Source organism: Manis javanica, chromosome 17, assembly GCF_040802235.1.
Source record: "Manis javanica isolate MJ-LG chromosome 17, MJ_LKY, whole genome shotgun sequence".
Taxonomy (NCBI): domain Eukaryota; kingdom Metazoa; phylum Chordata; class Mammalia; order Pholidota; family Manidae; genus Manis; species Manis javanica.
In genome coordinates, this window is record NC_133172.1 from 18,127,835 (window position 1) to 18,195,522 (window position 67,688).

The following is a 67,688-nucleotide window of genomic DNA, read 5'->3' on the forward strand; positions in this document are numbered from 1 at the left end:
TCATCTGATTAATTCTCTGAGTCATCTCTGGCCCTCTGGCTCTATCTGATCAACTTCCTGAGTCACTCTTGGGGGGCTCTCTCTCCTTTTCATCCTGCTCATTTCTGTCTTTCTGCCTAAGAGATGGAAAATCTTGAAAGGGGCAATGAGACTCCCCTGATTGCCTACCCCATCCAACAGAGTCAGAATAATTTTCGCCCTACTCAGAGAGAAGGTTGAGATTTTGTCTCCTAGAGAGGCTGAGCCAGCCTGGATCAGGCCTTGTGAACAGGGATTAGCTGAACTCAGGGAATAAGTGCAATTGATATAAGCAGCTGTGAACTCACCAGCATTCTTCCCTCCCCCTGATGCCTTCTAGGATGTTGTGGCCCGGCTTGTATCCCCTGGTGGCAGACCAGAGTGTCTCTAGCTGGGGAAACCAACCCACCAACCCAGGAGAAACACTACACACTGACATTTGGGGGTCTGCCACAGACTGACAAACACCTGTCTGATCATACAGTAAAGCCCGTCACTTAGTCAGTTCCTAGCATATACACACAAAGCTTTCCAGGCAACATTTTGTGCCTCTTACATAAGAATTAATAGTAATTTATGAAAATCCCTAACCTATAAGGCATAGAGTCCAAACCAAATAAATTAAAAGGAAGCAAAGGAGGATGTGAAAGAGACAATGGCTGTAAGAATGAGTGATGTAGAAGGTTGAAAAGAATAGTTTTTCACAAGAACAGTAAAACAGCTTCAAAAAGGAAGGGCAGATATTGCATCCATGAATAAAGAATAAGAGGTTATGAACGTGGAACCCTTAGAGAAAAAGGAAGTCCTCTTACAAAAAAAAATGAGAGTTGAAATAAAAATTTCAAGATTAATTTTTGGAAAATGGAGTTAAAAGTATCTTCTAGGAAAAGGGTGAAGAAAGACAAGGAGTGGGAAAAAGCTAAGACCATTAGGAGGTTGTCCCAGGAGGAATAAGAATTACAGAAAGAGGGAAGAACAATGTAGGAAATTATCAAGGAACAATATGAGAAGATTATTCAGACATAAAGGACACAAAGTATCTGCCACCTAGGGAGGAACAAAACTGAGGACAAAGCTCAAGGCAGGAGTTTAGATGCCTGGCAGAATGAAGTTAGAAAAATCTCAGTGCCAGTCTCAGCATCACCACTCACTCTTAACAAGTTCTGCTGTTTCCATTTTTAGATAGGGTTAAGAATGCCTATTAGTAACACTTTTTCACAAAGTCTTTGGTGATATTTATCAAGGGTTTGAACATGTTCACTTTCACCGGAAATTTTCTTCCAGGAGTCTGTCTGTATGTGTTAGAAAGCTCTTGGCTGCAAGCAACAGAAAACTGTCTCAAACCAGTTTAAGCAGTAAGGAAATCTTTACTACCAGAGAACAAGAGTCTTGAGGTAGGACGCTCCAGGCAGACTACTTCAGCGCTCTAGCTCTGTTCTCAGTCACTTTCTAGGTTATGCCTTTAGCTCTAGGTTAACCTAAATCCTCCATTTATTGTCATTTTGTGTTGTTATTTGCAGCTAAGCCTGAGCCTAACTTGTACTGACCTTATGATGGTCTAGAAGTCTGATGACAGGGTTTGAACTCTATGCCCTCCAGACAAGCGTTGCACCAGCCTACGTGGACTCTCCATGGAGGAGAGTATTTGCAAACAGAGTGGGATCTTCCCAGCTAAACTTCAAAGGCAACCAGAATTTTGAAGTCTTGGTGGAGACTTTATCATCACTGCCCCATGCATTTGCAATGGGTGGTTGGGGAGGAGATGGCTCAGGGATATCATATATGCCCAAAATGAGAGGAGGGCTGAGAACTACACTGAAATATCACAGATATTTCAAAGTATAAAAATAGTAGATCCTGTTAACCTTCAAAATAAAACTGCCAGTTATTTTACCAGCAAATGTGTGTTTATTTGGAAATAGCAGAGAATCGAAATTTGGGACAAGCAAGCTACAGCCAAGTCATAGTCAAAAGTCTGCAGAACAAAGGAGAGGAATGCTCTTTTAGGATGAAAGGACCTAGTAAGAGGGCTGGTCTAAGCCAAAAGTCCACTGAAGTAAACTGGGAGTCCCACGGATTGTGGGTTCTCTTTGGCTGGGCTATTGTGGGAGGAGGGGCCAGAAATCTTCCTTCCTCCTGCTGGGTGAAAAGTGGCTAAAACAGTGTCTAAGGTGGCCCACTATTCCCTTGGCGAGTCTGATTTAGGGAGTGACAGGTGTGAGTGCTCCCCCTGCTGGCCTCCCCAGTCCGCTTTAGTGAGGTTGCCCTTTCTTAATTTTCACAGTATTCAATAGCAGAGATGGGAATAGTGGTAGTTTAGACAAGATTGTTCTGCCCTCTTCTTTTGTCCACATCAGTCAGGCAAACACAAGCATTCATACCCAAATAAAGGCATGGACCCAGAGTGGAAATAACCAGGAAACCACACAACAACACATATGCTCTGTTAGACAGCCAGACAGGAGCAGGGAGGAGAGGGGCACTTGGTCGGGTGTTTGCATTTCGCTAGATGCTTGCTTACATCCTACACGTTCCATTCCCCATAAGCTGCTCTCTCGGGATGAGGGGAGTGACAATATAGATAACAGACCTGCCAAACCAGCTGGTTCCAACATCGAGGAGAAATTGACCCAAACTTAACCCCGAAATATATTATACACTCATTAATATAGTAAAAATCACGCCCCTCCGCCTTTAGCATAATGCCAGTGGGAACCAAATATAGCCCCAAATCCTTCTGTCTGATTTGAGGGTGGAGCAAGCCCAAACTTGGAGAAAATTCCACCGATTCCCCTTGAAATCTAACCCCTCTTAGTGAATATTCATCACTTTTTTACACACACACACACACACACACACACACACACACACACACACATACACACATATATAAAAGGCCCCCTATTGTTTCCTCAGCACAACTCCTTCTGGGGTCTGCCTGTGCCCAGCTCTCCAGCATGTACTATTGTCTTTATTCTATAATTTTCTTTTACAAATAAACTCAACTACTTTTGCATGCACTTCTTGACTTCTTTCTCACAGTGAGGCCAAGGACCCCTCTCTGGTAACACCCCCCATATACACAGTATGTGAACCCTAACACCACATACACACAACGCAAGAGTAGGGGAAGTACCTGTGTTTAGTCAAAGTACAATGTATTTAGTTGAAACCTCCCTTGGTATTTTTCTCCACTACCAGTCTTGTACTGTGGGGGTCCAGGAGTCCAGAGCCAGGAAAGCTGAAGGCCTTGAGATGGTGGAAGACAAACCTGAAGGTGAGGAGTGAGTAAGGGGGCAGGCTGCTGGCTGGATGTCCCACAGCAGGCGGGCCTCTTGTGGTGGGATTGCTGAGCTGGAGGGTCTTCTGTTGGTGAGAGCCATGGCTGGAAGCTCCCCGGGCTGGAAGTTCCCAGGGCTGGTGCGCCCTTGGCTCCAGGGTCAGTTGACCGAAGAGTCCTTTGTTGTGCCCTCTGCTGGTAAGCCAAAGCATTGACAACATGAAAAGTGACAGGAGAGTAAGACAGTGGCTAGGCTCATAATGATGCCAGCAAAAGTAAAAACCAGGGCTAGCTGTGAATATTTCCTCACCTTATTTTGATGCATTTTCGTTTGCATCCCTGGTTTTGCAGGGTAAGAGGCAGAAGGGGTTTCAGGATGTCAGCGGATGGGGAAGGGAACCTCCATGAAGGGGCAAAAGGCCTGGGCTGGGGGGCTGGAGCCGCTGAGTGAAAGCCGTCTTCTCTAGGGAGCTTGCTCATTACCGCAGGAAGTGGGAGCTGGGGAAGAGGAAGGTGGAGGCAGCCCTTGGGCCTTGCGCGTTGAAGCTGAAGTGGTGCTAGGATTCTTAAGGGAAGGAGTCTGAGCAGAGCAGTGACGGACTGGATCAGACGCATGCCTACTCCTTAAAGCAGTATTTAGGCTCTCTGGGGGCGTGAGTGTCTGTGGAGACTGGGCGGCACTTCCCAGCCTTGGGATCTCCTCCCTCCCTGGCCTCCACCCACGCCCCCAATCAGTTGAGATCTAACTCTAATTTCTCAAGCTTCCCTGCCACCCATGCGGAGCACTAAGTCGGCCTGCTCTAACCGTAAAATGCAGCCCTTGAATTCTCATGATTTGTATCAAAAGTCCTGCTTTTAAGTTTTGCTTTTGATTCCTCCATCCTTGCCTTCATTCAGCAAATAGTGAGCCATCTGCTGTGTGCCTGGTTCCATTGGAGGCATTTCAAAACATAAGACACTGCAGAGCCTGTCCTCCCTCATGAGACCCCCTTTTCCTTTGCCTCCTGAGGCTCCCACACCCCTTTCCTGGTTCTCCTCACACCTCCGAGTGCTCTCACCTTTAGTACTGTGGATCCCAGAGCTGTGTCCCTGCCCTTCTCTCCTTGCTCTTCTTCCTACCCTTGCCAGAGGCTGGCTCACGTCCCTTAGCTTCACTTCACCCTTCTGCATGACAAGGTCCTCATCTAGGCCCCCAATTCCAGCCTCTCCCAGAAGGTTCAAGACGTCAGTGGCCCACAGCTCTCTGCTCGTCTCCTCTGCGCATCCCCAGGTTCCTATACTGGTCTTAGCACTTCCTCTAACCTACCTCTCCTCCCAGGTCCTAGTTCAGGGGAGATCTCAGCACCCCCAGACAAGAGTCCTGAGCTCCCCTGGACACCTCCTTCCCCAGCCCATGTCCCCGCAGGCAACCTCCTGAGCATCCCCCCTCCTAGCTGCCTGCTTTTCCTTTCCTGAGACCCCTTCCCCAGCCTCCTTCCTGGATTCTAATCTCAGTCTCCTCTGATCCACCCTCTATATGCCAGCCAGGGGCATCTTCCTAAAACTCAATTCTGACTATGCCCTCTGCTGATCAAACCTCAGTTCTCTTGAACTGAAATCCTAACTCCTTACCCTGGCCTAAAAGGCCCTACATGAGCAGACCCAGCCCTCACTAACTCACTCCAGCCTCTCGACCCTGCTCCTTGCTAACCCTCACACAGTGACCCTGCTCCCACCTGAGGGCCTTTGTTCGTGCTCTTCATTCTCCCCCACCAGATCATTCCTGTCTCCCCATCTCTAAAGCCTCAGCTCAAGTATTACTTCTCAGAGACCCTTCTCCTATACCCCTGTCTAACCCAGCTCCTCCCCACTGCCTCTCTTCTCAAGTATGCTGTTCTTGTCCTACGTGTTTTCCCAGTTTTCCATTAATTATTTGTCTGATTCTTTGGTAATGCCAGTCTCTCTCCTGAGAACATAAGCACTGCTGTGCTCACTGCAAATCCCAGCGCTCCACTAGAAGCTTGGCACACAGTAGATGTACGCAGATGAATGGAGGATAGGGTAATGTGAGGTCTCTTTGTCAAATGGCGTATTGTGATTCTGTGAGGGTACAGATTGAAGTGCCTACTATTTGTTGTTTGCCATCAGTCAAAAAAAAAAACCAATAAGCCAGGTAGAAGTCCCTGCCCTTGTATAGCTCACATTCTATCAGGGGGATTCAGAAAATATACAAGAAACCCAATAAATTAAAAAAATCATATAGTATGTTAGGTGGTGTTATGGAGGAAAAGTGGAGAAACTGATGGAGACAGAGAGGGCTGGAGAGAAACTGAGCTAGCAGTTTTGGTTAGGCTAGACATTTGTGTAAGGACCTGAGGGAGGGAGAGAGGGAGCCATGCAGGTATTTAGGGGAAGAGCATCGAGGAGGAGGGCACAGTGAATGCAAAAGCAGGAGGCAGCAGACACAGGGAGGGCAGGGGGTCAGGGAGGCAACAGGGCAGATCCCCAGGGCTTGGGTACCAATGTGACGGCTTTGATTTTAGCTGGAGTCAGGTGGAGCCACAAGCAGGCTCACCAGGATGGCCTTGACCTGACTTGGGACCCACAGGCTCTCCCTCTGGCTGTGGGGTGGGAAACAGACTGTAGTACGGGGGACAGGAGTGGAGGGACCCTGAAGGAGGCTGCTTCAAGGGTCCAGGTGGGAAGGGATGGAGTGGAAGCAGAACAGGAAAGGTGTTTGGATTCTGGATATGATTTTAAGATCCCAGATAAGGACAGCCTGGCAATTTCCTAAGGACAGCTAACCTTTCCACATGTGGACAAAGGTGGGAGAGGAGCAGAACCCAGCAGACCTGGCTGCCAACTTAGCCAGGCTCGGACCTTGCCCATCTGCCTGCTCTTATGGCAGCCTGAAGACAGGGAGAAGCAAGGTCCCTGTCTGCCCAGCCCCTGGCCTCAGTCTCCTCAGGGTCTGGCGGGGGGGAGCGGGTGGAGGAGGGGTGACCTGCCCAGGAGGCGAAGGGCATTGCTGAGTCCACAATCTTATCAGAGAGGCCAAATACATACCAAAAGTCATGGTCACAACGAGTTCTTTCACTCAGCAAATACTCCCTGGGCTGGGAGATGCAGGGCACACAGCGGTGACAGACATCCCGGATCCTGTCCTCGAGAGTCTAGCAGGGAGATGAAATGTCACCAACGAGTGAGAGCCCAGAGTGGTCAGGATTGTGATGGAGGAATTATGGGTCAGAGAGGTCTGGGCTGGGATGCAGGAAACACGGGGTTCTGGGGGAACCCCGGGAGGTCCCTGACCCAGCCTGGTGGGTGGTCCAAGAAGGTTTCCTGGAGGAAGGGACACCTGTGCCAGAGCACAAAGATGAGGAGTAGCTGGACATGGAGAGGACGCAGGGTGAGTGTTTCACGCAAAGGAAACTGCATGCGCCAAGATCTTTAAGTAATAATTTTGACAAACAGAAGGCCTGGGGGGTGCATGGAAGAGGAAGTGGCACACAGGAAGGAGGGACAACCAGGGGACTGACCCCATCAGGCCTTGTAGGGTACTGACCCTCTAAGAGTGTGTGTGGTCATGATTCCAGGAGACTCTTGTTCAAATTCCCCTTATAACTTACTCAATGTTCACCATCCATTTAATAGTCTGTCCTCTACCCTCTCTTCTTCAAAAAAATCTTTTTTTCAATCATGACCATTAATTGTTCTAAAAAAAAATCTCCAGTGATCTGTGTGCGCCAGCCTTAGAGAAATCTTGCATTGTTTTGCTAAATGGATTCTGTCATGTGTCACATTCACAACATTATTTTGCAATATCTTTGCCCCCAAGTCATGCCAGGAGATGCCTGTCAGCCTGAAATGGGCTTTGCTGCAGATGCCAACACTGGTTCACCTCTCACTTTATCCAGATCCTGCCTGTGGGTTACAGCCTGTGTCTACCCGCAAGAGATGCGCTTGCACAGCCAGGCACATGATGAAAGAATAAATGCACAAAGACACCCCCCCCCACACACACAAAGACAGAGAACGTGAGGACCACCTGAAGGATGTGTAATTGAGGCGAGTTGGCAAACATATTCAACTGTCAACATGGCTGGGCACAGAGCAGTCAGAATGGACAAGGCTATGGGGCTGGAGCAGGGTTGGGCTGAGCCAGCAGCCCCTTCAGGTGGTGGGACGTGGAGGTTCTGGGGACTCGGGCAGTGGCTGTGTTTCTATTACTTTAGACACCAGTCTAGCTGAGCCTGCTGTAGCTGTGACAATGTTTTGAACAGAAATAGAGACCACAGAATAACCTTCTGGTCATCGCCTAAGCCTCTGGACAACCCCCAAATGTCCGCTCTGTTCTAGAATGCTTCAAGACTCAAAAACAAGGCCCTTCCTGACATGATGCTGACAAGTGCACCCATTACTACTCTTCCTGCCAAAGTGCACAACTTAAATCTAATCATGAGGACCCACTGGCACACCCAAATTGAGGGAAATTCTATGAAGTAACTGACCAATATGCTTCCAAGATGTCAAGGTAAGATAAAGACTGAGGGGCTTTCACACAATGGAAGAGACCAGGATACAGGACAATTAATGGAAAGTGTGATCCTGGATTGGGTCCCAGACCAAGGAAAGGATGTGACCGAAAACTGGGGCAATGCAAATACATCTCTGGAGTAGCTACTAATGTCATTTCAATGTTGATTTCCTGAAATTGATCACTGGACTGTGGTTATATAAGAAAGTGTCCTTATTCATAGGAGACACCTGCCTAAGTATGTATGCATAAGTAAGCATCCTGTCGCCAACTTACTCTCAAATGATTTTGCCAAAACTTTAAAAAGAAATCTATCATATACTATCTATCAAGCACAAACGTGGTAAAATTGTTAAATTTAGGTGAAGTGTAGGCAAGTGTTCATTTTACTATCCCTGTAATTTGTAGGCCTGAAATATTTAAAATAAGACACAGAAATTAACATAAAATAATAGAACAAAGAAATGGGAAATAAGAGAAAACAAATGAGGAAAAGAGGTAGATATAAGAGGATGGTCCCTGAGTTTCGACAGAGGTCTGCAAAACATCATGGGTCAGCCACCTGCTGCCAGTGCCAGTGCCTCCCGTCTCTCCATCTGTGGCTTAGGTTGTGGGGTTCCCTAACCTGTGGACACACAACCCCATTTCTGCCCCCAGCTCTGGACACTTTGTGGGAGTGGAAAGCTGGTGGGCCAGAGTGGAAGGGCTGGAGACAGCAAGGGGCACCCCTGGAATTCCCAGTGACCGAGATTCTTGTGGGCCTGCCCTGTGCTCTGGGTGTGTTAAGTGAATATTCCCAACCACCTAATGAGAAATCCTGTTCAACATCCAGCAGTGTTTATGGAGCATCTACTGTGTGTTTGAGGGTGCTGGTCTGGGGGCTGAATGTATAGCAGCAAACACAATGAAGTACCCATTATCCTTCTAGTATGACAAAAATGACACAAAACACAAATAAGTTGCAATGTCAGATTGGGATAAGAGGTGTGGGGAAAGCTGAGTAAGGGGATGGAGCCTGATGGGGGTGCAATATTACAAGTGAGGACCCTCTGAAGAGGTGACATTTGAGCTGAGACCTCACAGTGAGAAACGCCCTGCAAATATCGAAAAAAGAGAGTACCAGGCAGAAAGAACTGCAAGTGCAAAGGCCCTGGGGCAGGAATGACCTTGGTCTGTACAAAGTGCAACAAGGAGGCCAGTAGAGATGGAGCCAAGTTGAGCTGGAGCCAGAAATTGCAGGAGTGATTTGGGAGTTTATTCTGAGTGAGAAGGGAAGCCCTTCAAGGTTTGTAAGCAGGGGAATGATACAAGCTGTTCTGGGAGTCAATGTGACTTCAGCCCCACCTGCCTCCTTTCCTGGGGTTTTCTGTAGCAGTCTGGGGAGTATGGGGAGGAGCTCAGGCTGCTAATAGCTTCAACTTTCCCAAGTGACCTGCCTCATAAGAGAAGGACATTGCCAAGGCAATTATCTTATCAGATATACCCACACCTTCTCCTGGAGATACGTCCACCCCATGAGGCTCAAGCATGACATATCAAGGACCCACTGTTCCCCTGGGCCAGTCCCTTACTGCAGCCCACAGAGGTCCCAGCCTGGGAGATGGGGAGGGGATCCCCAGACCTCAAACCTGGCACTAAGCACCAAGACCAAGCCAGCATCCTTGGGCACATTTTCCACACTTTGCAACTTGGTATCTTCATCTGGGCAAGTCGGGGTGGAGATGGGAATGATGGAGGGCTGTGATGGCTGTAGCTAGATGTGTGCAGCACCTCTGTGATCCTCTCTGGACCTCTCTGAGCCTCAGTTTACCCCTCTGCACGTCGGGAATGACGGTGCCACCTTCAAGAGTTGTTGCAAGGACTCATGAGGTTGCATTGTACAGAAACCTGGCACAAACTTGGTGCTGCTGCTGTGAAGTTTCAATGTTTTCACTGGAGGTTCAATATGAGAGTCAGCCTCCAGGGTCAAGCCTGGGCTTGATGATACTTAGTCATTGCAATCTTCGGCAAAGTCCTTAACCTCTCTGTTGCCTTGGTTTCCTCCTCTGTACAATGGGGGCTCACAGAAGAACATAACTATAGGACTGTTATGAGGAGCTAATGAAGCAGTTGCACAAAGTGCAGTAGCCAGGCTCAGCCCGTATGAGTGCTTGCTAAAGGACAGCCACTGCAGTCACTGTTGTGAGTACCCTCCCCTCTCGTGTGATATGGCCTCAACTCTGCAGCCAACCAACCTGATTCTGAGTCCTGGCTCTTTCACATCCTAGCTTGGGGACTAGGGACAAGCGACTGAACGCCTCTGTGCCTCAGTTTCCCCACTTGTAAGTGGGGGAGTAAAGAGCAGTACTCGCCTCAGAGGGCTGTTGTGAAGCTTAAATAAGTTCAGCACAGTGACTGGCACATTACGAGCCCCATGTGGTTGCTGTTCTTCTTGTGGGAGTTAACTGTGGATATTCCCCACACACCCCATTCTCAGTGGCAGGTGGAGATGGGGTTTGGGTAGGTTGGGGCAACCCCAGTAGGGAAGTCCCTAGCTGCCTAGGCCTGGAGGTCACCCCAAGGAGCCCTGTAATCAGCTGTAATCAGGCCAGTCCTGCTCCACCTCCTGCCTCCCAGGGTATATCAGGCTGGTCCAGACCCCAGGCTCTGTCTCAGCAAAGGAAGGTGGCTGCACTGGGCACCATGGGGAAGGCAGTGAGTGGGGCCCGGGTTGGGGCAGGGGTTGGAAGTTGGAGGCAGGGGCTCCAGCGGGATCTGATGCCTTCCCTCTTCCCCCATCCCCAGGAGAATTATGAGATGTACTCGGTTGAGCTGGGATCTGGCTCTGGTGGGAACATGGCAGCCAAGATGAGCAAGAAGAAGGCAGGAGGTGGAGGAGGCAAGAAGAAGGAGAAGCTGGAGAACATGAAGAAGGAGATGGAGATTGTGAGCATGTGGCCGGGGCTGGGCTGGGGGCTGGGTGGGTCTGAGCACCTGGCAGGGATGGGGCCCTGTGAGAGCCGGACAGCGAGTGTCCTGCCCCCACCGCACAGAACGATCACCAGCTGTCAGTGGCGGAGCTGGAACAGAAATACCAGACCAGTGTGACCAAGGTGAGCTGGGGCAGAGGGAGGGGCAGGGGCAGAGAATGGGGGCGTGGGAAGAGGGAGACGGGAGAAATGCACTAGAAAGGGCTGGAGAGACGGACTAGGGAAAAGAAGCAGAAGAAAAGAGACAGAGAGAGTCAGACAGACAAGAGGAAACAGGCAGAGACACCAGGCAGAAATAAAAAGATGAGGGAGAGGAGAGACAGAGAGACACAGGGGACAGAGGGTGGAAGTGGCAGGAACAAAGACGGAGAAAGAAATGAAGAGGCACAGAGAGGGGAGGACAGAGATCAGGAAAGAGGGGAAGGAGACAGAGACAGAAGAGCTGCCACACCGAGGAGTGTCTGGTGAGAGGAAAGCCCTTGGCAGCCACCGTGACCCCACCACCCTGTCCCCAGGGCCTGTCTGCCAGCCTGGCAGCCGAGCTGTTGCTGCGGGATGGGCCTAATGCGCTGAGACCGCCCCGGGGCACCCCGGAGTATGTCAAGTTCGCCCGGCAGCTGGCAGGTGGTCTGCAGTGCCTCATGTGGGTGGCTGCTGCCATCTGCCTCATTGCCTTTGCCATCCAGGCGAGTGAGGGTGATCTCACCACTGACGACAATGTGAGTGGCTGGTGCTGCAGGGCAGACAGAGGACATGGGGATCAAGAGGATGGAGGACACTGAGCGTGGGACTCCGGACACAAGGGACATAGGACAGGAATACAGAGGCAGGAAAACACATTTCCAAGACACGGGTCATGGGGGGATGAAGGACACTGAGATACGGGACAGACCCAAGGACATGAGTCATGGTGGACAAAGGGGAGACTGTTTCAGATATGGAGGACAGAGGTGGGGACACAAAGACATAGAAATGCAATACCTCAGAGATGGGGACTTGGGAAACAGAGGACATGGGACAGAGTAAGGGCCAAGGGCATGGGGACACTGGAACTCAGACATGGAACACAAGGGCATGGGGACATAAGGGACACAAGGACACAGTGTGTGGAGAGATATAAGATGTTAGACATGGATGCACAGACACAGAGAACACTGACGTGGGACAAGAGGACACTGGATATAGGATAGAGGTCAGGACAAGGGGCCTGGGGACTTAGGGACATGTGACACTGGACAGCGGTTTGCAAAGTCATTGGACATGTGACACAGGACGGGGATTCAGAGGTGGGGAGACTCTGGACATAGGGACTTGGAATCTGGAACACAGGACACTGATCATTGAGCCCACAGAATATGAAGCATAAGATCTGCAGCACACAGGCACGAGGCCACAGGGGCATAAGGGCACAGGAGCTATGGTCATGGGAGCAGAGGATGGCACCCAGATGAGGAAAACAGAGTATGAAACTTGAAATACAGTGAGTAGGAACACAAGGTGACAAAGGACAGCAAACATGTGAGATGCAAGACTCGGAGGACACGGAAAAGGGAACACATATGACCAAAATGCATGGTGACATGGGGCACAAGTCAGAAGGTACAGGGACATGGGGCACATATCGTTCAGGGTCCAGGGAATGTGGGGAGCATGTGTATGTATGTGTGTGTACATATATATGTATATGGAGAGAGGGAGGCAGGAGCACAGACACTGAGAATGCAGGGAAGTTGAATGTGGGATATGAAGAACGTGGGGATGAAACACAGGCCATAGAGAGAGCGCATGGGGCTTCCTAGTAGAGCAGGGCAACGAGGGAGGTGACCCTGAGAGCAAAGGGGAGCAGCAGGAGGCCTGCTGCAGGGCCACCGCCCGCACTCATACACCCAGCCCTCCCCCAGCTGTACCTGGCGCTGGCCCTCATAGCGGTGGTTGTGGTCACCGGCTGCTTCGGCTACTATCAGGAGTTTAAGAGCACCAACATCATCGCCAGCTTCAAGAACCTCGTGCCCCAGGTGGGTCCCCTACCCAGCCACTTCTGGTTCCAAGTCTCCACACAGCCTCTGGCTTCTCTTGCCCCTCCCATCAGGCCCAGCCTCTACTCCACCTGTGGCCTCCTTCTCTGCCATAGGTCCTCACTTCCCCCCTTTTCCACCTCCCCACCCTCCTGCTACACTCAGCCCCTGCCACCTCAACTCTGGTGCTCCTGCCCCACAGCAAGCAACTGTGATCCGGGACGGGGACAAGTTCCAGATCAATGCAGATCAGCTTGTGGTGGGCGACCTGGTGGAGATGAAAGGCGGCGATCGAGTGCCAGCCGACATCAGGATCCTCCAGGCCCAGGGCTGCAAGGTGGACAACTCCTCATTGACTGGAGAGTCTGAGCCACAGACCCGCTCGCCGGAGTGTACACATGAGAGCCCCCTGGAGACCCGCAACATCGCCTTCTTCTCCACTATGTGCCTTGAGGGTCTGTGAAGCCCTTGCCCCACCGGCCTGCTGACCGCACTGCCCCCACACTCCCACGGTTCTGTGCCCCACCTCTGCCACATTCTGAGACTCACTGCCACCCACTTCATGTGACTGCCACCTCCTCAGGCCATGCTGCCTCTCTATTTCCCATTATTGCTACCCTCCTTCCAGGCCACACAGCCTCCCTGCCCTCCTCACTGCCCCCTCCTTCAGTTCACACAGCAGTGCACGCCCCTGCTGCCGCCCAGCTGGCCCTAAGCCACCCTTTGGCCCCACTGCAGGCACAGCACAGGGCCTGGTGGTGAACACGGGGGACCGCACCATCATCGGGCGCATTGCGTCATTGGCATCTGGAGTAGAAAATGAGAAGACGCCCATCGCAATTGAAATCGAACATTTTGTGGACATCATCGCAGGCCTGGCCATCCTCTTTGGTGGCACATTTTTTGTGGTGGCCATGTGCATCGGCTACACCTTCCTGCGGGCCATGGTCTTCTTCATGGCCATCGTGGTGGCCTATGTCCCTGAGGGGCTGCTGGCCACTGTCACAGTGAGTCGGGGAGGCCAATGAGGGTGCAGAGGGCTGAGAGGCCTGTCCATCTGTCTGTTCATTCATCCAGGCTTCCCTCCCTTGTTGCCCTATCTGTCCACCAATCCAGTCACCTCCCACCCACTCACCCATCTCTCTATCTGTCCGTCCAGGCAGCAAACCCTCACCAAGGCCACTCTGGACCATGTCCTGGGCCTCACACCAGGACTCAGAAATGAACAACAGGCAGGGTCCTTGACAGGGTCCTTGACTGGGTGGGCACCCTCCTAGTCAGCACCCAGCCCAAGACTGGCTCCACAAGGAGTCTCAGAGAGTGTTTGTTTTCTCATATTGGTTGTATTGATAAGGGAACTTACAGAACCTCAACTCGGGCTGCTTAGAGGGGGGACTGGTTATGTTTTTCTGGGTGGATTAGGGAAAGTATCTCTAGTAGAAAGCATAGACTGGACAAAAGTATGAAGGCAAGAAAAGGCCTGTGGATGGGATAAAGGTTCTCCATGCTGTGAGAAGAGAGGTGGCAATGGTCTTTCCCCAGGTCTGCCTGTCCCTGACAGCCAAGCGGCTGGCCAGCAAGAACTGTGTAGTCAAGAACCTGGAAGCCGTGGAGACCCTGGGCTCCACATCAGTGATCTGCTCTGACAAGACAGGGACCCTCACTCAGAACCGCATGACTGTGTCCCATCTGTGGTTCGACAACCACATCCACACCGCTGACACTACGGAGGACCAGTCAGGTGTGGGCCTGCGAGGCAGGCTGGGGAAGAATCTGGTAGATGGTGGAGACCTAGAAGGGAGCACTGGGTTTACTGAAGGGATCCTGGACAAGAGGGGCTTTGCATTAACGGAGGGAGGCTCCATTCAGATCCATCTCGGGGAGGGCTGGGTCCTGGGTCCAGGGAGGCGGCTAAGCTCCAGCTCTGTGAAGGGTCTCACAGGACTCAACACGGGGTCTAGAGAGAAGGTTCCGTCCCGTGATATGAGGAGGCGCTTGGGTCCCACCCAGGTCGGAGGGGACTTTGCCCTGAATCTAGGGGAAGGGTTTGGTTTCGGTCTGGGACAGCCGCCGCTCCGGATCTGGTGCCTGCGCGGAGTCCCCTCGCGGCCCCAGCCCGGACGCCTGGCCTCCAGGGCAGACGTTTGACCAGTCCTCGGAGACGTGGAGGGCGTTGTGCCGTGTGCTCACCCTGTGCAACCGCGCTGCCTTCAAGTCGGGCCAGGACGCGGTGCCCGTGCCCAAGGTGAGAGCCGGAGGGTCCCGGAGTGGGTGATCCCGGGAGCCTGGTGCAGCCGGGCTCACCCCTGACACCGGCCCCCGCTCCCAGCGCATCGTGATAGGGGACGCATCAGAGACGGCGCTGCTCAAGTTCTCAGAGCTGACGCTGGGCAACGCCATGGGCTATCGAGAGCGCTTCCCCAAAGTCTGCGAGATCCCCTTCAACTCGACCAACAAGTTCCAGGTGAGGCCCGCCGCCGCCGCCGCCGCCGGCCCGCCCCCAAGGCCCCGCCCACACTCAGGGCTGGCCTACCGCGGGGCTTCTCTCTCAGTCCCCGCCCTCTCCAGGGCCAAACCCCGCCCACACCTCGCGTCGCGCCCGCAGCCAAAGCCCACCATACACCCCGCGGGCCCCCAGCTCTCAGCTCTCCCGCCTTTGGTGCAGGGTAGCTCGCAAAACAAATTCCGCCGGGGCCCCAGTGCGGACCCTTACTCCGTCCGTTCCCTGAACCAAAGGCCCTAACTCGCACCTAGCCCCGCCCAATCCTCAGCCTTTACCAAGGACCTGCCCAGCACGCCAGCCCCTCACCCTTCGCCCCTGTCGCACCCTCCGAGGCTCTTCGGGCCGCGCGGCGTCAGCCCCGCCCTTCTCCCAAGCCCCGCCCCTTGGCCCCCTCCCCCGCCCGCAGCTGTCCATCCACACTCTGGAGGACCCGCGGGACCCGCGGCACGTGCTGGTGATGAAGGGGGCTCCTGAGCGCGTGCTGGAGCGCTGTAGCTCCATCCTCATCAAGGGCCAGGAGCTGCCGCTGGACGAGCAATGGCGCGAGGCCTTCCAGACTGCCTACCTCAGCCTGGGAGGCCTGGGCGAACGCGTGCTGGGTGAGACCCCCGGGGATGGGTGAGACTTCCAGGGTGGAAGGTAAACCAGTGTGCCAGGAGGAGCTAGCACAGACCCTGCCCAACCTTCCTGGCCCAGCCCTGAACCTGACCTTTCCCCTCCCTGGCTGACAGCTTACCATCCCCAGTCCACACACTCACCCTTGACCTTCCCTGTCCCAAGTCCTGACCCCTGACTATCCTCATTTCCTACCTTGACCCAGCCTCTCCCCACCCTAACTTACCTGGAGGTTCCCTATTCTGACCCGATCTGTGATCCCTTGACTTTTCCCCGCTCTCGCCCCAACCGATGACCTGGCCTTGCTTTCACCTCCACCTTCAGCATCTTCCCCTTGACCTTTTGACCTTCCCCAGTCCCTGCCTCAAGACTTTCCCCAAATCCTTGTTCTAATTTCTGACCTTCCCCAAATTTTGTTCTGACCCTAAACTTCCCCAACCCCTGCCTCAACCCTGGAAGGCACAGACCTGTGGTCCAATTCTGGATCTCTCATTTTACTTGCTGTGTGACTGCTGTCAAGAAATGTCCCCTTCCAAGTCTAGTTTCCTCATCTGCAAGATGAGCATGCTAAAAAGCTCACAGGGTGGTTGTGAGAATGGATTCAAATCATGTGAATGAAGGATTCAGCCCAGGGCCAGGCATCCATAGCTGCTTGGTGCAAGGGGCCTGGTTATTTTACTCATCACCTGGCTTTGCTGGGGAGGGGTCTGCCCAGGACTTTTCTCTGACTTCCCTGTTTTCTGGTCAGGTTTCTGCCAGCTCTATCTGAGTGAAAAGGACTACCCACCTGGCTATGCCTTTGATGCGGAGGCCATGAACTTTCCAACGAGTGGTCTGTGCTTTGCGGGACTTGTATCCATGATAGACCCACCCCGGGCCACCGTTCCTGATGCTGTGCTCAAGTGCCGCACAGCAGGCATCCGGGTATGCCACTGGAAGACCAGGCAGGAGTGATGACAGAGGATGGCAGTTATTTGGGGATGAGGAATCCTGTGACAGAAACCTTTCTGAAACCAGCTTGAACCCAAAAAAGAATATATTGGTTCATGAAATTGAAAAGTTCTGGGGAATGAGAGGCTTCAGGTATAGGTGGATCCAGGAGCTCAGTGTCATTAGGAATTTGCCATATCCCATGTCTCAGCTCTGTTTTTCTCTCTGCTGGCTTTATTCTCAAGCACTCCCTCCATTTTGGTAGACAAGGATTAGCACCTCTCAGCAGCTCCAACTTACATCCCATCTTTAGCCACCCCACAGAAAAAGAGTACCTCTTTTACAGTTGTTCCAGGTTGGGTCACATGTTCATCCCTGAGCGAGTCACTGTGGTTGTGGGATGGGATACTTTGGTTGGCCAGGTGTCAGCCTACTTGCCCAGCTTTGGCCAGGGACCTCACTTCAACCTTGTGGGGAGGGATGATTCCCCAAAGACAAATCAAGGGTTGGGAGCCAGTGCTGAGCAAGCAACACCCAAGTCCTTCCCATGGTCTCTAAGGCCCTATAAGGTCTGGCCTTGTTACCTGTCTAAGCTTATTCCTTAGCCTGCCACCTCTTGTTCACTCCTCTCCAGTCATGGTGGTTTCCCTGCTGCTTCTCCAACAGTTTAGGCATGTTCTTACCTCAGGGCATTTGCATTGGCTGTTCCATCTGCCAGGAACACTCTTCCCTCAGTTTTTCAATGTGGCCAACTCTCATCTCTTTCAGATCTCTGCTTAAATATCATCTTCTCAAAGAAGGTTTCCCTGGACACACTTAAAGTTGAACCACCACTTTTTCCACTCAACACTTGCCATCTCCTTTACTCAGCTTAATTTCCCCCCTTCTTTCTAACATGCTGTAACATTCATTTCTTTATTTTATTTTCTGTCTCCCACACTAGAATGTATGCTCCACGAGGACAGGGATTCTTGACTGTTTTGTCCTTGCTATTTCCCAGGCACACAGCAGGTGGTCACAGTTGGTTGAAAAGTGAATGAGTGTATCTGCAGATGCCCACCAGGGAGGATGGGGAAAGTGGGCTAATCTGAAGGGTCAAGAGTCTGCTGTTCCCCTCCACAGGTTATCATGGTGACTGGTGACCACCCCATCACGGCCAAGGCCATTGCGGCCAGCGTGGGCATAATTTCAGAAGGCAGTGAGACAGTGGAGGACATTGCTGCCCGCCTCCGTGTGCCCGTGGACCAGGTTAATGGGAAGTAAGCCCCCTTCTGCCCTCCCCATGGTTCTTCCCATACCCCATGGAGACTGAGATCCCAGTGATGCCTTCCCACCCTTCTCAGGGAGGCCCGCGCCTGCGTGATCAATGGTATGCAGCTGAAGGACATGGACCCATCAGAGCTGGTTGAGGCACTGCGCACACACCCTGAGATGGTGTTCGCTCGTACCAGTCCCCAGCAGAAGTTGGTCATTGTGGAGAGCTGCCAGAGATTGGTACGAGGCTGCTGATGGAGGAGGGCAGATGACCTGGGCTAGCACCTCACTGACCACCACCCACCTGCTCCCTGCAGGGGGCGATCGTGGCTGTGACGGGGGATGGTGTGAACGACTCCCCGGCCCTGAAGAAGGCAGACATTGGCGTGGCCATGGGCATTGCTGGTTCGGATGCTGCCAAAAATGCAGCCGACATGATTCTGTTGGATGACAACTTTGCTTCCATTGTGACAGGCGTGGAGCAGGGTCCGGGCTGGGTCAGAGACAGGGCAGGCAGTGTGGGCACAGAAGGAAGTGGGCTGTGAGGAGGCTGAGGTGCCTGCTGTGCCCCCACAGGCCGACTGATCTTTGACAACCTGAAAAAATCCATCGCTTACACCTTGACCAAGAACATCCCCGAACTGACACCATACCTCATTTACATCACTGTCAGCGTGCCCCTGCCCCTCGGGTGCATCACCATCCTCTTCATCGAGCTCTGCACTGACATTGTGAGTCTAGAGCCCCAGTGCCTCCACCCCCACAGTGCCCATGGACAGGTGGGATGGACAGACACCACCATGGACACTCTCGGACACAGAGTGCCACAGACAAGATGTGTGTACAACAGACACAGGCAGGCAGGCAGGTAGCCACGGACAGGAACATACAGGTGGACAGGACTATGGACACAGGTTCAGATATGGACACTCAGAGAAACGGAGATATTAACAGACAGATATCTGACTAGACTTGGATCATAGACAGACATCCCTCTATAGACATGGAGAGATAAACACTGTCAGACCCCAAGGCAGCCAGATGGAAAAAGAGGCACAGATATGGCCATAAGGCAGCCAGATGCATGGCCGTGATGATGTATTATTCAACAACACTTGCATTATGCTTACTGTGGGTCAGGCACACCTAAATTTACTTAATTTTGTCCTTAAAACCACTCTATGAGACAGGCCTTACTTATTTATCATCTCCATTTTACTGATGAGCTAATTGAGGCATAGATAAGTTGAGCGACTTGCCCCAGGCCACAGAGCTAACAAGTGGCACAGCTGGGACTTAACCCAGGCAGTGAGATGCCCCAGCACCTCTCTCTCAATCAGTATACTCTGCTGTCACTCTGTTGTTACAAACAGATGGGGTGGGAGGAGGAGGACACAGGGACACAGAGACAGGAGAGATGCAGAGATAGAGGGTGACAGACATAGACAGGGTGTAGAGACACAGTCACAGAGAAAGAGACCAGAGACAGGGACAAAGAAACAAAGAAAGTAAGGGACAGAGAGAGAGAAACAGGGAAACTGGCCAAGACCAGAGTACCTAGAGAAAAACAGAGAGAGGAGGAGAAAAAGGGAGGGAGGAAGACAGAGAGAGAATGAATGCATACTAGTGGACGTAAAGCAGATATTCTGATGGTGATGGACACCAGGACAGATGTGGGCACAGATGTGGACTGGACATGCCAGCATCCCTGATGGGACAGCTGTGCAGTGTGGCCCCTGCAAGTCCTGCCTCCTAACCTCAATGCTATCCTTGCCTCAATCTTATCCCCTGGCAGGGATAGGTGGGGGTGGGGGCTCCAGAGATTAGGGGACAGGGACCCAGGCAAGCCCTTAAGCTTGGGTTCTGTTCACTTCTGGCTAGTTCCCGTCTGTGTCCCTGGCATATGAGAAAGCTGAGAGTGACATCATGCACCTGCGTCCACGGAACCCCAAGCGTGACCGTTTGGTGAATGAGCCCCTGGCTGCCTACTCCTACTTCCAGATCGGTGAGTGCCCATGGGGTCTCAGCAGGCTGCTTTCCTGCCTTGGGTTCTGACTTGTTCTGGATCTCATGTCTGCATTTGACCCCAGACCTCTGTCGTTCTCTGCATCCTCACCTGCATGATTCTCTCAGTGGTCCTGTGTCTCTTCTCTGTCTTTGGCCCTGTTCTCCATGACCCTGTCTCTGGGTGTGTCTCTGTCTCACTTTGTGCCTATGGATCTTTCTTGGGCTCTTGTCTGTGTCTGTCACTGTCTGTGTTCCTGTCTCCATGCCACTGCTTCTGTCCCTGACCCTATCGCTCTGTATATCTATGTCCATTTTTCCATGTCCCTGTCCCTCTCTGTGTGTCTCCATCTCTCTGTCTCCTTGCCTCTCTTCCAGGGGCTATCCAGTCATTTGCTGGCTTCACTGACTATTTCACGGCCATGGCCCAGGAGGGCTGGTTCCCGCTGCTGTGTGTGGGGCTTCGGCCACAGTGGGAGGACCACCATCTCCAAGACCTGCAGGATAGCTATGGCCAGGAGTGGGTGAGCTGCTGCCCCATCCCATGTGGCTCTCATTCCCAGGGCACCTAACTGGTGTGTGGCCACACTCACTCCTCCACATGTGACTGAGCTTAGCCAGTACATCCCAGACATGCAGACTCTGGGGTAAAGGGGCTTCTCCCACCACCATCTTGTGCTCCAAATTCCTGCTTCTCCAGCCGCAGCTGCAGGTGGGGCCTCTCCCTGCCCTGACTGTAACACATCATCTCAGGGTGGAGCTGGGCCCCAGTTCTGTTATTTTCCCTGTAGCATCACTTACCCAGAGTACACGCATGTGTGGCTGACCTTAATGAAGGTCTGCAGCAGAGGCTAGCTTTGGCTAGTAGGTGTGTCCCATTTGCCCTCTAGGGTTAGATTGTGATTTTCCCCTTGAATGTTTGCCTTGAGGTTAAGAATGCAGACCTTGGAGCCAGGCTGCCTGGATTCGAGGTCTGCCACTACTCTTCACAAGCTGTGTGACCCTGGGCGAGACGTTTTGCATTTCTGTGCCTGTTTTCTCACCTATAAAGTTAGATAATACTAATGCCTTCTTCAGTGATTTTCAGTGTTGGCTCCAGACCAGCAACATAAGTCTCACCCAGGACCTTGTTTGAAATGCAAATTATCTGTCCATAGCCCAGACCTTTGGGGCCAGAAACCCTGGCGGGTGGGGCCTAGAAGTCTGTGTTTTAACCTGCCCTCCTGGGGATTTGGATGGCAGAGGTTTGGGTACCACCAGTCTATCTTATGGGATTGTTGGGAGAATTAAATGAGATAATACATGTGAAACACCTGGTTCCTGGACCGTGGTGATCTTGACACAATTAGCTGGTATTAGAAATAGTTATATTGAAGAAATGGACTGAACTGTGACTGTCCCCTTTAAGTGGGGCAAGTGCCCTGTTCTCCAAGGGTGCGCCTGGCTTGCTTCACTCGTTTTTGCCATCTGCTCAGGCCATGGAGTCACTGGATTTTGCAAATCCTGCCTCGGGTTTCTGATTCCCTTTTCCCAGGCAACTTATTTCATGTGCCCAGAAAATTTTACATCCTTTCATTATGAAAGCAAATGCCCTGACATCCAGGCTCTTCTAGATCAGGTTCCTAGGCCCCTCACCCTGGGGTCCTGCAACCTGGTGGGTCCTGCATCTCTCCTCTTCCTGCACCCCAGCCTCTGTCAGGGAAAGGGTGCAGCCACCTGAGTGCCTCTCCATTGGCTGCAGAAGCTCTCCATTGGGGTTCAGCCTGCTTTGGTTCCCTCCTGGTCTACAGACGTTCGGGCAGCGCCTGTATCAGCAGTATACCTGCTATACCGTGTTCTTCATCAGCATCGAGATGTGCCAGATAGCTGATGTCCTCATCCGCAAGACACGCCGCCTCTCTGCCTTCCAGCAGGGCTTCTTCAGGTGTCCCTGGCCAGCCCCAGTCCCTCCTCACCCTGCCTTCCAAGCCCTGGTCCCAAGTCCCATCCAAGCCTGACCAGGGCTTCCTGCAGCCAGCACACGCCAGCCCTGGGCGTGTGGACGTGCCAGTGCTGGGTGCGAACACTCCTTACTGGTAGTGGCCAACAGCTCCTGCCATGTGCCTCTCAAACGGCCCCTTCATGTTTCATCAACTAACGAGGTGATGCTGACAGGGCTGGTCTCCACTATTGGAGAGGTGTGGCCATGCCAGTCAACATTTATAACATCCTCCTGCTGCTGCTGCCATCTGACCTCCTTTGACCCTGTACCCATTTCTGTCTGGTCCCCAACTCCTCATGGCCTGTCATGTCCTGACCGCCAGCCTGAGCCTGTTCCATCCTGCCCAACCTGCAGGAACAGAATCCTGGTGATTGCCATCGTGTTCCAGGTCTGCATTGGCTGCTTCTTGTGCTACTGCCCTGGGATGCCCAACATCTTCAACTTCATGCCCATTCGGTGAGGGGCTGGGACCTGTCGGTAGAGGGTGGGCTTGTGGGGCACAGCCCTGGCCTGCCCTCACCTTCATCTCACCTGTGCCTTCAGCTTCCAGTGGTGGCTGGTCCCCATGCCCTTTGGCCTCCTCATCTTCGTCTATGATGAGCTCCGGAAACTTGGAGTTCGCTGTTGTCCAGGGAGTGAGTGTGGAGACTGGAGGTTTGGGCGTGGGGGGGGAGGGCGGAAGCTTTTTCAGAGCAGCTGCCCTGACCTTTGACCTCTACCCTCTTGACCCTCCATATCAAACCTCTATTGATCCATAACTTGAGCCCTGGCTGCCACCACTAACCTGCATCCCCCAGCACCCAGTCTTCTTTCTCTCTCCCAGGCTGGTGGGACCAGGAACTCTACTATTAGAGAGACCGCTGCCTTCAAGCCATCCCTGCAGCCACCACAGATGGAGTGGTGGAGGGGGGCACATGAGACCCTCTGGACAGCCACCAAACATTTGAGCAGTCAGATTTCTAGCTCCACCTGTGTCTGCTCCTGCAGCCTGTGACATTCCAGCCTCAGAGGGACCCTCCCCTCTCCCCCACCTCCTGGAGGAGCAGACCCTGGGCCCAGTGCTCTCAGCTGGCCTTGGGGAAGTCTCCCATCAAGTGGGTTAGGACTTCAGGCTGGCAGGACTACCCAGGGGTCCTTTAAAAACACACTTTTGTCCTTGTGATAGTAATAAACCAGCTCACACTGTCTGTGCTTTCATTTGGTGCCAGGCACCGTCTTGTTTTTTATGAGCTCCTTTGGTCACCCATAATCCTACCACTCAGGGGCTGTTTGTTCAGGGCTGTATCTCCACCTTCCTAGACAACAGCCTGGCGCATAGTAGGCACTCAGTAAACACTCCTTGGGGAACAAATCCCCATCCGTTTGCCTAGGATTACAGCATTTGAAGGCGTTGTTCTTTCTCCTCAGTGTTGTTCTTTCTCCTTGTGAAGTGTGGTGAGCCTCGGGTTCCTTCATTCCTTCCTTACTTCTTGCTCACCTATTTTCTCTCTGGCTACCCACTTCCCCAATAAAAACAGCCCACCGGTCACCTCTCTGCTGTGCTTCTAGTCACTATCCTACTCCTGCCCACCTTGCTCTGGTCCAGGCCTGAGTCTCCCACCCACACAGCAGTCACAAAGATCTTCCTAAAGCCAAATCTGACCTGTCCTGCTTAGAACTCTTCACAGTTCCCACTGCCCCTGGCTGTCATCAGGGCCTTCTGTAAGTCTGGCCCATTGATTACTGGTCTTACAAGCTCCTTCTATCTCATTCCAACAACCAATCTTACGTTTTGCTGGAAAGGCCAGGTGTTTCCTCTGACCATAAGGCCTTTACTCAGGCTTTGACACCTGCTTTTCTCCTTTGTCCCACCACCACCTCATCATTTAGATCTCAGCTCACATCCTCTCTTCTGTGGAACACATCCTGACCTCCAGGATGGGTTCCCCATCACAGTCCTGACCCCTTAGGCCTGTGCTCCCCAAGTCAGCCCCAACCACTGGTCTGTCGACCTGAGCCCCACAGAAGCTGGAATTATTTCATAGATGGTTGGCCACCAGCAGAGAGTCTGGATTAGAGAGTTTGGATTAGAGTCCCTGCTCAGTAAATAGTTAATAGTAATTTCTGCTAACTTCACTCATCCCAGAACTTGTCAAAGGTTAGGTGGGGTATGAGATAGAAGTGTGGGATTAAGTGATCTCATCACACATCCACCCAGGGGCAGGCAGTCTACTCCCTTCATAGCAAAGTCAGGGTGACCAATCAATCACTTGCCTTCCTACCCCTCCCCCCACACCTGTGGCCCCACATTTTGACTAGGGACACTGAGGGGGAAAGGCTTGGTGGTGGCTGCCCTATCTGAAGGCAAATGGTATTTTACCAGGCCCATGACAACTGTCCTATCCCATCTGGGAAGGCTGGGGAGCACCTTTCTGGGTGGGCATAATTTGCATCTGCTTAAGATGGAGCTTAAGCATGACCTTCGAAGCCCTGCTTCTGACATATCTCAGGGAGGGGGAGGGAATGGGCAGAGACCTGGCCTCAATAGACCAGGGAAGGGTTGGGGAGTGGAGGGTAGCCTCCAAGACAATATCCAAGTTGGTGGGCTCAAATGCTGTATCTGGCTGCAGCTGTCCCTGCATACCTTGAAAAAACTCAGGCCAGGATTTGATTTGAGGCCCACAGAACTGAATCACAGAAGTCTGCCCCAAGGGCAAAAGCAAAGGTCAAGTGGCTGGACTGTTCAGTGTGCAATGGGGAGCCCTAGATAGCTGTAAGCAGGGAGGGTGAACTAGCTGATGGGGGTTTCAGAGAGATCCCTCTGGCAGCCATATGAAGGGTAGATCAGAGGAGCATATTAGGGCTGGGAGCCTAGGAGGTGACCAGCCAGGGAAGGGCCAGGTTATGGCTGTGAGATGCCCCCCAAAACTGTCTTTTGTAGTCTAGCTCCCCAATCACTTGGTCCCTGAGGGCCCTAGTCTCTGTCATTGCTCAGAGATTGTCTACTTCCAGCCCTTAGTCTACCCTGGGAACACAAGCAACCATGGAGCTGCTCCAGGAACACAGGACCAATCAGGGCTGACTAGTCTTGCAGCCTGTGTTATCTGGCTCCAAAGTCAGACTGAGGGTCTGAGAGTGGTATTTGTAGACAGCTCCAGAAACAGATGGAGGCAGAAAGCAATTTTCCAAATACTGTTTACTGAAACCTGTAGGCAGCGAAAAGGTATGTGACCATCTGAGACACCAAGCCTAGGAGTGCACACTGACAACGGCAACATACAGGGCCAGGGTGCTGAGGGCCAGCAGCCCCGTCACCACCGCTCGGGCCAGCAGTGCTGTCCAGCTGCCCAGGGAACAGAGGTGGACGAAGGTCCTGTGGGGAAACAGCACAATGAGGGAAGGAGAATAGATAATCCACCCCCACTTGGACCCAGCCTCACACCCCACCCAGCTCACTCCATGACAAAGGCCTTGTAGACACTAAGGAACATCAGGAGGAGGACTGCCGGCCTGAAAGTGTGGTATAGATCGTAGCGTGTTATCATCCAGACCTGGGCAGATGCGACGATGTAATGGACCTGAAGGGAGGCAGGAAGTCAGGGCCAGGCCTTGGGAGAGAGATGGCCACCATCAAAAAGGCGTGTGTGGGTCAACAGGGCTGCGTACCAGACTGATGTTGGAGTCAATGCTCATCTGGATGTATTTCCAGTCAAACTCAATGCCCCGGGCTCCAACCCAGAGGGGGATGCAGCTGAGGAAGGCAAAGAGGGGATTCTCCAGCATCCAAACACCCTCAGCACCCAGAATCTGAGCCCCCACTCTCCAGCACCCCCTTGGAACCCAGCTGTTCCTTCTCAGGAATCTGAGCTCCTGGCTGCTGCACACACCGGGACATAATGAGCTCTGCGGTGGCCCAGCCCAGGGCAGCAACCATGATCTTGTACTCCCCTTTGCCAGCATTCCGAGACATGACAAGGTTTAGGCCTATCAGGTCTGCCACATCCACGCTGGCCTTCATGAACTCCTGTGGGTCAGTTGAGGCTTGAGTAAGCACAGTTGCCACAGGGCCCCACTCCTGAACTCCCTTCCTCTCCCTCACCCACTCACCCCAATGAAGTCGTAGATGCCTCCCTCCCAGGTGGGAAAGAAGGTGGCTAGGAACAACATCTGAGAAGAGAAAACAAAGAAGTCGCTGCAAAGTGAGGGAGATAAATCACGTGGGTTTTGTGTAAAGATAATATAGTTGTGTAGGGCATGGCACTGGGGTTTTGGGGGCCCATGTGGAGAAGCACCACCAGATGGGGGAAAAATTACTGGACCAGGGGGGCCAGAGGGTGGGAGCCTGTAAGTTTAGGTTTTGTGGTGATCACAAAGGGTTGAGGTCAGGCCTGGCGATGCTGGGACCAGGCAGTGTTTGCAGCACCGTGTGCACCTTGGGGGTTAGCCAATGGCTCTTAACAGCACAAAACCCCCCTTTACCATACAATTGAGTTTTCTCAATTTGACTAAACGTGCTCCACAAAAGCTGCTTGGAGACTTCTCCCGGGTTCCACCCTTACCAAAGTTGTGCTTTCTCTGGGTATTCTCGGGTGGGGGGGTGGTCCCACCCTGGGGTGTCTGGGCTCGGGTGGAGCCCTAGGTCCTGCGAGCCTGGGGGCCGGGCGCCCTCACCTTGCACAGCTGCACAAACAGGTAGGTGACCCCGGCCTGGACGCACTTCCAGAAGGCGTTGTACTCGGACCTGCAGGAGCGGGCGGTGAGGCTCGGCCCGGGCCCGCGCCCTCCCGCCCCGCGGCCGTCCCGCACTCACAGGCCGCTGCACTTGTATGTGATGAAGTAAGGGAAGTAGGCCAGGGCAAAGCAGTTCCCGAAGTGGAACAGGGTCATGGCTCCGGCCGCGCAGGCCCCGCCGCAGCGCGCTCCGCCCGCCCGGCGCCCGAGCCGGGGCCTGAAGCCCACCAGCCTCCGCCGCGGCCCGCGCGGCCTTCTGGGAGCCGGCGGTCGACGGCGCTGCGCAGTGACGCCATCGCCCGAGGTCGGCTCGCGAGAGCCTGCGCGGTGCGGTTACCCCGCCTGGGGAGCCGCGCGCTCGCCCCAGGCGCCCGGCCCGAGCTGCCAGCCAGCCGAGGGAGGGGCGGCCTTGAACCTGGATCTGACCCCGCGCTATCGGTGCTGAGACTCAGGGCACAGCTTTAAGCACTCTTGAGTTTTTATTTCACCATTGGCCCTGCGGCGCAGGCTGCCCTTCTTCCCTGGGGGAGCCGAGAGCGGCAAGGGGAGATACAGGTTCTGGCCCCAGAGCGCGGAAGCAGAGTGGGGCCGTCCTGTTACACTTGTCGCGGCTGAACATGTAGCGCACGCAGTTACTGTAGCCGCATACGTTGTCATACCTGGGGCAGGGAGGTACGGGGTCGGGATCTCTCTTCAGACCACCCCCAGTCTCCCTCAACCTTCTGTGACTACTTTGCCCCATACCAGGAAATGAGCTTCACAAAGTTGTCGTTGAGTGCGATGCCGGCCTTAGCATCAAAGATGGATGAGTGGGGATTGGTGACAAAGTCCGTGGAGACGACCTGGGCGGCAGACTTTCAAAGGTAAGTGTGGGGCGCAGGGCAGGGACTTAACGGGAGCATAGGTTCCGACTCTTGTGCACATTGTGCGCCCATTCATGTGCAGTATCTGATGGAGCCCTGCTGTGTCCAGGTTATGGGACAGTGTAAGAGGAAGGCGCCTAGGGGCTTTGCCTGGGGGGAACTGGGCAAAGGACAGAGACCGAAACCGTGTTGATGCTGCACCAATGAACAGCAGTTGTGGGAATGAGGCAGGCACTTGGAGTGGGCCAGCACAGAGGTCCTCTCTGAGGCGAGGCGGTGAGGCTAAGTCTGAATGACTAGGAGGACTGGGCCAACTCAGGCCCTCAGCAGAGTCTGAGGTGGCAGGGGCTATAGCACAGAAGCCCTGAGGGTTTGGCCCTAGTGTGGGTGACGGCCACAGGAAGGTTTTCAGTAGTAGGGGTGGTGTGATCTGCTATCTTTAAAATAAGAGATCCTGGTGGCTGTATGCAGGTGGACCTGCAAGAGCTACAGCAAGGAGAGAGCACCAAAGGTGAATGTACAGAAGTAGCACTACTTGGAGCAAAGGCATAGTAACATCCAGTTTTCACAGGGAAGGTACCTGGCCATGACCTGCCCCAGGCAAGTATTGAATATGGGGGCTGTTGTCTTATTCACTATGTAGTGAGCAAGCACTTGCTGTGTGCTAGGCCCTGGGAGACAGCTAGAGCTACAAAAGTGAAGAGTTCCAAAGTCCCTGCTTTCTGGGCATGCATTTGTTGGCATGACCAACAGTGACTATGAAATGGAATTCCAGGTAAGGAAAAGGACCACAAAAAGATAAGGGTGGTATTAGAGGTTTGGAGAAGGTGAGGGCAGGCTTTGAGGCCACCTGGGGGAAAGGCTTTCCAGGCCAAAGGAACAACAAGTGCAAAGATCCTGAGGCAGGGAGATCTGACCTTCCCAGCCCTGCAGTTCCTATCCTGATACATTGTGAGCAGCTCCCTGGAAAGTCATGTTCCCTCCCCAGAGGGCTCCCAGGGTCCCCTTTCCTCCGTCTCTACCTCATCCTCGGTGTAGGCAAGATGCCAGCCATGGGCCCCTTGGCTGCTGCTTTTATGGCCTCCTTGATGGATGAGTGTGGGGTAAGCTGGGCCAGGCGGCCGGTCAGGTCCACAACAGACACGTCTGGAGTTGGCACCTGGAATGCCATTCCTGTTAGCTTCCTGGAGGATCCCACGTCAGGGGTGGGAGTCAGAACCCAGTAGCTTCTCTGTCCATCTGCTCCACCTCTGCTAAATAGGCGCCTCAGGGATTAGGGACCAGTCTAGTTCTCTTGGGGTGCACCCCAACCCTGGTTGCAGCTTCCTGCCCGGGATGACTTTGCCCACAGCCTTGACAGCCCCTGTGGAGGCTGGGATGATGTTCTGGTGGGCGCCCCATCCATCTCGCCAGGCCTTCTTTGATGGCCTGTCCACTGTCTTCTGGGTAGCAGTGTAGGAATGGACTGTGGTCTTGGGGAAGAAAGGGCCACAGTGAGGCCTTCTGCTCCTAAGCTCCCATGCCTCTTTTTCCCAAGCCCAGGGTGGTGGCCCAGGTGTGAAGGCTGGTGGGGCCCATTGACCACAGGAGGGCCTTATGCAGGCCAGGGTTCAGCCTTGTCTGTGAGTTGTACAGTGTTTTAAAAGACTTCACTACTGGTGGGCCTCTCCTCCCGAAACCCGTCTCTCCCTGTTAACGCCCCACACTGAGTGAGTCCTGGGAAGAAGAGGTAGAGTTTCCCTGCCATGCCTCCTGCCCCAGCCCCTCTCCCCAAGTCATCAGCCCTTCCACTATCCCACATCGCTCATGGATGACCTTGTGCAAGAGGGGCCAGGCAGTTGGTGGTGCAGGATGCATTGCTGAAAAGGCCCAAGTGTGCAAGGGCACTGTGAGGGGAGTCACAGAGCCACCTTCTGCCCTTACCTCTCTTTCGGATGTGCACACAGGCCTGGTTTTGTGGAAAGTCAGGATGGGATGAGAGGGATCCGTGGGGATGATTTAAGACTGAAGGAGGCACCAGAGATGCAGCTAGGGGAACCCCAAGCATGTTCTCCAGAAGTTGTGCATTTCTAACAGGTAGTTTTAGGCTAACATTAACATGATGGCTATTAAGGCTTTGGGAAGGAGAAGCAAATTGATGTGAAAGAAGCACCAGGGGTCCTAGTGGGAGTGTGCATGGGGATGGTGAGTCTCATTCTCCCCCCGTACACAGGCTGCCATGTCTTCTGGGCACCACCACATACTTCAGAATGTTGCTGCCCATTACCTGACAATTTTCATGGAGGGAGGGTTATAGTCCTTTTCATTCACCCCCATGACAAACATGGGGGCATCTGGTGAGGGTGCAGTGATGACCACACATAGGGCACCTGCCTCGATGTGGCCCTAGGGGAGAAGCACAGGTGTCATGAGGTGCTTCAAGTGCCCCCCGACCCTGGCTTCCCCAGCCAGCCCTGGGCACCTCTCCCTGACTTACCAAAGCTTCATCTATGGACAGGTACACGCCTGTGGATTCTACCACATAGGGGCTCCCAACAGACTCCCAGGGGATATCTGGGCTGCATGCTGTGTGGGGTGGTAGCACTGTGAGTCATCACCGCCTTCATAGTCCACAGCATTCAGAAGGCTGACCAGAGACCTTCCCACCCGGCCTGCAACTGTCAATTTCCCCCATCCTTCACATATCTGGCCGCCCCAGATGGATTCCATCCTGATGGTCTTGCCTCTCATCATGAACCCCACCCTGGAGGACACTTTACTTTTCTAGACTGCACTACCTGTGAGCCATGTGCAAGCTGCCACCTGACTCAGGCCTCAGACCCCACCCCCTCTCCCCAGGGGACCATCCCTGACTACTCCTGGCCAGGACAGGCCCTTTCTATGATATGCTGCCCAGAATTGGACCCCGGGAGGGCGAGGCCTGCCCCACTGCTCTGGCCCTAGCCCTGACAGCCTCCTGTGGTCCTCCTAGCCCCTCTTGTCTTCACTGCTCAGCTCCTGCAGCAGGGAGCCTGCTGTCAGAGGTGAGGCAAGTCCCTGAGGACAGACACTATACCCCGGGAGCAGCTCCTAGCGGGGACTGAAGCGGGGGCAGCCCTGGGGCCAGCAGCGGCTACTGGTTTACCTTAGAAAGGTCAAGGCAATTTTCTATATCCTTTATCAATTTACATTCTTACCTGCTAGTTTATCAAATGTCTGTATTTGAAACATATGTTAAACATTGAGTATTGATATTTTCCACTAGGGTTTACCAACAAGCAGTAAATGAATAAACTATACTAATTTTTTTCCCTCGTGGGGTTTGTTACAACTGCAGTGTTTGCTTCTGTGACTGTTCGTTAGCGTCCGTCTCATCTGCAGACCACCCCACAGTAGCACAGCTGGGTCCGTTTCCTTTGCCGTTGAGCCTGCTACCCTGAAAAACCCAAGTCAACTTTTGGGTTTTTTTTATTAGCCATTCTGCACATGTTTATAGAACACCTGCCATGTGTCCATGTTCTAAGCGCTACCTATGTTGGATTCATTTAACCCTTGTGACCCAAGAAGTAATAACTGTTATTATTGGTATTTTCCAGAGGAGCCAGTGTCAGGCAGAGGTAAAGGGAGGAGGCGGGTGGGAGTGCAGGTGGGCTGGCCTGGGATCTGCAGTCCTAGCTGTGCTGCCAGAATGAATGAATGAGTGGCTTCCCCTCTTCTCCCTGGGCCACCACACATGGTGGTTCTCTTTGGTTATCAGCTCTGCCATGGCACACCTTTCCTCATATGGTCCAACTAGCTCTTCTCTGATGTTCCCCATTTGCTGCCTTCCAAGTTTGGGGTGGGGAGCACTTCAAATTCTCCCACAGCAGTTGCTGAACTGGCACGGGGCCAAGAGTTGGCACCCAGGAGACCCAGTCCCTTCTCTAGGCTGTCATAGGCCCTGTCCTGCTCAGAAAGCTGTTTTGATGATTCCATTCATTCATTCATTCTTCAAGGAGGTACTGCGTTGCCCCAGCGCCAGGGCCTGCACCTACAGGTGCAAAGCAGTGATGCTGATGCAGACCCGCAGGGCCCTCCCTGCAAGGAGGCTGTGGCCTTGTGGGCCAGTGCCCTTCCTGCTGCTCCGCTGATGCCTGTTAACTCCAGCCAAGCTCCTGCGACCACCGTCATCCCTATCAGATGCCCCGGGAAACAGGTCCAGGCGAGTGCTGTCCTGTGCCTGGGGTCACCCAGTGGAAGGAGTGGAGTGGGGCAAAGCTGTGCTGCTGCCAGCAGGATATCCACAGAGCCGTGATGGAGAGCAAGCGGCCTGGGGTGGGACGGGGCAGGCGCTGCAGTGGTCATCAGAGAGGCCAGCACCTGGTGGGGCAGACAGCGAGGGGGAGCTGGTGGGGTCGGGGGGAAGCAGCACTCCAGGAGTGCGGCAGGAGTGAAGGTGCCTAGGCCGTGCAAAGAGAGGACAAGGCATGTCTGAGCCACGACTCTGCTGGAATTGTTTTTGGTGTCAGGCTGCCAAACATGGATCATTCTTCTCCCACTCTTACCTACCTCTTCTGTCCCCCCTCCACCATCCTGCCACTCCTTGCCCTGACCCTGACCATCTCACCACAAACCCTCCCTGCCCCTCTTTATCATTCACCCTGGACACTACTGAGAAAAGAAGGGGGTCTGAGTGTGGATGGTGGGGAGGAGCTGGGGAGGCTGCAGGCCTTGCCTGGGGCTGCACGGGGGCTATGTGTAAAAGTCTTAAGGTGGCCAAGGGCCAGCCATGCCTAGTAGTTTACATTAGAAAGATTAAGTAGGTTTACTGGTTCCCATTTTATATATTTAGCTTTTTTTTGTTATCTTGAAAATGTTTTTATTTGAAGCATGTTAAATATCTACTGTTACTGCTTTCAACTTTCAGATTCTAAACATCACTTTAAGTGGAGGAGGAGGAGGATTAGTATTAGGAGGAATGACATGGGACGAGCACCCAGAAGTCAGCACTGCCTGGTGTGAAAGCTGCTGGCTCAGCGACCAGGTGGTGGGTGGCCAGTGTGACTGAGGGCACGTGGAGAGGGGCATACTGCTTGAAGGGCCCATCAGAAGCTGGGATTTTATTCATGGGATGATGGGAAGCCATTGGATTTAAGTAGGGGTGCAGCCAGATTCTGCCAATGTTTTAAAAAAGGCCTCTGTGGCTGCTGTGTAGAAACTGAGTGGAAGCAGCTGGCTGGCTGGTGGTGCCATTTCCTAGGAAGGGAGATGAATAGGTTTGGGGCTTGAAGGAGAATCAAGTGTTGAGTTTTAGACATACTGATTTGCTATGTCTGTGATAAAACATGTAAATGTGTGTTAAACAGTATTTGGAGTGAGTGGGGGCATCATTTTAGATTAGTGCTTCTTAACTATTTCAGAGGTTGGGGACTTGCCTCCAACCCAGTATCGTGCACGCACACACTTTGGGGGTTTGTGAACCTCATGTGAGAGGCAGGAGTCCCACTCCAGGTATCCGCATGTCCCCTGCACTAGTCTGTTGGTGGCTTGCCTCAGACAGCTGCCCTTACCATTGGAAGACACTGATCCCCTGGTCGTCCACCACCAGCCTTCCCTTCCTGCTTTCCACACTCCCCTTGAATCGGCCAGGGGTGGAGTCAATCTTGAACATGTACACCTGTGGGAGATACAATGGCTTCTAGTCTTGGGGTGCCAGGGATAGGGGAACCCCCACTTTGTTGAAGGAGCCTTCCATAGATCTGTCCTGAGCCCCTTCTCCTGTGCTGCCCTGCCCGATCCTGCCCCCTGCCTGCCGCTCGCCATGTATTCTGGGTCAATGAATGGATCGTTCACCGCCACCACTTTAATGCCCCTCTCCGTGCAGGCACACAACACCAGGCGACCGATGCGTCCAAATTGGTTCAGGGATGAAGGTTGTGGGATTGTCCTCAGAATCCATGGCCAGCAGGCAAAGAGGAAGGGATGGGAGAGAAGGGGGTAACAGGAGGCTCACTCGGGGGCTGGGTGGGCTTCTCAGTCTGGGGGGAGGAAGGCATCCAGATGCTATAATCTCTTGTCCGGATGACCTCACCAGCCTCTTAACTGCTTTTTTTGCTTCCCCTGCCCGTCCACCCCTGGCTTTATATTCCTCACCTTGTAGCTGAATGGATTTGTAGAACTTCAGGTCAGATTATGTCTCTTGGCCTGAAAACCTCCATGAATATCAATAAAACCAGACCAAACTCCTTCCAAAGGCCTACCAAGTTCCTGCTGGCTTTCCACAGCCCTCCCTTTTCTCTCTCACTTGCCCCACACCAGCCACACTGACTTCATGCTTGTCCTCAGCACATGAGCTGCCATCTCCACCCCAGAGGTGGCACAGCTGTCACTCAGGCCTCACTCCATTGTCACCTCCCACCAGCCTTCCCTGATCCCTCCGGCTCACACTGTCTTCTCCGGTCTCAATTTATCCCTGAGTTCCATGCTGTGCATCGCATGCATCACTAAACTGACGAGTTCCTTATTGGGTTGTCTTCCCACCAGAATGTGGGCTCTCTGCGGGCAGAGCCCTGTGTGCCTCCTCTCTGTGTTTCTCCAGGGTGGGCAGAGCGAAAGCACTGAAGGTGAGAAATGTGGAGATGCCCCAGTTGTGACCTGAGGAAAGGCTGGGGCCTGCGGCTTCAGGAACAGCTCGGGCCTGGCTGACTGATGCCAACAGTCAGCTCCCGAGCTGAAACCTTCTTAGATGGTGGAGGCGGCAGATGAGGTGGCATTTCCTCCCTGACTGGCTCTGCCTCAGCCTTGGGCTCCGGTGGATGCTGTGCTCTGGTCACTGCGGGAGGAAGTGGGTGAGGGCAGTGAGCTGCGCCATCTCAGGGTGAGAGAATTAACCATCTTTGCCACTCAAACCTGTTGTTGGCTCCTGGCCCCTAGTGGCCAACCATCTTCCCTACTGTTTCCTCAACCTACCTGATCCACAGAGCAGGGGTGGCTTGCTTTAAAATACCAATGCCAGGGCCCCTTCCCTAGAGATTCTTATTTAGTGAGTATATATTTTTTAACAATACTTGGGGTGATATTCTCTGTGCCTCAGTTTCTTCCTCTGTAACATGGAGATAATAAGAGTACTTCTTTCAGAGGGTCTTGAGAATTAAGAGGTAATATATGTATGTAGTGCTTATCAGAGAGTCTAGGGAATAGGCTACATACATTAGTATTTTAAGGATCATTTCCCAAACTTGTCTGATAATTGATCTAGCTCAGTGGTCCCCAAAACTTCTGATGATAAGAATCACTGGGGAGGCCTCTTCCTAGGGAAATGTGACTCAGAGGCCCAGGGGCCCAATTCCTGCCCTGGGCCCAGGAATCCTGTTTCTAACAAGCACTCCAAGTGATTGCTGTCCTCAGCAGTAGCCTCAGTATGCGCAGACTGCATTTAAAAACACCTGCGGTCGGAGTGATGTTACCTGAGCTCCAGATGAGGGCTTGAGGAGAGGAAGGGGCACAGGGTGGAGAGAGCAGTGAGGGGCCCTGGCTGGCAGAGGGTTCCAAGCTGGGGATCAGGCCTCAGCATCAGCCCTGGCTCAGCCACCTGCTGGTTTTGGTCAAGTTAGTGAACCTCTCTGGCCTGTTCCTGGTGTCACATCTGACCCTGCACCTGGGGGCTACTGTGAGGGCTTCGTGAGATTTCAAGGCCCAGTAGGTGCTGATTTTAACAGAGGAGAGGAAGTCTGATACCAAGTATTCCTGAAGAAAGAGAGAAGGGATTAGAGAGAGGCAGCGGGTAAGGGTGGGGGTCGCTTTTGGCTCCAGAATTAAAGGCACCTGGGAGGTGGTGGGGCTGGGAGCTGGAGGCCCGCTGGCCTGTCTCCCTGACCTCTCCGGGCTGACACAGACCTTACGGCCTGAGGCTGGGCTGGGGGTGTTTCCAGTAGCAGTATTAGAGTTTAGTGGTGGCAGCAGCCTATGGTTAGGGATGACCCTAGGGTATTTGCATTCCTGGGGATGCTGTTTCTGCTACCACAAAAGGGGGAGATTTGTCTACATGGGTTATGTGTGCGGATCTGAGCCTGCTGGGTGACCTTTCAAAAGAAAATGCAGATGGTCCTCCACTCCCAACTTCCCTCAGGCTTCCCCACTCCTCTCCACTCCAGGGGTGGGCTATACCAGCTGGAGGACAACTGTTGCACTGAGAAGGAAGGGCCCTGGGGAGCCTCAGTGAGGAAACATCACTTGGTAGGTGAACCAAGGGCACAGGTGCGCTCGCTCCCAGTTACAATGACGCTCCTGTTTCCTGGGTGCCACTGTGGGCTAGGTGCCCTGCTCTTCGGGAGCGTGGCTCAGGAATCCTGTGAGCGTGTGCTATAAATCCTGGTTACAGAGGGGAACCCAAGGCCTGAGGTCACAGCGAGTGATGAGCAGGGTGGGGGCTCAAGGCCTGTGCCTATAATCTGCTGCTTGGGGTCTGCTTGACCCGCTGCGGCCACGCCTGTCCAGTGCGGCGGCTTCAGGTCGCCCCCAGCGCCCGCGGTCAGTGCGGAGGCAGCAGGGGAAGAGGGGCCGCCTTCTCCGAAGGCCTGGGTTGTTGGGGAGTGTGTGTGTGCACCTCTAGGTAGTGAGGCAGGGCCCTGAATTGCAACTCTGCTGTTCTGCTGCTGAGACCTAGGGAGGGGTTTGTGCTCCCTCACCTCTGGTGGCTGCTCTGTGAGTAGGGACAGTAAGCGCACTGGCTTCAACTGGTTCTTGCAAGGCTCAGTGAGCATGTGGCTGTAAAGTGCTCGGCCGGCCCCAGCAGGTGCGGTATGGCGGGGACAAAGCCCACCAAGCCCCAAGCGGCCCATTCGCACTGGTCGAGGGAGCGTCGGTTGTGTGTGACACCCAGCTGGCTGAGGCTCTTCATCAATCAGCAGTGACCTCAGAAATGCCCACTGGTGAACCTGGCTCCAGCCTCCGCTGCAGCCCCCTGCTTATAGCCCTGCCCCTCCACCACTTGGAAAGCAAAGGCTGGTAAGCGGTACAGGGAGTACAGCTGAAAGGAGGGAGGAAGTGGCTCAGAGGGAAGAGCCCGCTGGCCTCAGCGAGTCGCCCGAGCCTCCTGCGACCCCCACCCCTATTTGTGGAAACCGCAGTGGGCATGCTCGCAGAAGGCGCGGGGTCAGGGTGCCCATGACCACCCTTTCTAACCCTCCCCGGGGTCACTCCACCGTGTCCTTTACCCAGGCACGGCTGTCGCAGCAGCTGGACAACGGTGACATTGGTGAGGACGATGTTGCGTTTCAACATGGCCTAAAAGTTTTATGACCTAGCCGCCCGGGACCCACCGCAATGTTACCGTGATGTGGGACCCCGGGGGTAGTGGGGCCAGAACTTCTTGCCGTGACCTCACAGTGCCCAGTGCAAAAGCTCCATCCCAGTCAAGGCATGTGACGTCTGCATGCCACCACCGTGCCATGGCCACCACTGGCATCTGGAATGGAATCTGACCTTTCACACTGGTCCTCAAAGCTCTTTTCCCTCCTCTCTCCCTCTGTGCACTGTCCCTGCTAACCCTGACCCTTCACTGGAGACTTACCCTGTTTCCTTTTGCCTGGAAGGCCCTGCCCAAGCCTTCCCGTGGCTGCTTCTCAGTTTCCCTTAGGTGCCACCCTTTAAGGAGGGCCCCTCCTAAAGCCATGGAAAGTGCTCTCCTTTCTCAGTCCCCACTTGCCATCACCCCACCCCTTTCAATCTATCCATCTTCCAGGAAGCCTCGTCTGACTTCCTGTCCTGGGTTAGATGTTTCTTCCTATGTGCAAAACTACTGCAGGGTTACACTCAATTTCTACTTCACTGCATGTATCTTTCTCTGAAAGTCATCTTGTTTTCCCATTGTTGCCTTGCCAGTTGCTTTTGCCCACCAGAGTGTAAGCTGTTGTCTACCTTCCTCACTTTTAAGTCCCATTGACTAAAAGAATGTGCCCACTCAATAAATAATGCCAGAATGGATAAATACATGTCACCTCCTTGGGTTTCTTCTGACCCCCAATCTTAAAGCGACTTCCAAGTCTGACCCTCTCACAGCACACTGTTCTCTTGGGGTTTTTCATATAATTTGTCATGTTCTAGTTATGATTTATTTGTTCCTTGGGCTGTGAGTCCCCCACCAGGCATGCATTCTTGTCTGTTTTGTTTATCACTGGACCTCCAGCACCTAGAACTCTGCCTGGTACAAAACAGTCTTTTGGGGAAGAACAAATGGACAGAGGCCTTCCTTCCCCCAAGCACTGGGGGTGGGGGCTTGCTTACACATCTGTGACTCATGGGCAGGCACCTCCACCTGCAGGGCCAGTTGACACACAGCTGTGACCAAGACTTAGGGGGTGGGGGTTTGGGCCAGGAAGGAGTCACCATCCCCAAGAGAGGTGTGGAAACAAGAAGGGGCAGAATAACATGACCTCTTCCTTCCCCAAACTTCCATGAGAACTGAGTTTGCCAACCACCTGCATGAACAGGGTGAGGTGAGGCTTCCCTGCTTGGATGGCCTGGGAGAGGTGGAATTAAAAATAAAGTGGGTGTACAGATGGGGAGATTTCAGTGAATACAGATACTGATTAAATGAAGTGGGGCAAACAATATGTACAATCAATGGGGCAGGGGCGGGGGGAGACCTCACAAATAAAACCAAACTGAAAAGCAGTCGATTTTGTACAACTGTATGATAATAGATGTAAAAGGCGAGATGCAATTAAAATTTTCTTAGAGCTTAGAAAGGACCAAACTGGTGCAAAAAGAAATGGCAAATCCGACTAGCCAATAACAAGAGAAGAAACAAAGAGTTAAGATCTAGCCTCCCAAAGGCTGATGCAGATCCAGGTGATTTTATGAGCAAGATCAGCCAGAGCATTGGGAACAAATGTTTGCCAGTCTGTAGGAACTGTTGCAGATCCTAACCAGAGCTGGGAAGCTCGGTGACAGTCCTGTGTGGAGAGGTTCTGGGCAGGGCACGTTCTCTGAGGCCCTGCAGACCGACAAGCCCACTGCTTGGGAGTGCTTTGGAGGAGGGCTGTGATGGTCCAGCCACTGAAACCTCGACTCCCTCTAGGAGAGCCGCACAGCCACATTAGCGGACCCAGCCAAGGGTGGCAGAGGAAGGACAACTCCAGGCCAATCTTGCTTATGGAGACAGATACCAAAGTCCTGAATCAAACAGTGGCAAATGGAATGGAGAGACTGAAGAGGCCCTGAGGCTGAAAGATGGTAGGATGGGGCAGAGAGGGGTGGAAAAGAGAAGACAAAGGACATTTCAAAAGGAGAAAACCCGCTTCTCAGTCTTGGGGTGGATTAGGATTCTGAAGTTCACCATCTACCCTCCATCCAGCCATCTCCTGGCGTGGGAAACTCCCTCGCTTGGCACTGGACAAGGGCAGAAAGGCCACACCTGAGGTTGCCCAGGAATTTGGCTTTGTCCCTGGAGTATGAAACTGGGAAACAGATTTGATGAGCTCAAGCTTGAAGAGGTGCACAATTAGTCACCCTCTATAGGCAGAACCTAGAGAAGGCTGGAGCTCCTGGGTCTCTCGGTCTGGGTGGAACCAAGTGCCCAGAATCTAGGGTGGAACCCTGGGTCCTCCAAGGGGAGTGCGCCCTGTTGCCCTCATTAGAACAAAGCTTGACAACACGTGCAGATTCTCACCAAACCTGAGCACCCACACACATAGCGCTGCACCCCCAATGGCTCACACCCTGCATATTCCTTCCTGCCTGGCCTTCCCACCAGCAGTCCCACTCCACCCCCTCTCAGTCTCCCCTTGGCACCAAAACCCATATGTCTTTCACTGCTGCACCCAAGTGTACTCCCTACTGGCTCTCATTCTGTTGGCCTCTGCCTCTCTCTAAACTAGCTCCAGAAAGCTATGCTACCACAGACCTGCCAACCACCTCCTGTCCTTCCTCTGGTGCCCCTCTTTGTGTCCAAGGACAAACTCTCAGCTCTTTCCCTCTCCAAGCTGTGCCACTATGTCAACACCTGGGGCTTCAGGTTGGGACTTAGGAGGCCCCAGGGGGAGGTGGGCAGGAAGGATGAGCTCCTGGCCCCATCCCAGGTTCCGGCTGACAGTCTCCTGCTGCCCCAGGTCTTTGGCCCCTCCCTGTGGCTGCCTCAACCGGCTTTTCAGGAGACACTGCGTCCTGTCCCAGCTCTTGGCACTCAGCCCACTGCCCTTGCCCAAGGCCTGGGAGGCAGGAGGCTAGGGTTCTGGGATGAGAGTATGATCCTGGCTCCAAATTCTCAACCCTCCCTAAGGGACCGAAGGCTGCTCTGGGGATGCAAGTACCCTTCCCTCCAGCGTCCTATGAGGTTGAGGCACAGGCCTGGCCTCTCTTCCCTTGGCTTCCCTTGCAAGCACAGTGTGTGTACTTACGTCACATACTTCTTGGAAGTACTGCTTCCAGGCCATCCATTTGTTCAATCTATAAATATTTATTGAACCCCAGGCAATGTTTCAGAAGTTGGAGATGTAGCAGTGACCAACACAGAGAAAAGCCCTGTCCTCTAGAAGTTTACAGTCTAACAGGTGAGACAGACAATAAAAAGGATAATTTTGGATCATGTTAAGTACTTTAAAAACAAAAGGAGATATTACAGAGTACACCTAGGAGATGGCCAGGGAAGGTTATTTTGAGAAGGTGACGTTGGAGCGAAGAGCAGAATGAGGAGGAACCTGTCATGTGAAGACTGAGTTCTGCATTCCAGGCATCGAGAACAGCATGTGCAAAGGCTATGAAGCAGGAATGAATGTGGTATGGTTGAGGACCAGGGAGAAGGTCCATGTGGCCTGAGCATAGTAAGTGAGGGGGTGTCAACAACAACAGTGAGAATAAGATCTGATGACTCCCTCCCCTGACTGCACCTCCCACATTTCCAGACTCTCATTGCTGGGAAAATGGGATCCTTAGGTCCCCAGAGAGGAGTGAAGATGATGAGGAGCCAGGCTTGGGTCCCAGCAATGGGAGACAGATGATTGAAGGTGTGGTTGGGAAAAGGAGGCCTGGGTAGTGAAGAATGAAAATGAGGTGGTTGGAAGGGCAGACATCTGGGCTCTGGGGTGGAGGGCATGGACTGGGTAAGAAGCAAAGATGCCATGTGAGTGTTCTCCATTCATGACTCACCTCTTCCTCCTCCCCTTCATTGCTCAACCCCAAATCTCCCTGGGAAATACCTCCCTGACCGGGGACTAAGTCAGTGCCTCACAGAGATCATTTGAGTCATGGGGGGTGGAGAAGAGGGAGGGAGGGAGGCAGAGGATAAATAGCAGCTTTGCTTCCCTGACTTTTCTCTGCAGCCTCCCCACCCTGCCAACAGTATGCACCTTGCCAGTTTTGTCAGCTCCTGCTCCCTCCTACTGCTACTGGGGGCACTGCCCGGATGGGCAGCCGACGATGACCCCATCGACAAGGTCATTGAAGGGCTCAACCGAGGGCTGAGCAATGCAGAGAGAGAGGTGGGCAAGGCCCTGGAAGGCATCAATAATGGAATCACTCAAGCTGGAAGGGAAGTGGAGAAAGTTTTTTATGGACTGAGCCACATGGGGAGCCAGGCTGGCAAGGAGCTGGACAGGGGCATCCAGGGGCTGAACAACGGCTTGGAAAAGGTAGCCCATGGGATCAACAATGGTGTCGGACAAGCAGGAAAAGAAGCAGAGAAGTTTGTCCATGGGGTCAACAATGCTGCTGGACAGGTTGGGAAGGAAGCAGACAAAGTGATTCAGGGGGTCCCTCATGGGGTCAACCAGGCGGGAAGTGAGGCAGGGAGGTCTGGCCAGGGGGTCCACTATGCTGCGGGGCAGGCTGGGAATGAGGTGGGGAGGTTTGGCCAGGGGCTCAACCATGGGGTCAATGAGGCCTGGAAGGAGGCAGAGAAGTTTGGCCAGGGGGTCCACCATGCTGCTGAGCAGGCTGGGAAGGAGGCGGAGAAGTTTGGCCAGGGGGTCCACCATGCTGCTGAGCAGGCTGGGAAGGAGGCGGAGAAGTTTGGCCAGGGGGTCCACCATGGGGTCAATGAGGCCTGGAAGGAGGCAGAGAAGTTTGGCCAGGAGGTCCACCATGCTGCTGGGCAGGCTGGGAAGGAGGCGGAGAAGTTTGGCCAGGGAGTCCACCATGCTGCTGGGCAGGCTGGGAAGGAGGTGGAGAAGTTTGGCCAGGGGGTCCACCATGCTGCTGGGCAGGCTGGGAAGGAGGTGGAGAAGTTTGGCCAGGGGGTCCACCATGCTGTTGGGCAGGCTGGGAAGGAGGGAGACAAAATAGTCCAAGGGGTCCATCATGGAGTTAACCAGGCTGAGAAGGAGGTAGAGAAGTTTGGCCAGAATGTTCATTATGCTGCAGGGCAGGCTGAGAAAGAGGGAGCCAAAATAGTCCAAGGAGTCCATCCTGGGGTCAACCAGGCAGGGAAAGAGGTGGAGCAGTTTGGCCAGGGGTTCCACCATGCTGTTGAACAGGCTGGAAAGGATGCAGACAATGTGGTCCAAGATGTCCACAAAGGGATCAACCAGGCCGGGAAGGAGGCAGAAAAATTTGGCCAAGGGGTCAACCACGCTGCTGGCCAGGCTGGAAAGGAAGCGGAGAAACTTGGCCAAGGTGTCCACTATGCTGCTGGTCAGGCCGGGAAGGAGGTGGACATCTTGCAGCAGAATGTTCATAATGGGGTCAACCAAGCCGGCAAGGAGGCCAACCAGCCACTGAATGTAGGTGAACAGGGGTGGGGAAATGGGGAGAAGGGGCTGGGGGAGGGAGAGGTTAATCCTTGGAGGAAGTCCACATGGCCTTCACTTGGAAAGAAGCTTGGGAAGCTATGTATAACCACGTCCTCCTCCCTTCTCTCCATCTCCCTTACAAAGGAGCTGGTGGTCAGCTGCTCAGATGGATCAAGCCATCTTACCTGCAAAGCCCTATATCAGACAGTGTGAAAGCGACCCCGCCCTCCCTTTAGGAAGCTGCCTACCTAGTTAAGGGAGGAGCATGAAGCCTCTCCTGGGGAATAGGAAACAGTTACTGAGCCAAGTTCTATTACAGTGCAAACAGAGTGAGTGTTGAGAAAACCCAGAGCATCAGAATAAGCATGAGGAATAGCTCTTGGAGGTAAGACCTATTCTGTTTAATATTTGTAACAAGCCTCTGAGGTAGGGTGAAGATGCTGACTCCCTGATTCTCAGATAAGAAAACAGAAGCTCAGTGAGGTTTAAGGGGATTTGCCAAGGCCATGTGGCTAGCACACAGCTTGGTGAACTGCAGGTCAGGGTTCTTTCTCATCCTGCACACTGCGCCATCAGAGGGAGTCTCGCCAAGGATTTCTGATCTGTATTTATGTAGCAGGAACAGACACTGGAGGCCTGGAGAGGCCAGGACTGCCCTTTGCAGCAGAACAGGCACCAAAGAGAGGGCTTGGGGAATGGGAGGCTGACTCCCGCTTGCCTCCGTTTCCCACTCCAATCTCCATGAGGAATCTTTGGGACCCCACCTTGAGGATTGGCCCAGACTTCAAAGCCCACAGCCACCTTGGCTACCAGGCAGGGAGTCAGGGATGGGTGCGGGAGGAGGAAGGGACTGTGTAGAAAGTGTGCAGAGTAGAGGGAAGAGCTCTGAGCCAGCAGCAGGATTCACCGGGAAGAGGCCAGGAGAGGGCCGTTTGTTACAGGATTCGGGGCTGGCAACAGCAGCCGGGGAGGCACTGCTGAGTATCTGGGGACAGGATTAAGGACAGGGATCTACCTGAGGTAGGGATCAGGTTAGAGTATGTGTAGAAGGGGTAGATTTGAGGTCAGGGCTGAGCCTAACAGTGATTCTGGTATTTGCGTGGATCCCTCGGGTTCCCTTTCTAGCCCTTCTCGGTGACTGAGAGCATTTCTTTCACTGAAGTAAAAAGGAATTGGGGATGACTAATCAGTAGGGGCAGACATTCTTCCCATCTCACACAGAATTCCCTCAGCAACACAGGCTTTGGGTTTTCTTTCTGGACAGTGAGGGAGCATGGGGTTATCGTAAGCCTCCCACCCAAGCCCCAGGGACCCAAGAGGGCAGCAGGTCACCAGGGAAAAGAACTTGGGAGACCCTCCAGGGCTGAGGGCTTGTAATGACGGTCTGGGCTTCACCCGCAGGGCAGTCATCACGGCGTATCCAGCGGTCAGCATGGAGTGGGCACAACCACGTTGACATCTGGAGTAAGTCCCCTGACATGGCATGGCTCTGGGGTCGGGGCAGTGGAGCCCCCCTAGACAAGTGGGGAAACAGGCTGGTGACTGACCCTCTTGTCCTTGGATTCCAGGCCTCAGTCAACAGACCCTTCATCAACTTTCCATCTCTGTGGAGGGTGAGTGCCCACGTGTTTCTGCTTTCTGCTCTCATCTGGGGAGATAATTCTTACACCGTCTTCCCACTGCCTCTTAGGGACAGCTTCACTGTGGACAGACTCTCAGCTTTTGCAGAGACCATGCAACCTGTTTCCCAGCTCGGGTCTTCCCTTTCTTCCCCTGCTCTTTGCCCTTCACATCTTGCTCCCATCTTTTGGGTGCTTCCCATTCCAAACACAGCTGTCAGAAGAGACTTCCAGGGGCCCTTGTGCATCTGGGAGCCAGGGAGGGGGTGCTGCTGAAACCATCCCTTCCGTGCGCCTGCCATCTCTCCTGGGATTCCCTCCCTACCTCAGCCCCCGGGACTAGCTCTGCAGCCTGGACCCTGCTGCCTGGCAGCAATATGCTGGGTGGTGGGAACCTGTGGGCCTGGTCTGTCCCTGGGTGATGCTCCCACTCCCAGTATAAAGGCTTCCATGGGATCCTGGTCCTCAGTCTGGGCTAAAAGTAAAGTCCTAGCTCTTCTCTTTGCAGTTGGTACATCAGCTGCCTGAGACTAGGGTGAAAGGGTGAAGGTATGACAGGACTGCATCTGGAAACGAAGGCCCACCCTTGGTTATTCCTGGGCTATGTTTATTCCTCTGTGAGGCAAAACAGACAAGGCTTCTCGGTTCCTTCCGAGGCTGCTGGCACCTCTGCCTAGGAGGCCCGGATCCCTGTTCTTCCTGAATCTAGGAATATATTCCCCAGAGCATGAGCAATGCCTAGGCCAGAGTAGCCAGTCTCCCACTCATTTCTTTAAGAGGCATGAGGGCAGAGATGCTGGTCCCTTCAGGACTGTGTCCTCTGCATTCACTCCCTCTTTCCTTCTCTCTTCCAGAGTGTAGCCAACATCGTTCCTTGAACTGAAGCACTGGCCTTATGGAGCAGACTGACATTCCTATTGGCAAAGTAGTTGGAATGACCTGGAGGAGCTGGGGTGGGGGGATAGATTTCCAGAGTCCCGTCAGGCGGCTGTCCTGAGATTTGTGAATAAACATGTGCCACGCTGTACTCTCATGGTCCACTGTGCTCCCGGAGGAGGGGTTGGTGGGCCAGACTTGTCTTTTCTCCTGCTGCTTTCCTGAAGGAGCTGGGGGTCTGCACGGGATGCACAGGATGAGTTGAACTGGAAATTTCAGGCTGATCATATCTAAGAAGGCAGGTACAGGGACAAGTCATGCTTCACTAGTGTGCAAAGTGCATGCTTGGCACTAGGAGGACCAGCCATGTAAGGAAGGCCACTTCAGGTCAACAGGGCTGGCAGAAGCACCAGCGGGAAGAATGCAGCGAACCTAGGTGGAGCCAGGTTGGCAAGCATCCTCCTCCAGGGGCTGTGGCACCCGAGTAACAGTGGTAACTTGTATTTACTGTGCAAAGTCAGGCTGCCTGCTGGCTACTTTATATGCATGATATCACTGAATCCTCCCAACCATCCAGTTAGGTAAGAGGTCCTATGTTGCTCCGTTTTATAGAGAAACAAATGGAGGCTTATACAAGTTAAGAAACATGACCAAGATCACATAGTAAGTGGAGGAAGAAAAGCCTATGAGCTACAAGAGATACTCTGAAAATAGAGTCTTCTTGTTTGGTGTCAGTAGGGAATGGAATCAGTTAACAGAGAGAGAGGGAAGAGACACCTATGGGGATCCTCCCACAGGGAGGAGGACAAAGGCTCAGAGGGAGGGCACACTGATGACAGGAGGGAGGGGCTCTGTAGAACAGGAATGGTGACATGCAAGGCCCAGTTTTCAGATGTGTGGATGACTCAAATTCCAGAGGAGTAATGATAGTAACTACCGGAGGTCAAGCACTTACAGGCTCCTGGTAAGGTGTGAAGACCTGTTCACACTCTCTAACCATTTAAGCCTCCCACAACACAAAGATGGACGTCCTCTTATGATCCCCATTACATGGCTGAGGAAACTGAGGCTCACAGGAGCCAGGGCACTTGCCAGGGTAAGCAGCAGGCAGGCCTGTTTCCTGAACCAGTCCTTTAACAGCTTATCGTGTCTCACTTGCCAAGCCTTGGCCCAGGAGCTGGCAGACCTTTGCTCCAATCAGGGCCAGGGGCCCGAGGCAGCTTACTTCCCCTCCAGGGGCCACAATTTCTTCCTATATAACATGGGTTGGGGTGTCTGCAGGGGAGGACTACAAACATGGCTCCCAGCTTCAAAATTCATCAATCATGGGACCAAAATTTTCCCTTGGGGAATTTACAGGCTTCCGGGGCGACAAGGCATATAAATGAATATGTAAAGATATAAATAAGCAAAGAATATGAAAACTACAAAGCAGTACATTAATAAGAACTAAATGACACACCAGGGAGGGAAGGGGCGGGGCCCATATGTGCACAATAAAGGTGATGTTCCTGACACTTATGGTCACTATTTTTCCTTATTTGTAGAATATCATCATTTTTATCACATATTTCTTCCCTTCCCAGCAATATTTTAATATGAAAATATTTCAAACATACCATAAAAATGAAAGAATTTTACAGTGAATGCCTGCATACCCACCACTTAGAGTCTACTGTTAACATTTAACGATGCTTGTTTATCACACATCTGTCCATTACACATCTATCCAACTAACCACACATGTCAATACATTTTTTGATGCATTGGAAAGAAAATTGCAGACATCTGTTTCCTGCATTTTGATAAATAGAAGCATTCATTCATGTCACACATTTATTGAGGGTCTATTCTGTGCTGGACATATTCATATGGACCAGAGGAGGGAATATTCCCGGAAATATTTTTTCATCAAGTAAAAGCTTTCATTGCTTTTGTCTGTATGCACATTTTCTTGCTGGGTTTGCTTGGATGGGGTTCCTGAAAGTGCTGAAGAGATAGGGGATAACCGTGTTGGGGGTCAACCCTGGGAGGCTTCTGGGAAAGAAGAGTTTAGCTGGTTTTGACAGGTGAACGAAGTAGGGCCCACCCTTGCCTGGAGGCCTGGTGTGAACTCCTTCTGCATGAATATTCCCCACGGCCTGCTTGTTCCCCATGTCAGCTCCTCACTTTCAGGTCAGCCCCCCTGACCACCCAGTGTAAGTCAAGGGCCACCTTCGTTGTTCTCTCTTATGCACACTGAACTTTTTCTTTATAGTGCTTATGACAGTAATGATATATTCACTTGCTTCATATCCATTTCATATCCCCCTAGACTAAGAGGTTCAAGAGGAGAGGTTGAGGCCAGCTTGGTGGCCAGTGGAGGGAGCACTGGCTTGAGCAGATTTGGGAAAGGCCGATCAGTAAGTGTGAGCAGGAGCTAGGCGCCTGGGACAGACAGGTGGGGCGTCTAGGGAGGGAGGACCAGCTTCTCCAGATGCGGAAGAGCAGGGAGGAGTTTGGGTGGCGAGGGTCCCAGCCATCTTTTATTGGGTGTTGACTACATCTGTGCTGGGCACTGACGGGTGTGACTCATTCCCTCTGCACAACCCGATGGCAGGTGCCATCACCCCCCAGGCTGAGGCTCGGAGGAGGGGGTGAGTTGCCTGCGGCCCCTCAGCTAGTAAGTGGTGATGGCTGGGCTCCTGGCCAAGAGGGGGAAGCGGTGATTCAAAGTACGTCCTTTTAAGAATTAAGTCTTTCCTTCTGGTTTTTGCCCATATCCCTAAAAAACTTTAAAAACATACCTAACCTTATACCTAGCCACTTTACTCTTCAGACTTCATTTGCTTTAATTAAAGTGCAAAGATGTATTTATAAGCATGCCCATTATGTTCCTAGAGTAACAAAAACTAATATTCAAATAAAAATTTTAAAATTGGTGCTATATTAAAATTATGCTAACTTCAAGGATATAATAAATATGATAAAGAGAATTATCATTAGTTAAGGACAATAGAACCATTAGTTGAAATCAGTTAAAGATAAGATCTTATATAGAAACATTTATGATATTTTTATGTAAAAATAAAGAGATTATTTATTCTACCCACCACCTCTGAAGACAGAGATCCCCACTTTTGTCAATGTGTTCTTATTTATAAGCAAAAAAGTAAAGATTAAAATGAAGACTATATCATGACTTTGTTGGTACTGAGGCATTACTTCCCTTGTGGGCTTCTTTCTTCCAAAAAACATTAAAACTTATATTTTATCAATTATGTTGGCAAAAGAGAAATATATTAAATTTTATATATGAAAACATCAAAAAAATGAAGTTTCTCCTTCTGAAAGGAGGTGTGTAGGTGTTCGTATGTGACTCAAAACTTAAATATTGTCAAGAACTATTCCAACAACATCAACATATAACAAGAACATATACTGATACTCCTGTGTGCCAGTCACTGTTGGCATATATTACCACCTTAACCTGCATGTTTGCCCTCTTACAGACAAGGAAACTGTTGCACAGATAGGGCAAGCTCGCAGCTGCTAAGAGGTGAAGCTAGGACTTGAACCCAGGCTTCAGGATAGGGACTATGGACAAGATGAGCCAGTAGATGCGTTTGAGGCCAATACTCATAAAAGGGAACAGAGACACCACCCAGACCTAAGGCCTCATCTCCCCTCTATATTTAAATCCAGCCTCTATCCTTGCCTTCCTGGTCTCTGTACTCCCCACCCACCATCTGTTCCCCAGAGGAACCCTGTTAACCCCTGAATCAGATCACAGTCTTCCTCAGCTCAAAGCATTCACAGCTGGTTCTACCTCATTCAAAGTCCCCATAATGGTCCCCGAGGCCATGCCACATGGCCCACTTACTTCTTTGACATCAGCTCCTCCTGTTTCTCCCCTGCTCCAGCCATAGTGGTCCTCAAATAGAGCAAGTAGACTCCTGCCTCAGGGCCTTTGCTCTGCTGCTCCTTCTGCTTGGAATACTCTATCCCAGATATCCTCATGGCTTACTCTCTCAGGTCCTTTGGGTTTCAGTTCATAGGTCAAACATTTCAAAAAGCCTTTCCTGACCACCTCATTAATTAATTAATTAATTGAAGTATCATTGATGTACAATTGTATATTGGTTTTAAGTATACAACACAGTGGTTCAACAGTTACCCATATTATGAAGTCCTCACCTCAACTAGTGCAGTTACTGTCTGTCAACACAGGAAGATGTTACAGAATCATTGACTATATTCCCTATATTATACTACTATTCCTGTGGCCAACTTACATTATGATTGAGAATTTTTGTGCCCTTTTATCCTACTCAACTTCCCCAACCACACACCCCAACCCCTTCCCCATGGTAACCACCTGTCCCTTCTCAGTGTCTATGAGTCTACTGCTCTTTTGTTCATTTTGTTTTGTTTAGTTTTTAGATTCCACATATAAGTGAAATCACATGATCTTTGTCCTTCTCTGCCTGGCTTATTTCACTTAGCATAATACACTCTAGCTCCATCCATGTTGTTGCAAATGGCAGGGTTTTTTCTTTAAGGCTGAATAATATACCATTGTGTATATGTGCAACATCTTCTTTATCCATTCATCTATTGATGGACACTTAGGTTGCTTCCATAACTTGGCTATTGTAAATAGTGCAGCAATAAACATAGGGGTGCATATCTCTTTTTGAATCAGGGATTTTGTTTTCTTCAGATAAATTCCTAGAAGTAAGGGCATAAAATATTTCTATTTTTGGTCGAGGCAACTCCATGCTGTTTCCCATATTCCCACCAACAGTGTATGAGGATTCCCATTCCTCCACATCCTCGCCAACTTGTTATTTCTTGTCTTTTGGATAGTGGCCATTCTGACTGGTGTGAGGTAATACCTCATTATGGTTTTGATTTGCATTTCTCTGATGATTAGCAATGTGGAGCATCTTTTCATGTGCCTGTTGGCTCTCTGTATCTCTTTTCCAGACCACCCCATTTAAAATACTCCCTCTGTCTTCTCTATTCTCCCACTCCACTGATTTTTCTTCATAGAGCTCATCACCACCTGATATGTTTACTGTCCAATTTCCCCTACAATGAATGTGAGCTCCCCAAAGAGAGCTTTTAATGATTTTGTTCTGTGCTGTTGACCTCCTGCTTAGAACAGGCATGACACATAGCCAGTAGTCAATACGTATTTGTTGAATGAATGTAGTAGTGAATTAGAGAAAAAAGCTGAAATCAGAGGGTCTTGGGCATGATGTGGCCATGTCAGATTTATGGATTCTATTGTGTACAAGAACTAAGGCATGGTGATGTAGGAGAAAAAGCTGTTTGGAGTCGGACACACCTGGGTCAATTTCTGACACTTCCCTTTGACCAAGATATTTTCAGATATGATCTTGCATATGTATCAAACAGCTCTAGGCCTGTTACCTGATCTGTAAAATGAGAATGTCTGTCTCTTGAGGTTACAGTGAGGATGAAATGAGGTCATGCCTGTGAAAGCACCTGGTCTCCCATTTGGTTCATGACAGCTACTTAATAACTAAACCCGAGGACTGATTGAGGTGACCTCTTAGGTCCAGAGATGTCTGAAGGGCATTTTTTCCCAGAAGATAGAACATGGGACTGTGGGTGGCATGTGAGAATTTATATGGTTCATGAACATGCCTTTGAATAAATCTCAGTCACATGATGAGAAATGCACTCTTGTCTCAATTTTCTTTGAAGCGTTCTGATTATATTAAACTCCATTTCTGTGCCCGTGTGCCTTGAACACCTCCATCGAACTTTCTATTTACAAGCAAGTGATCCTGGCTTTCTGTTTGGTAGTGATACAAAGTATTCTCTTAAAATATATTTAAGAAAGTAAACTGGCTTAAACAAAAATATTAGTAAATAGAGAAGGCCAGGGCAGACACACGCCCTTGTGATGGTGGCGTCCTGTGAGGGAGGGGTGGGAAGGTGTTTTGAGTCAGCCAGCTCTTCACCTCCCGCCCTGAGGTCCTGCCCTGTGGAAATGGGAAGCAGCAGGCTCAGAAGCTGGGTGTCCGTCACCAGTCCTGCAGGCCTCAGATTTACCCCTGCTCCTTGGCCCCCATGGGGCCCCAGGACAAAACCAAAACCAGTCCTATCCAGAGAAGAAGGTGGGCTTGGCAAAGCAGAGGGAGGTCTGGTATGCTCAGACGACAGAAATGCTGTAGGCGGGGACTTAGGAATGAGGAGGGCCTGGGCTTGGCTTTGGTTCTGTCACGAACTCACCTCGTCCTCTCTGAGCCCCAAGTGCTCTGTCTCTAAACGGGGAAATAATAAGACTGATCTCCCAGGGCTCTCTGATCCTTAAAGTGCTTGGTCCATTGCTGGGCACATAGGAAACTCGTGATAAACTGGAGCTGTGATGGTGACAATGATGATAATGGCCACCACCACCACCATTATTATCATCATTAAAGAGTCAGAGATGGAATAATAGGGAGACAGGAGCTGCCGAGGACAGACAGTGATTGTGTTACCGGTGAGAGGTGTTGGATGTTACAAGCTGGGGTGCGGGTGTCAGGGTGGAGAGGGAGACTGCCTGAGAGACATTGAGAAAGGCTGATGGAAACTGGCCCCTCCTAAGACGATGCACCCCAGTGATACAAACTGTGGCTGGGTGGTGATGGTGGTGGGGAGGCTGGGGCTCCTGGGAGTAGAGGCAGCGACACTTCCTAAGCAGGGAGGAGACCTGGGAAGGATTCTTAGCTGTCCTGAGCTGGGACCAGGAGAGGGCCAGCTGACCCAGGGCCCCGGCCCTGGAGCTGACCCCTCCTCCTTTGCTCCTGGGAGGCCAGGGGGTGGGTGGGGTGAGCTGCTGTTCTCACACGTGCACCCTCACCCAGGGCTGGGTAAACAGGATGGATGCCTGGGTCAGCCGCTGCCTCCTACTCATTCCCTGGAGGTGGCTGGCCCGCCCAGCTCCCCTACTCTGCACCCTACTTTCGCAGCCAAGAGCAGTCCGAATGCTGGGATGCCCTGCTGACCACTCTCAGAGTGGCTGCTTCCTTCTCTGATGCCCAGGGTCCCTTCTGACAGTGGACTCACAGCTGTCAGGCTCTCTGTGCTGGAAGGTGTGAAAGAGTGAGAAAGAGTGGTAGGGGAGAGAGATGGGGAAGACAGAGGCCACCTGAGAGGAAGGCCCAGAAAGGGCACCTGCCTCCCACTCTGCAGCCCCGATCCAGGTGGGCTTCCACCGAGGGTGAGTCCTGTTCCACCGGGTTCCCTACATTTGTCCCCGCTGGGGTCCCGTCTGTGATTCCTCTCTCCTATGTCCCCTCTACCCATTGCCTCTAGGAGACACTAACAGCCTATCTCTGCAGATGCCCCCAGCCCCACCCTGTGCCCCAAATTCCTGGGGTTGGGAAATCAGAACCCTCTGCACCCATGTCATCCCATTTCTCCCTCCCTCTCTGATGCATGGGCTCCCTCTCTGTTTCAACACAAACTCTCAGACTTACAATTACAGCTCATTACCCTATCGGTGGCTGGCCCTGAGTCACCGTGGGGAGGGACTCTGGGATGCCCAGCCCTGTCCCCTTCTTCCAGCTCCAGTATAAGGACTAGTGGCAGGGAGGAGAACTCTGGGAAGCCAGGGGAGTCTGGGAACGCAGAGAAAGGGCTGCAGACCTAGAGGGAAGGAGGACAAGACGCCAGAAGGAGGAGAGGGAAGGGGGCACACAGGCACAGAGGAAGAGAAAGGGAAGAAGAAGTTAACGGGTGGGAGGGAGAGACTCGGGAGAGAGAGAAGGAGCAAGGCAGAGATGAAGTTACAGGGCTGCCTGGCCTGCCTTTTGCTGGCCCTGTGCCTGAGCAGTGGAGAAGCTGTCCCACTGCTGAACAGAGAGGGGAATGCTGCAGCAAGTGCCGGGGAGGCCATTGGGCATGGGGTGGGGGAAGTCGTTGGAAAGGGGGTTAGGGATGTCATTAGCCAAGGAGCTGGAGAGTTAGCGGACCAAGGGGCTGAAGAGGCAGCCAGCTCTGGAATGAGGGAAGCCATGGGCACTCTCCTGGGGGAGGCTGCCCACCTTGGGGTTGAAGAGGCTTTCCACAAAGGGATGGAGGGAGCAGTCCATGCTCTTGGAAATGTTGGGGGTGAGGCTGGCAGAGAGGCTGAGAATCTCGTTCGACACGGAGCAGACGTTTCCCACGGCTCCTGGCAGGGGATGCTGGGTACCAACAGTGCTTGGGTGAGTGGCTGGGAGCCATGTGGAAATGGGGGGCTATGGGCAGCCGGGTTGAGAACCTTGGGAATCAGTTGAAATGATGAAAGGATGAATGGACCTCTTACTTGTGGCCCTCTGGGAAGTTTCCTGCCACGTCATGCGTCCTTCCTGCCTCTGGGGTCTCTCTCTGCCTGCTGCTCTCTACATCTTGCTCTGGCTCCCCTCTCCCTTAGTGGCTCTGCCCACCGTTCCCCGAGCCCAGAGGGAGATGACCACATATGCTAAGTGCAGGCGTGTTGTTCTTGCAGGGAACCCATGACCAACCTCCATCTGGAGGCCCCCGAGGCTACAGCCAGGGCAATCCAGGAGGCCCAGGGACTCCCTTGGGCCCTGGACCCTCTGGAGGCTCGGACAGCAGATTTGGAACCCCCTCTCAGGGAAGCTCTGGGGGCCACAGAGGCAATGGAGGGCCAGCCAACTTGGGGACTGACGCTCAGGTAAAGTCACCATCCCACTGACGCTCACCACCTCTGCCCCTTCAAGCCCACACTCTCTGTGCCTCCCTGGCCTTCCAGATCCCACACTCCACCCTCCTTCCCGGCAGAAAGCTGTGGCCCGCCATGGCCAAGGGTCAACAAGAAGCAGCAGCAGCCTGAACACGGAGGTAAGAGGAAGAGCCTGGTGAAGAAGAGGGTGTCTGGTGTGTGCGACAGAAAGTGGGGTCCAAAGAGGAGAGAAAAGTGGGGACAAGGGGCGGAGGTGCGAGGCAGGGATGGGGAAGGGGTGGGCGTGGGGGGAGGCTGGAAGGAGGGCGGAGAATGAGCCGGGCTGGGAGACAGACATACCAGCAAGCAGGAAAGCCTGGCCTGTGGAGGTGGTTTTGATTGAAGTCTTGAAAGTCACCTGTGTCCCTCCCTCTGCAGTGTATCAACTCCCCACCCGCTGGCTCAGATGGAAGTTCTGGCAGCTCTGGGGTAAGAAGACAGGCAACCTGAGGAATTTTGCACAGGGAGAAAAGAGAGAGACTCTGTTCCCTCAAGGAAGGAGAGGGTGGGAAGCCATCTTGGCATCTCCTCTTTAGTCCCTCTCTGGTCTATTCCTGCCCCTCAGGAAAGCGGTGGCCAGTCTACTCCTGCCCCTCAGGAAAGTGGTGGCCGTGCTGGAAACAGTGGTAGCAGCTCTGAGCCCGGCTGGGTGAGTTGTGCACCTTTGTTGAAGATGGAGATGGGGCTAAGGCCCCAGGTGGTCCCTGGTGAGACGCACTCCAAGGTCTCCCGAAAGCTGCCAGCCCTGGGTGGGTGGTCTCACTGGCTGCTGACCTCCTGGGCCTCCTCAGCTTCTGTCCCCACCTTCCCAGCCCCCAGGCTGTGGCCCTTACACACACGGTCCAGGTTCCCCAGCAGAGGCACCCTGTCTACTTCTGCCCACGTCTCCCCTTCCTCCCACTCTGTGGTGGTGGGATGTCCTATTTCCCATCTGATCTATTCCTGCAGTCACGTCCACTTTGCAAACCTGACTCTAGACCCGGGGCAGGGACAGGATGGGTGGAAGAAGAGAGGTGGGCCAGGAAAACAGGACGCTTGTTTTGGAAGTCCCCGGGAGAATAGGGGCAGGACCATGCACACGGAGATTTAAGCACAGAGTGGTAGTGTAGACTACACGAACCCAGCATGGGGGTGAGAGGATCTGGAGGGGACCACAGCTGGCAGCTGGACTTGGGGGAGCCCCTGTAGAGGGGCCTGCAGACAGGAGCACAGCTTCCCTGGGATTCTGGGGAAGGTCGCAGACAGAGGAGGGAAGGAACTAGAACAAGCCAGATAACACAGGCTGTTTTAATTCACTGCCCCTCATGTTAGCCCCCTCCCCTCCCCCATCTAGGACCAGCCCCAGAATTCTGGAAATTTTGATCAAAGCAGCTATGCAGAGCCCCAGGTAAGGACTCCAAGGGGCCTTTCCCCTTCCTAGGTTCCAGGAGAGGGTGAGGGGAGAGGAGAGGCAGGAAGAGGGTGGAACGAGCCTGGGGGTCCCAGGGTCTCAGTTCTGATGAAGTCAGGCTCCAGGGGTGCTTCCACCTCTGGCACATGGGGTGGTATGTGTGTGAGGCTGGGTGGATGAGAGACAGGCAACAGCAGCTCAGAATCCCCAGATTTTCAACATTTCTGAACACACTCAGTCACACTAACCTTCTCAGTGTCCCGAATAACTTCCCTCAGTGACAGACTCGCTAAGGATGGGAGGTATGGAGGGTGGGGACAGGGGCTTAAAAAATGCATAATACCCCTGAGGATTATTTGGTCCCTGCCAAGTCCTTTGAAGACTCCCATGGACTCTGCTTTGTCTTCAGGTATACAATTCCGGCTACTCCTCAGAAAGCAGCCGCAGCCGTGGGGGAAATAAACCTGGGGTGAGTGTCTGGTGAGGGCACCCTGCAGATCACCCTCAAATGGTGCAAAGGGAAGCAAGAGGCGATGAGGCCACTGGGATGATGGGAGAACCGCGGGCTGAGCACAGGGTGGACGGTGGCCCAAGTGGGGCGTTTGCTGGCCTGGCGCTTAAGTGCTGTGATGCAGTGCTGGGACTGGTGTCTGCGTGGGACAGAGAGAAAGCCTTTTCTTTCTCTCCCAACAGTGTGACAACACAGGGAATGAAGTCCGCGTGTCTGGAGGATCTGGGGGTCAGGTGAGAGCCAGACTTGCAGTGTCTGCACTTCGTTCCTGCAGCTGGGCCCTCTCCCTGGATCTCACCCTGCTCGGCCCCACCCCCACACTAACCTCCATCCCAGGCTGGCTGTGGGGAAGTTACAATGCAGGGGGAGAAACCAGAACATACTCCTAAAGACACTAACCATCTTCCAAAGTGATAATTAATTGTGAATCCTGACATGATATACCTCACTTTATACCACAGATGGGACTGAACAATGGAAGAAACTAGTTCTTTTAGAAACATAATTGTTTCAGGTGACCTACACCTGCCCAGTGAACAGGATCTGGTGACCTTTTTGACAGTTTTGAAAGAGTGTTTTGACAGCAGACACTTCCCTCCTAGTGATTCTGGAGCGCTGGGCTTCCTGTCAGCACCTGCCGCACTGACAGAAGCAGGGTCATGCTAAGGTGCACGCGAACCACCCAGAGGTCTTGGGGAAATGCAGGTTGTGATTCAGCCGGTCTGGGGTGGGGCTGAGGTTCTGGTTTCTCCCAAGTTCATGGTGAGGCCGACGCTGCCGGCCTGTGCACTGGAGCGAGTGTGACCCCCAGGGCAAGGAGCAGGGCCTTGCGGAGAAGGTGGCCAGGGCGGTGGTGCTCTTGAAGAGCTCCTCATTTGTTAGGGCAGCTAACTTTTTCTGGGTAGATAGGTTTTAATAAAAGGTCTCCCAGTTTGTAACTCTAATTCTAGCTTTTTACATACCAAAGACTTAAATATGGAGTGAGGGGAAAAACAAACAAAAAACAACACAAGAATAGTTCAGTGAACTATTGGGTTTTTAAAAATACCATACTTAGGAAGGCAGTATTGACAGGCAGTGAACTTTGAGTTAGAAAATAGGGTCTCAACCATCAGCTGTGTCACCTGTGGTGACATCTGTGTGTCTTCAGGCAAGTCAGTTGCCCTCTCTGAGCCCCTTAGGTAAAACAGGGACAGTGAAGCCTAACTTGCTCACCCCTGTTAGTTACTACAGAGCTTTCTGTATCATAACCGGACCATGGTGGTTCAGGGGCCAGGCACTGGAGTCTAACATGGAGATGGATCCAGAGGAGAGCTTTTGGACAGTTCTGTTTCCATCTCCTCCCCTGTTAAATGGAGACATCTCCACATAGAGATGGGACAGGATACGGCATAGCACTTGGCACATAGTGGGACTACACATTAGGTTCTAGAGATGTTTGGGGGTGCAGGTTATGGGGGAGGAAAGAATATGAATATGATTCAGGACTGGGTAGGGTTACTCTAGGAAGCAAATAGCAAGTCATTCCAGGAAGGCTCTCTGGAGGTGGGGTTCTTAGGTACCTTGTGAAGAAGAGAAGGTGGCATTAGAGAGGGTACACAGAGCTTGAGCAAAGGTGGAGATGAGTGGGCCAGGGGCAGGTTGATGGGTGGCATGCGTGTCAGGAGGCATAAGCTCTGAACATCGGTCCCCCTTGTCCCCCTGCCGAGCAGCAGTGGTCCGTTGGAGGAGAGGAAGCTGTCCGTGGAATCACTACCGTGGTGAGTGGAGGCATCATCCCACAGGCTGGGACCATGGTGTCAGGCAAACCCTGCCTCCTCTCCCGACACACCCGTAGCTCCTGCCCCTGCCTGTTGCTCACAAAGCGGGTTCTTACTCTCATCCCATTTTGCACTGGTTCCTTAGAACACTCAGATGGCTCCTGGACTCTTCAACTTTGACAGTTTCTGGAAGGTGAGTTCTGCAAGACTGTTCTGCTCACTCTCTTTTGGAAAACTAAACCCCTGTCCCTTGGTGCCCAGGCAGAAGTCCTCTTTCTATAATGGCTGTCAGAGGTGGCCCTTAGCCTCTCTTGTCCAGAGGCCCTGAGGCAATTGTATTATGCCCCAATTTGGCCATTCATTTTTTCTCTCTCTGCAGAATTTTAAATCCAAGCTGAGTTTCATTAACTGGGAGGCCATAAACAAGGTAAGGGCTGGAAGGCCATGCCATTCCCATCTTTGCAGGAAAGGAATATAGAGAAGAAAGCTGAACCTCTGCTTGGTGAGCTGGGGGAACGACAATGATGTCTACTGAGACGCCATTTAGGCCAGTGTCCCCCACCCCTAAAAAAAAGGGTATAAACAAGGAGGAAGGACAGCAGAATCCCGAAAAGAGAGAGATAATTTGGAAAGAGTTGGGAGTTGGGGTGAGAGGAAGAATAGGCTTCTTTTCATGACTCAACACGCAGACCTGAGCAGGTCTGAATCTCAGTTCCCTCTTCAAGACCTGGAAGGTTAAGGGGACAGTAAGTAGGCAACCAGAGAAACCAGAGAGGAGACTGGGGAGACCGGCAGAGGCAGGGGCAGGAGGTGGATGGAGCCGTCAGGAGACGCTGCAGGGCCGCGTGAGGACTGACACCCAGAGAGGAGGGAGAAGGAAGCCAGTGTGCTGAGTGCCCGCCGGGCGCCGGGCATTAGTCTGCCCTGCACATACGGAACCTTAGGTGACACTTGGGGACCAGAACCTCTTTCTCCTTCCTCCTGCCCACCCCTTCCTCTTGCAGGGGTCCCCTGGTCAGGCTGACTTGACCCCAGAATAGCAGAGGTACCTCCAGAGTAAGGGGGGGGACTGAAAGGAGGGGAGGAAGGGCAGAAATACAACCCAAACAGAGAGCAACAGAAGCTGCTGCTGGCCCACTGATCTGCTTGTTTGATCTATTTTTTTAAAAACAATATGAATTAGTTGCCAAGGCTTAATAATGGAGAGACTTCACAAAATGACTTGGATTTTTTTACTTCTTTCAAAAAAATTGGCAACCTCGGGCCCGTGTTTCTGGGCTGAGCAGAGAAGAGCCAAGAGGCAGCTGCCTCCTGCCGCGGGGCCGCCCCCGCCGCCGGCCGCCACCCCCCTCCCCCTCCACAGAGCACACATGCCCCGCCCCGCAACACCGTGGCCATTCAGCTGCTCGGCGGGCCCCTGTGAGCAGCTCAGTTTCTGACCCTCACCTTAAAGAGTGAAGACGAGGATCTCTGCCCTCCAAAACTTGTGGGGGAAAGGGGGTGGTGGCAGGCGGGAGGCAAAGAGACAGATTAAACCTCAGCAAAGTCAAAGTCTGCCCTGTGGGAATAAGGTGGGGGTGAGAGCCGGGAAGTTCCCAGCTGCAGTGGAGTTCTGGTTTGTATGAACTAAAAGAGCAAAATAGGCTCTGTTTTATAGAGAACTGTGTCTGGTAGTGAGACTGTGGACTATGGGGAGACCAGGTCCCCGGGCATGGGGAACTTAGGGTCAGACGGGAGACCCAGGGCACTTTCCAGAGGGCCAGGCAGGCAGCCAAACGTGTCTGCACATCTAGGGGGGCAGTACAGAGTGTGCTCACAGTGAGGCAGGATTCACTGGGGGTGGCTCCTGAGGAGCAGTTCTGAGAAGAGGGGCAGGACAGAGATGGGCAGAGAGGAGAGGGGAGAGCCCTATTTCCTGCACAGCTGGGGTGAGCGGCTGGGGTGAGGGGTGAGGGCAGGGGGCATGTACTGGCCGTTCATGGCAATGTTTTCAAGCCCATACCGGAAAGTCTGGCATTGACTGGATGACAGCCACGGACACAAAGGTCCCTGCAGGTTTCTGGAGCAGGGCCCCAATCTACCCTTGTTTTGGTCTGCTAGTCCCTGAACCCCTGTTCCTTGGGCTCCCTCTTAGAATTTATTTCTTTGCTCAGGACCAGAAGAGCTTTCGCAGCCCATGACCTCCAGATAAGGAGCTACCAGATGGATGGGAGAGCCCCCCCCAACTCCCTTCTTAAAATGCCATTATTTCATCACTAATCTCAACCCTTACCCTTGAAACAAACCTTCACTGCTCCATGCTCCTGGTCTCTGCTCCTCACTTATGTCTCCATTGTTGTTCCAGAGTTGTTGGGAAGGGGTGACTTCAGCCCCATGTGGCCTGTGAAAAGGACAGAGGCTCTGAGGGCAGGTCCTGCTTCTGAGGTTTTGCTTCAATTATGTCCTGCCAGGGGCTGGGGAGATGGATAGAGAAACACACTTCATGTGTGCCAGGGGAGGGAAGGTTGGTTAATGGCCCCAGAGATCTAGTTTGTCTCTCCCTCTGTTTCCAAAGACAGTTTTCTGCTGTCCCTAAAGATAGCCAGCTTCCCCCCAGACCTTAGTCACAATGAAATTCTGTGACTGAGAAACGGTGGTGCTGGGGGGGTGGGGGGGAGTTGGGGCAATAGACTATTCTGGCTCCCTGCTTACCTGCTCCCTGCCTTTCCTCCACAGGGCCAAGTCTCACCCCCCAGCACTCGAGCCCTCCTCTACTTCAGCCGACTCTGGGAGGTAGGAGACCCTCACTTTTGAAGAACGGGGGGTCTTGGTCATCCTGTCCCTCTCCCTCAAGGCATCCACCCTCAGCTCTAGCCTACCTGTCACAAAACTCCCCCTCTGCTCATTGGTAAGGTGGGCAGTGTCAACCCAATGCCACTGGAGATCTGAGCGCACTTGACCTCATGTACATGTACCTTCATCTAACCCCAAACCACGCCCAGGTTCCAAAACCCATTCTTGTACATGATCTTGCAATTTTCCCAACAAGCTGCCACCCTCCATCCTCTTAATTCTGTCTCCTTGTGGCCCACTTGTCTCTCCTCTCCCTCCAGGATTTCAAACACAACACTCCCTTCTTTAACTGGAAAGTAATTACTGAGGTAAGGATTGCAGAAGCTCTCATTTTGGGGTCAGGAAGCTCAGCTTTGGGGACGTGGGATTCCCCGGCCCCTGGCAATGGCTCGCAGACTGTGGCCCAGTGCCTTACCCTCCCTGCTGAGGGAGGGTGTCTCCCACCCCGCTCTCCTCCCTCCCTGCCACCCTGACAGCAGGGTGGGAGAGGGAAGCTGTGCGTCACTGAGTGAGGAGCAGAGCGGGAGGTTCTCCCTGGGATAAAAGCCCAGGCTGAGGGGTGGGGCCTTTACAGGCATGGGAACATGGAGCAGGCCACTGCCTGCGCTGCTGCTCTTCCTGCTGGGGGTGGCCTGGCTCTGGGGGGGCCACGGCAGGGTGGGTGTGGCAGAGTGAGCAGGTGGAGGGCAAGAGAGAAGGGCCTGAAGCTGGGGTCGGCTCTCAGGCCTGGAGAGGGAGCACTAGGGAGGGAAGCTGATGGAAGCAGGAGGCTTGACGGGGAGGGCTCAGGATACCTGTCACGTGCGGCCAGGTGCAGAGGGTCTGGGTATCTGGGTTCCTGCAAGGATGGGCAGGACCTCTGGGTCCTGCAGAAGGCCATCTTGTTCTGCATGTCCAGTGGCTTTTGGGAAACAGGACCCCTGGGCACTGAGGCAAGGGTTGCCAACTCACACATCTGTGTGGGCCGGGCATGTGAGGCTGACAGGTGGGCCACATGAAGACAGGGGACAAGGCCCTCCAGCTGTGTGTGGTCATGCATTCATAGAGGACTGAGTGAGACCAAGTTGTCTGATCCTTCAAGAAAAGCTAGAAATCTGATTTTTAGTTATTGGCAACTCATTTAATTTAAAAATGCAGACCAAGCAAAACATGTCTGGAGGTCCTGTCTGTGGTCAACCCGTTTGTTGGGACCTCAGTGTTAGGGCCAACAGTGGGGTGAAAATTCACGGTCAGGGGTGGTTAAGGTAGGGAGTTAAGTCAGAATGAGGAAGAACACCCTACCCCTCGTGTGTGTGTGGCTTCCTAGCAGAGAAGTGATGGTTGCGGGAACTAAGCTGCTTCTCTTTCTGCTTGGAAGTCCCCCCTGGCCTCAGTGCGGAGCGGAGGCAGCAAGTGCATCTGCCAGGCGTCTTAAGTGGCTCCGTCAGCTTTCTTGTATTTCTCTGCTTTCGTTCTCTCTTTTGAGCCAGAACTAACCTAATACACCTGGCTTTGCCTCCAGGGCAACAGCCATCCTCCCAAGGACCCTGTAGAGAACAGCACTGGGGGCAGGGATCAAAGGGCTCATGAAGGGAGCAAGGTTCAGTGTCGGAGGAAGACGGGCTGGGGCTGAGGTGCCAGCTCTGCCCCGGGGAGCCTGTGTGGGCACCACTCGGTCATCCTCGCTCAGTCTCAGGCCCGCCTGCCTCAGGTGCACAGGTGCGGTGGGTTTGCCAAACCCGGGGCTCTACCTTGCTCTCCGACACTGAGTGAGGAAATCTGTCCTCTATCTATCCGGGCCATCAGTTTCCTCCAGGCTCGCTGCCTTCTCTGCCGGCAGCACTCACCATGGACCGTTGGGGGGGTGCAGTGGGGTGCGTGGGATGAAGGAGCAGAGGGCAGAGCCTAAGCAGCAGGACGCAGGAGCCCCGCAAGCCCAGCATGACCTGAGGGGCAGTGTGGCTTCCTCTTCCTTCCAGGGTGCCAATGTGCCACCACTCCAGAAGAGGGCAGGTGGCGCTGGTCAGGTGAGTCCCTCTGCCCTCAGCTGACCTTTGGAGGCCCCTGGTCCCTCTCAGCCTTGTTCTTGGGTCTGGCCAATCTGAGATTCTCTGTCAGTCCCTGCTTCTGTAGGTTTCTCAGCCTGGCACAGGCTGGCAAGAGGTTGGAGCCCTAACTTCTAGGGTAAGACACCTCCACTGACCACCTGATTTAGACCTCACTTCTTTCCTGGATCTCCTACCCTCACCTCCCAAGGAACATCTGAGGAGTTGGGAGAGGTCCCGAGGAGGGAAGAGACGGGACCTACGCGGGCTGGGACCGTGAGGGGAGGGGAGGGCGTGGGCTCTGGCTGGCAGCAGGAGAGTCTGTGAAAGAAAACCAGGACCCAAAGAGGGGAGAAGGCAGGGGTCTGGGAAAGGCCCCACCAGGGCAGGGCGGTAAGGTGTTTATTCCAAAGCACAAGGCCTTCACCCCTTCTCTCCTGCCTCCCTCACCATCCCTGTGTGCAGGACTCCAGCTCCAGCCAGCAGGCATACCCTACACCCACAGCTGCGAGCCCCCCGAGGGACCTGCCCTGAATCCCCACTGGGGTGTCTGCGTGGGCACAGGGGAGGCTTAGCTAAGGGTGAACCCTTTTCATTTTGACAGTCATGTCTCTCCACCCCTTTGTAGGGAGTCTCAGGCTTCCCGAGAACAGTTTGGGAGCAGAGGGTAGAAGGTTCAATGCACAGAAAAGGTTACAAGGGAGCAGTGGCTGCGCTACAACCCAGGGACGAAACTAGGAACCAATATGCTCTCCAAGGGGAATATAAAAAAATCACATGACATAGAGCAAAGCCAGCAGTCTTCCTGTGTGGTGCCCCGCTCTGCACCTCTTTAACTGCTGACTTTCTTCAGGGGCTGGGGGAGGGCACACTAGCACTTCATGGAAGCAGGCCCAGGAACTCGGGTCTGGTGGGAAAATAAATGCTTTACGCCACAAAGGAAATGAAGAATTTTGTTTTGGTCAGTTGCAAAAAAAGCAATCTTATAAATGCAGTGAACGAATGTGCTAAGTGCCAGTTAGGTTGGTGAAGAAAAACCAGGTGGCACTGCCCTTCATTCCTCAGAACCAAGAAGCTGCTTCCTTGGGGACAGGACTTCTGAGAGATCAGAAATGATCTGTTGACTGAAAGAGATGAAGAGGCAGTTAATTCTAGCCTAACTGCATCCTCTGAATCCGCTCCCCAGTTCTTTGTGGCCAGTTTCTATCCACCCAGCGGGCAGAGGGAGACCCACCATCCCCTTGCCCTCCTGCTGGCCAGTGTGCGCTCAGGGACCACGTTCACTGTCATCTTGGGTAGAATGATTAATCTGCTGTGAGAAAATTGCACAGGCTGCATGTCTACAGTCAGACCAAGGGTCTTTGAAATAATCCTGGCCTGAGCCTGGCCCACCCTCTGGGCCCCTCCTGAACTCTGGGGACAGGGCAGAGCACAGTGAGGCCGCACAGCCCCCACACCACCTCCTCTTCTCTTCTCTTTACAGGGGGAAGCCACGGTTTCTTCCTAGGTAAGTACCGGAGCAGAGAAAATCTGGCTCCTGAGAGAAGGGGTCTGAGGTCAGAGGGTGTGCAGGGGACACTGTGATGTCCATTCAGACATTCTCCTTGTCCTACAGGCTTCTCAGGCCTGCTGCAGTGGGTGAAGTTTTGGTAGGTGAGTGTCAGTGAGCTGTGCAAGCCTGCAGCCAGGAGCTGAGGCACAGCCGGCCCTGGGGCAGGGCTGGGATGTTGGCATTTCCCTCACTCCGCTCTGGGTGGATGCTCTGAAGAACTAAGGGGGAGGGGCCCCTAGTGTGGGGTGTGGGCGAAGACTCATAAGAAAATGACCTAGGATGCTGGGAAAGTACCCTTCGAGTGTAGAATGAAGGTCTGACCGCCGTGGGACTGTGCAGGGACAGCTAGGAGAAGAATGGCACTCTAGGTTAGGGAGAGGGGAAGGGATAGGAATTGTATGGGAGCTGCAGAGGCCAGCTTTTCACGTGTACAGGTTCAGAGGCAGGAAGAAGTGAGTCATCAGTGTGGAAGAGGTGATAGATTAACTTGGGAGAACCACAGAATTTGTTTTCAGGAGGAGCAGACATGAGGGGAGCTGCAGGTGAAATAGGAGGACACCGTGGGAGCATGGCAGCTGGGTGGAAGGACGTCTCGTCTCAACAGATCTTGCTGAAGCCACGTTCTACCATTTTCTCTTATTTTCTTCTAGAAAATTACTTCTAATCATGACTTGAGGCCCTGAAAATGTCAGTCGTCAAGGGGCTGGACTGCTCTCCTCGCCCAGCTCTCCCCCTGTGCCGGGCCTAGTGTGGGGACTAGTGCCTGCTTTTTCTAGGTTGGGGACCTGGGCTGTCTGTCCCTTGTTTCTTCCCACCCCACTGTGGTGTTTTCTTGACCATCAGCCTGACGGATAAACCAGCCAAGTTCTTCACCTAGACCATCTTGTCACCTGAAGTCACAGACAATTCTTCAGGAGGAATTACTACTCTGTGGAAATAAAACATGAATCTTGTTGCCCTAAGACTTACGCAAACTTTATTCTTTAATATTACACTGATGGCCTGGATCTGGGAGGATGGAAGAATGATTTAGGGGCAGATAACTTTGTCTTAACCTCCCAAGTCAGGTATACAAGATAGTGGACTGACAGAGATAAGACCTGGGAAAAAAGGAGCTAGCTGATCTTACTGTGCCTCAGTTTCTCCATCTGTAAAAAATACTCTTTGCCCCACCTACATCTGAATACCACGCTAACTGCACTTGAAGTGGCCACAGGTGTTTCGGTAGCCTGGACAGGCAGCAAGGGAACTATTCAGATCAGAGCCTGTGTAGGAGAGGAGATGTCCCAGAGGGCCAGGGAGAGCACAGGAACAGGAGCCAGGGGCCCTAGAAAGTAAGCCCGGGCCCGGTAAGTACACTGTGGTGGGATAAGGGCACGGCTGGGCTGATGTGTTCAGAAGTTGCCAGCAAGCAGCTCAGACCTGGTACCTTATCATATACGGTGGCAGTGTGTCTCCAGAGGGGGCAGTGGGGTACTTTACTCCATTGAATACTATGCTGTGTCACTTTTTGGTAATTCTTGAAATATTTCAAAGTTTTCTCTTTTATTATATTTGTTGTGATCACGATTATGTCTCACTGAAAACTCAAATGATGGTTAGCACTTTTTAGCAATAAAGTATTTTTTAACTAAGGTATGTACATTGTTTTTTAAAAAACAGTGCTATGGCATACTTAACAGACTACAGTGTAGCATAAACACAACTGTTATACGCACTGGGAAACCAAAAAATCCATTTGACTTGTTTTATCGTGATATGTCACTTTACTGCGGTGGTCTGGAAGGAAACCCGCCATCTCTCTGAGGTCTGCTGCTTCATGTTAGGGTTCAGCTGTGTAGGCTAGGCCTTGCAATACGTCCCTGAAGCCACAGGGAGGAGCACATGGCTCTCCCAGAGCAGACGTCAACCTTTCCGCTGATGGACAGCTCACTTCCTGCAGTGCGGGTGAAGGATCGGAAACAGCAGGCACGCAGGTCACCTGGAGCCGGGACCTGAGGGATTGAGGGAGAGACTGGGGTGTCAACGTGGCTCTGGACTTTTGGGGCATTCCTGGTCCAAATGGCTGAAAGCAGCCCTTTAAAGTACTACCTGAAGCAGGCTCAGGCATAAAGGATTCTGATAAAGGGCTGGCCACCCCATTCTCCCTACTGGGCCTCTGAAGTATCTTCTTCACGTAGCCTCAAACTTTCATTTTTTTCACCTAAAATCTATTCTCCCATGGCAATCAGGAAGGTTGCCCTGCTCAGAATTCTCTACAAGCTTTTCATTAGTTCTAAGATAAAATGCCACCTCCTACCATGGCTCAGGGTGATGTGGCTCTGGCTTCCCTCTCCAGTGTGAACCTGGGGCTGCTGTCCCTGGAACCTGAGATCTTCACAAGGTTGGTGCTTTAACTGCTTTAGGTCTAAATTCAAACGTCCCCCACCCCAGGCCAGCTTAACCAAGGACACCTGCCCAATCACTATTACATCAACCTGTTTTGTTTTCTTGACAGACCTTGTTATTTTAAGAAATTATCTTGTTTCCTTTTGTTGTTGTTGTTGTTAGATTATGACCTGTCTCTTCCACTGGAATATAAACTCCAAAGGACTGGTACCTGATCCATCTTGAATGCCCGGCACCAGGAACCCAAGGAGCTATTCAATAAATGTCTGCGATTTAGGCAATGGAAGGAAGGATCAGAATTAAGTGGGATCAATCCAGGAAGTCCTGCTGGGAGAAGTTTAATAAGCAAAGGCTGCAGAGGGACAGAGGGTGGGTAGCAAAGGAAGAAACCAGACCTGCTGGGCAACCTGGCTACTTTGTTGGGTGTGATAGTAACACTGGCAGAGGGAATAACACTGGCAGAGGGTGCCTCGAGTTCTGCCTCCTGAAGGCGCACACCCCAGCCCCCTTTCTCTCCAAGGATTCTGGGCATTTCACCTAGGTGTTCACCAACCTAGGTGCATCCCTTCAAATCCCCCATTCCCTTCCTGAACCCGACCCGGAAGGCGGGCTCCCAGCCCCTAGGTGTGTCTGTAATGTGGCAATCAGGGCTGGGCCTCGCCTCTACCCACATTCAAGTTCTGGCAGATTTGGGGTGGGGTGGGGGCAGGCCTGTGGGAAAATAGGGGTATATTGGCATCCTCAGAGGGGACATCTACCTACTTGGAGATGGGCAGATGCAGAGCTGGACTCGTGGCTTGGCCTGACTCCCCTAATCCTATGGGATGCAGCTAAAGCAGAGATGAACCCTGGGTGATATTCTGGTGCCAGGAGAATCCCCCATCCCTCTCTCTCTCTAGCTGCCTAATCACTGGACACTGGGCACTCAGGAAACACAAACTCCCAGAGCAGTACAGACAGAGGAAGGGGAGGGAGCTTGGAGGGCCACAAGATTCTAAAGTTAGCTCCTAGAGCATAAATTGTGTAAAGCTGAAGTTACCCCTGAAAATCCATCAGGAAGGTATAGTGTGGAAGCAAATTCTAAGTCCAGCGCAGACAGTTTTCTGTCCAGCGTAAGAACAGACTTCTCTGGTTGTGCACACGAAGTTGTAGGCTTGTGTTTAGAGGCATTACATTGAAGTACCTACTTTAACCATTAGAAATTTAAATGCTAGAACTAGAACTAGAAGACAATGTTTGAATACACACCTGGTGTGGTGAGATGTGCATACGGAAAGAGGCATCTGGAATCTGAGGCAATTGTAGGCTCATTCTGGGGCATACGCTCATTGAGGGCCATTAATCCCCTTGCTTCTGTTTTCATTTTGCCAAGGGTGTACAGTTTAAATTATTGTGTGTGCAGGTTGTACACTGCAAAAGCACCTGGTCAAGGCTCTAGTGGGGACTAATGCAGCCTGCCCCTCGACTCTCCCTGTGTGTGCACTTTATACAGGGTGCTCTATGGGCAGGCCGAGGCCCTCTGTAGGATCTACTCTGCAGTGCGGCAAAGGCGTGATGCAGTTGCCGGCTCCGGAGTCTTGGAGCTCTAAGCCTGGCCTTGCTCTGTGATCCCAGGTAAGTTACTGAACCTCCGTATGCTGTGGTTCCTCTGCCTATAGAATTTGGA

The 67,688-nt window shown here is 52.7% G+C and overlaps 5 protein-coding genes across 20 annotated transcripts; 3 read left to right on the top strand and 2 right to left on the bottom strand.

Moving 5' to 3' along the window:
• The first annotated feature begins 10,425 nt into the window (after nt 1-10,425).
• On the top strand, nt 10,426-23,282 carry ATP4A (ATPase H+/K+ transporting subunit alpha). 5 transcript variants are annotated; one of them, XM_017663363.3, is made up of 22 exons: nt 10,426-10,508; nt 10,599-10,739; nt 10,847-10,906; nt 11,299-11,502; nt 12,685-12,798; nt 13,001-13,253; nt 13,537-13,805; nt 14,341-14,539; nt 14,934-15,043; nt 15,128-15,262; nt 15,708-15,900; nt 16,665-16,840; nt 17,969-18,105; nt 18,190-18,340; nt 18,418-18,586; nt 18,677-18,831; nt 19,982-20,105; nt 20,483-20,628; nt 21,895-22,028; nt 22,440-22,541; nt 22,629-22,720; nt 22,909-23,282. In XM_017663363.3, the coding sequence occupies exons 1-22, from the start codon at nt 10,497-10,499 to the stop codon at nt 22,935-22,937; spliced, it is 3,105 nt and encodes a 1,034-aa protein (XP_017518852.1). In that variant the 5' UTR covers nt 10,426-10,496; the 3' UTR covers nt 22,938-23,282. The 5 variants fall into 5 exon arrangements, 4 of the variants coding, with proteins under 4 accessions (XP_017518852.1, XP_036877358.1, XP_036877359.2 ...); XM_037021463.2 differs by having other exon boundaries at nt 18,418-18,574; XM_037021464.2 differs by lacking the exon at nt 21,895-22,028.
• A 1,959-nt stretch (nt 23,283-25,241) lies between these two features.
• On the bottom strand, nt 25,242-27,067 carry TMEM147 (transmembrane protein 147). Its single transcript, XM_017663370.3, has 7 exons — nt 26,875-27,067; nt 26,736-26,805; nt 26,172-26,231; nt 25,952-26,088; nt 25,731-25,815; nt 25,521-25,642; nt 25,242-25,437 (listed from the first exon to the last, which is right to left on the bottom strand). The coding sequence occupies exons 1-7, from the start codon at nt 26,949-26,951 to the stop codon at nt 25,314-25,316; spliced, it is 675 nt and encodes a 224-aa protein (XP_017518859.2). The 5' UTR covers nt 26,952-27,067; the 3' UTR covers nt 25,242-25,313.
• Nucleotides 27,068-27,279: 212 nt separating this feature from the next.
• GAPDHS (glyceraldehyde-3-phosphate dehydrogenase, spermatogenic) lies at nt 27,280-37,087 on the bottom strand. The gene is given in 13 exon segments (XM_073225594.1): nt 27,280-27,454; nt 27,540-27,637; nt 28,681-28,703; nt 28,706-28,842; nt 28,970-29,131; nt 29,436-29,476; nt 29,478-29,517; nt 29,925-30,043; nt 30,135-30,216; nt 33,187-33,293; nt 33,437-33,538; nt 34,324-34,448; nt 36,832-37,087. Coding segments are annotated over 13 exon segments (1,278 nt in total). The 5' UTR covers nt 36,899-37,087.
• A 3,830-nt stretch (nt 37,088-40,917) lies between these two features.
• SBSN (suprabasin) lies at nt 40,918-44,988 on the top strand. Its single transcript, XM_017663368.3, has 4 exons — nt 40,918-42,333; nt 43,744-43,806; nt 43,911-43,955; nt 44,816-44,988. Exons 1-4 carry the CDS (start codon nt 40,957-40,959, stop codon nt 44,837-44,839), a joined length of 1,509 nt encoding a protein of 502 aa, XP_017518857.3. The 5' UTR covers nt 40,918-40,956; the 3' UTR covers nt 44,840-44,988.
• Nucleotides 44,989-52,433: 7,445 nt separating this feature from the next.
• DMKN (dermokine) lies at nt 52,434-64,598 on the top strand. 12 transcript variants are annotated; one of them, XM_073226877.1, is made up of 17 exons: nt 52,435-53,044; nt 53,329-53,517; nt 53,625-53,684; nt 53,944-53,994; nt 54,131-54,214; nt 54,899-54,952; nt 55,365-55,424; nt 55,649-55,699; nt 57,179-57,226; nt 57,372-57,419; nt 57,606-57,653; nt 59,942-59,998; nt 60,319-60,366; nt 62,017-62,064; nt 63,566-63,589; nt 63,698-63,735; nt 64,150-64,598. In XM_073226877.1, the coding sequence occupies exons 1-15, from the start codon at nt 52,619-52,621 to the stop codon at nt 63,587-63,589; spliced, it is 1,296 nt and encodes a 431-aa protein (XP_073082978.1). In that variant the 5' UTR covers nt 52,435-52,618; the 3' UTR covers nt 63,698-63,735; nt 64,150-64,598. The 12 variants fall into 12 exon arrangements, with proteins under 12 accessions (XP_073082979.1, XP_017518879.3, XP_017518878.3 ...); XM_017663384.3 differs by having other exon boundaries at nt 64,285-64,598; XM_073226878.1 differs by lacking the exon at nt 62,017-62,064 and having other exon boundaries at nt 52,434-53,044.
• The last annotated feature ends 3,090 nt before the right edge of the window (nt 64,599-67,688 follow it).

Coding starts and splice junctions, on each gene's coding strand:
- TMEM147 (XM_017663370.3), bottom strand. CDS start 26,951: ATGACCCTGTTCCACTTCGGGAACTGCTTTGCCCTGGCCTACTTCCCT. Junction 25,643..25,730: donor TTGACTCCAACATCAGTCTG/GTACGCAGCCCT, acceptor GCCTCCCTTCAG/GTCCATTACATCGTCGCATC. Junction 25,438..25,520: donor TACAAGGCCTTTGTCATGGA/GTGAGCTGGGTG, acceptor GTTTCCCCACAG/GACCTTCGTCCACCTCTGTT.
- SBSN (XM_017663368.3), top strand. CDS start 40,957: ATGCACCTTGCCAGTTTTGTCAGCTCCTGCTCCCTCCTACTGCTACTG. Junction 42,334..43,743: donor AGGCCAACCAGCCACTGAAT/GTAGGTGAACAG, acceptor CTTCACCCGCAG/GGCAGTCATCACGGCGTATC. Junction 43,807..43,910: donor CAACCACGTTGACATCTGGA/GTAAGTCCCCTG, acceptor CTTGGATTCCAG/GCCTCAGTCAACAGACCCTT.
- ATP4A (XM_017663363.3), top strand. Junction 10,907..11,298: donor ACCAGACCAGTGTGACCAAG/GTGAGCTGGGGC, acceptor CCCTGTCCCCAG/GGCCTGTCTGCCAGCCTGGC. Junction 18,106..18,189: donor GTGGACCAGGTTAATGGGAA/GTAAGCCCCCTT, acceptor CACCCTTCTCAG/GGAGGCCCGCGCCTGCGTGA.
- DMKN (XM_073226877.1), top strand. CDS start 52,619: ATGAAGTTACAGGGCTGCCTGGCCTGCCTTTTGCTGGCCCTGTGCCTG. Junction 57,227..57,371: donor TCCGTGGAATCACTACCGTG/GTGAGTGGAGGC, acceptor CTGGTTCCTTAG/AACACTCAGATGGCTCCTGG. Junction 60,367..62,016: donor ACTGGAAAGTAATTACTGAG/GTAAGGATTGCA, acceptor TCTTCCTTCCAG/GGTGCCAATGTGCCACCACT.